General features: G+C 40.0%; 1 protein-coding gene across 1 annotated transcript; it reads left to right on the plus strand.

Moving 5' to 3' along the window:
- The first annotated feature begins 14,410 nt into the window (after positions 1-14,410).
- Positions 14,411-43,757, plus strand: smad1 (SMAD family member 1). Its single transcript, XM_077246645.1, has 7 exons — positions 14,411-14,537; positions 25,703-26,287; positions 31,420-31,698; positions 32,829-32,945; positions 38,789-39,010; positions 39,220-39,476; positions 42,227-43,757. Exons 2-7 carry the CDS (start codon positions 25,888-25,890, stop codon positions 42,368-42,370), a joined length of 1,419 nt encoding a protein of 472 aa, XP_077102760.1. The 5' UTR covers positions 14,411-14,537; positions 25,703-25,887; the 3' UTR covers positions 42,371-43,757.
- The last annotated feature ends 28,332 nt before the right edge of the window (positions 43,758-72,089 follow it).

Genomic DNA, 72,089 nt, shown 5'->3' on the forward strand with positions numbered 1-72,089 from the left:
CCGAAACCCTGATATAAGCTCCAACATCCCCACGACAAACATGGGTTTTCAAACCTGTCCTGGAGCATCCCCAGCACTGCACATTTTGAATGTCTCCCTCATCTAACACACCTGATTCAACTCATAAGCTCCTTAGTAGAGACTGCAAGACCAGCACTGCGTCCCAATTCGCCTACTTATACTACGACCTAAAAGTATATACACTTTTTGTGAAGAAAAAGTATATACTTTTGAGTGTGTAGCATAAGAGTAGGCAAATTCGACTTTGTCATAACTGTGTATTTAATGGAAGCTCTGTCGCGTAGTTACGTGCATTCTGTCACCGTTCAAACTACCCTGTCAATAATCTTATCACAGTTAAAATCCTACACATTCAATCTAATTTAATTTCATACTGTATCGGAGAGAAATGTAGTAGCATGCTGATCTGCCAGTAATGGGTCTTTCATGGGGAGAACAATCGTGTGTTTGTAATTTGCATAAAAGTTAATGACCAAACGTATCTTTACAAAAGTTCAAAATGCTGTTGCAGATGAAAATTATGTGGATAACATTGAATAAATATCTTCTCGTCAGGTTATATGCTGATTATTAATCCCTCAAACCCCTTTATCTAAACCTCTCTACTTAACCGTTAGACTCTGACATGTATTTGCCGTTTTTAACACATTTTATTCGTGTTTGTAGTCCTAACTTAATCCTCGTCCAATGCACAACGGGTTGTGGGCGATATTAGCAGTTAGTGCGTATCTTTGGAATACTCATTTCAACATACTACAATTTGGGACACATAAAAGGGATAGTTCATCTAAAAATAAAAACTCTGTCATTAATTACTCAGCCCATGTCGTTCCAAACCCGTAAGACCTTCATTCATCTTCGGAATATAAACTGAGATATTTTTGATGAAATCTAAGAGCTTTCTGACCCCCCATAGACTGCTTTGTAATCACCACTTTGGGCAAGAAAAGTAGTAAAATCGCTGTTAAAATAGTCCATGTGACTATAGTGGTTCAACCTTAGTGTTATGAAGTGCAAGAACACTTTTTGTGCGCAAAAATCAAAACAAAATTTTATTCAACAATTTCTTCTCTTCTGTGTCAGTCTCCATGAGCTGCGGGACATTAGGGCAGGCATGAGCTGAATTGACCCGGGTCATCAATTTGAACTCCAGCATCAGCAGACCCTGGCCTTCCTGCTATGACAAATGCTGCAATACATCCAGGGTTGAATGCTGATGTGTGTGTGGGCAAACCAATAAGATGTGAAACAGAACTGATTCACGCTGATACTTACAGTACAACTTTCAACCTCTTGTGTGTCCTGCCTTTAGAGACGTACTTGATGGCAGCCTGTGTACAGAAACCACAGTAAATCACACCTGCCTAATTGTGACTGACATTTACTAATATCAATTCTGAGAACATTTCTAAAGGCTGTTTGAGTGAGGGAGGGAAGAACATGTCTTACTGGGAATCCATCAGACCTGCGGGTCCCTCGCCTAGCAGCATGGACTTCCATGGAGGAACCCTCGACGAGAAGACTGCGCGACATGTTATGCGGCAGGACCTTCATGCTGCTAACATTTGCTGTGAGAGAGCGTGGTGTCTTCCACCAGGACATCAAACCAGAGAACCTGCTGGTGAACCAGGACACCATGTAGGTCAAATTGATTGACTTCGGATGCAGTGCGCTCATGAAGAAATCTGCCTTCAAAGTCTTCAGTGGTATGTGTTATGAACCGCTTTAATTAGATCACAGAAACGCATTCTATATATAGTCAACATGCTGTGGAAATATATTAATCATCAGACAACTTTTCTCTAGGCACAAAAGCGTACAGTCCTCCAGGGATCAAATTTGACGGCAAGTACCACACAAAGCTGACCTACCTACCAAAGCCTACCTAGTGTGGCCACTAGGGATCCTCCTTTTCGAAATGGTGTGCGGGGATTATCCCACAGCCCACGACTTGTTCACCATCTGTGCGAACATCTGGACCTGTCCTGGCCTGTCACAAGAGGTGAGATCTTCATCAAACAACAAAGATGGACAATTTGAATTCTAAATCATATGAAAAAGACCAATCGCTTCAAAGAGATCAGGTGTGAAGTATAAGTTAATAATCAGACGTCTGTCTCGTCTTTTTGCACAGAATGGTGCGACATTTGCGCTTGTAAATGTAATGCATTTAGACAAATAACACAGATTTATGTTTTAGTTTCAGATCATGGAGTAAGACTGAGAACATCAGCAAACAACTCCTGTCATGGCCACCCAGGTGTTCTCTGTCCTTAGCCAGCTTTGCCTCTGACTGCTGACATGAGTGACCTTTCCATCCCTCCACCTAGGCCTCAGTCTTGTCCTTGTAGCGTCTGGTGCCTTGACTTGAGGCAGCAGTATTTGCGTCTGGTGGTATTGCAAGTCAAATTTGCAATACCACCAGATGCAACTCTAGCAAATTATCTTATACATTTTCACACAAAATGTCTAATAAATAAAGACATTTTGTAAGAAAATGTATACATTTTTTTTTAAGAAAATGTATAAGAATATTTGTACAATAAATGTTCTTGTACAAGACATATTGTAAGAAAATGTGTGAGACATTTTACAAGAAAATATGAAAGACGTTTTGTAAGAAAATTTGTACGAAAATGTATAATAAATGCATATTTATATTACACTGTTCCCTTGTAGAGTTTCATAGTACATTTCTCTGACATCGCCGTCCTTTGACCTTCTATGACAGGATCCTGCTGTGGCCCCAGAGCTCCCTGTCAAGAACTCTGACCAAACATCTACTGTCATCTGCCGTCTCTCTCTATGACCACAAAAAAAACTATATAACCATTCAAAATATAGATTAATAATAATAAACATTATGTATAGGAGCAAAAAAACTAAATTAAAAAAGGATCCCCAGATTTATTTATTAATTTACCACAATTAGAGCAAGTGCTTGAGAGAAAAACTGGTTACAGCAATCTGTATTTGTATAACTAGATCAGTAACCAGTTTCTCAAGTTAATGAAACTTCCACACTTACAAGAGCTGTGCTGTCTTAAAGGTACAATATGCAAGGATGATTTCGCCACCAGTGGTCGCTAACCTCTTACAATAACAAAGGCGTATACTGATGACGTATATTCCACATTAAGCTGAATTATGGATCTTGTCGTCAAGGTGATGGATCTTTTATGGATGAGTGAATACATTAATGTTTTTAACATGACTGTGGTATGAAGCAGGACGCGATTGCAAGACATATACCAGCGCCACACACAACGCGAGTCCCGCGGATATAAAAGAATAAGGACATTTCATTCTACCGAACTACACGCAAGTGCTGAATTAATATTCACACAGGTCAGTTTATTAGACGAATTAAACTTGAAGTAATGCAGCGCTGTTTCACTTGCTCTAACAGTTACACTATCACACTAAACGGCATTTGAGTGTGTTGAATGTTGTTAGTTAGGTTGTGTGTTGGCTGTATGAGACTAACTACATTAAGCTAGATCAACATTAGAATAACATACAGATCATATTCTAACATTTCATCATGTTGAACTAAATAACATTGATAGTTTTATGTACATTTGCTCACCTGTCTAAAAGTACATGCAACAATCGCGTCTCTGTCAAGTCGAAGTTAGTCGCGGACGTGGAGCTATCGGCATCTCGAAAGATGCTGATCTTCATTTTAGCCCTCTTTTTGTCTCAAAGTCTGCTTGCCATGATCCAAAATGTTTGAACAAAACAACAACAGCGTGAGCGTCCTGCTAGTCATAACGGTCCTAGTTGTCAATGTCTGTCGCCATGGTTACTATGGCAGTACGAGGTCTAACCTGGCGGAAACCGAGGGTAACGCGGATATGACTTCATTGACTGGCGACTCCTCACCCCTGCTCACACACCCCGTTTCCTTGGTTAAAATCGCAATTTTCTCACGATTTACAAATTGTTTGAAACATTTGGGATATTGTAAGTAATCAACTAAACAAAATATATAACATTGGCCTAGTGGTTTTTGGATATTTTACTGCAAAAATCCTGCATATTGTACCTTTAACTACACTATCTCATCTTATCTATTATTGCGTTGATAATGTTGAAGTGTGTTGCTTTTCTTTTCTGTTGTTATGTTTGTCTGTAAAGCGCTTTGAGAAAGCACATTTTAAAGGCGCTATACAAAATAAATGTATTATTATTATTATTATTATTATCTGTGCTATCAAATGCATTGGAATTTAGATCATTTTAGGGGTTTGAATGGATCTTCTTACTGCAGGTGCAAAAACAAAGAAACAAAGATTCAAACAACAATAAAAATGTAGGTGTTAAATGTGACACAATTAATAAATTAAACAAAGTTATACTGAAACATATGTCTATTGTAATATGACTTGTTATTCCTGCTCATAAATTGTAGGTAAACAACATAATGCTTCAGTTTTCCTACAGACCATCTGGAATATTTTTTTGACACTCCCACAATTCCAACACATAGAGAACCTGGTTGCATCCAGGTTGTTTAAAGTAGAACTCCCTATTTAATTACACTGTATGTAATACATTACAGACATGGTACATCAATGTGTAGAGCATTCAGTTATTGCTGCAAGAAATTAGTAAATTACAAACTTTTCAATACTAATTGTAGATTTGACTTGCTGTTTATAATTCTGAAAAATATATTTAAAATGTATTATCCCTTGACACTAGAGGGCGCTGTTCACACAGTCTAGTAGGCTATATGTTTAGAACTTCTTATGTGATGCTGTAAATGTGTTGAATGTTAACATAGGCTAGGTTATAATAAAGCGATACATATGGTTTACAGTTAATAAATATACAGTATAGGTTATTTTTTTAATTATCAACAAGACAATAGTTTATGATAAAACCAGGTTGAGAGTTGAAAAAGACCAGGAAAAGATGCACATACGGTAGATATGCAATAGCCTATACTGTATATGGCTGTAACACCACAAATCGGGGATTGGTTATTTCAACTTTTGCAGATAAAATCATGTAACTTATATTAGATTAAATTGCAAATTGCAAAATATGATGCATTTTTAACCTGCTAATTTAAAACCATTATGCTAATATTGCTAGACAACTAAGAACAGATTCTTTTTAGTAATCTCACAGAATGTCTAGAGTCTAGACAGTGGAAAAGACAGAGGTGTGTTGGCTAGAGTTTTTTCTTTTTTTTCTTTTACGGAACCGATGAGGTTTAAAAGAAGGGCAGATGAGTCAGATCAGTTGCGAAGACAATGTTGAAAGCCAGTGGTGAGGTTTCTGAGAAGTCAGACAATGACAAATGTTATGTTGTCTGTACGGAACTATTTGGAAACTCAAAGCCAAAGAAAATGTGGGTAAAATGGGCCCTATGCAGTTTCTGGACTCACCAAGCCTGCACCCAGGGTTAACAACATTCATTTGTCATCACCATTGTTACTCTGACTGAGAATATTCACACAGACACAAAATTACAATTTTCTTTTTCTTAACTTAGATCTAGAGGTCCACTGCAGTTGTGTTGATTAAGGAAGTTTGTTCTAGACTAATTTACAGACAAATGAGTGGAGTAAAGTATTTGAGTAAATATAATTAGTTACTGTATTGGAATTGGTAACTTGTAATGGAGTTGTTTTTGCTGTAAGGTACAGTATATATACTTTTACTCATGGTCAAACAGTAAGTTGATTTGTAACAAAGAAACCATGTATTTGACATCAACTCATAAGGGCTGTGATATTCTTGCAGAGGTTTGAATTGGTGCCTTGAACAAATGTGGATATTTTGTATAAAAGTTTGAGCCCTGTAGCTCAAAAGTTCTGTGAGTTCCTGATGCTAAAGCAAAAAGTGTTACAACTACCGGTCTCCCCCTGTCACATAAATAACAATACTCCACTGATCTATACAGTGCATTCAGAATAAATTCAAGGGAATATTTAATCAGTATTGCACATTTTTATGCTTTCACAAACAGTAGGCTATGTGGTTTAACTGATAAAAGCAGCCTTCTATTCTGGGGAAATTGTTTTTTTGTATAACTTATAAAATGTAATCATATAGGCCTACAATACTTGCATGTTTGACATAATTTCTAAGGGATATGGCATATCCCTTGGCATATGAGGGAGTGTTTTAGCACTAATGATTTGTACAGTACAGCACATGTTTACACAATACAATGACCCTGTATGAGTTATGAATGCTAATTTTCCTTTATCATTGTCCTCTGCAAAAACATCAGCATTGATGTAAAGTCGTTGCTTAAATGTGGAATCTTTTTATTGTTGCAATTAAGATATATCAGAATGTTTATCATATGTAGAATATCAGTATGTGGTCAAAAAATATAGATTTCCTGCAGAAATGTTTGCAAACAGGGATCTGCATTGGGCAGATGTTATCATTGGAAAGGTAGCTGGTCGGGGCTTTTGCTTGTGTGCTTTGTTTCAGGGTCCTGTGGTTAATTGCCACTGATTGGATAAGGAGGGAGAGAGCGAGAAGGATCGCAAGGGAAAGACAGCTTTAGCATCAACAAAGTGGTGTGGGGGTGAATGGGAAAACCAGATACCTACAAGCCCTCCCATAAATTCAATTGCTGGGTTATCTTCGTGACCTTTGACCTACCACTGCTACAGTTACAGCATTGTGGTAGCCATGGCAGCTATGATCAATAAAGCCATGAGGATGACATCATTGCAATGTCTTATGTGCTCTCAATTGATGATTCAAAGGAAAACCCTGTCACTAAGATTGTAACAGCCTTATATGTACCTTTAAGTTGTGGTTTCTATGCTTTGATTTTTTTGGTTACACTCTTTGGTAACACTTTATTTTACGGTGTCATTGTTACACTTTAAAATAACGTGTTGTAATAACTATAAATTATGGATAACTACATGCAACTAACCCTAAACCAAACCCCAATCCTAACCCTAACCCTATAGTATGTATTTAATCATTATTACACATTACTCAAATGCATAATTACACTGTAACACGGACACCTTAAAATAAAGGGTTACACTTTATTTTAAGGTGTCATTGTTATAGTGTAATTAAATATTTAAGTACAGTGTAATATTAATTAACTACATGTACTTACTATAGGGTTAGGGTAGGATTAGAATTTGGTTGAGGGTTAATTGCATGTAATTAGGCATAATTTACTGTTAATACTATGGTAATTACATGTAACATATGTAACAAGGACACTGTAAAATAAAGTGTTACCAAATAAAGTAAGCCACTATTATATTGTGTCCTTATTACAGTGTAACTATACAGTTAAGTACTTACTATTGAGGTAAGGATTAGGGTTTGGTTTCGGGTTAGGGTTAGTTGCATGTAATTATGCACAATGCACTGTTACTCTAATAAGTTGTAACGTGTAACAAAGACACAATAAAATAAAGTGTTATAGATTTTTTGCTATATTTAGTATCTGTATGTTTTAATGGGCGGGTGGGATTCACTGTCACTTTATGTTATTAGCTCAAGTTTATAGCGCACATATTTGCATTGTAGAAGTCCTTTGTTTAACATGGTTTGCGGATGGAAATGAGTTTAGGGTGGATCTGGTTTTTGTTGTAATATAAGCTTCATGGTGTGAATTCTGAGTTATTCTCTTGCTAACTGTTCTAGTTTTCTCTTCTGTTTTCTTTGGCATTAAAGTGCATATACTATTATTCTGTTCTAAGAAAAGCAAATCAGACATGGAAGCTTTGTTTACAACCAGAGCTATTTTCACCACACAGGTCTCTGTTTAGAATACGCCACAGGAAACGATGATGTCAGAGGACTATCGCTTACAATATCTCCAGATGGACGCAGCACTGCGGTTCTTGTCTCTTGAGAAATTACCTTACAATGTTGAATTGAAGGAACATCTGTGAGATGGGAATAAAAATATCTTCATCTTCAAAGTTGCATGATGTAATGCAGGAATCATATTTGCTGATCATGCAAACAATAGCCCCACTAACCTGACAAATGAACAGAGAGTGTTAGTGTCCTTTTTGTAGCTTTGGTGATGTTATTCACGCCTATAACATTTTAAAGTATAAATTATGTGAGTTCATGTTTTGCCTTTTTTTTAGTCTACAATATTATGACATTGCTCATGAGAGTTGATTTGTCCTGTCTGGGGTCCTGTGGTTCCAGATGAGTCAATTAACTGGTTGAGAAACTGACCCAGTGATCGGCTCTACTATCTGACGTAATGTCTTTATTTCTTCAAAAAGACCATCATTACAGCTCAGAATAAGGGGAAATGTCAACTGCTCAGTTGAGTAAGTGTGTGTGTGTGTGTGTGTGTGTGTGTGTGTGTGTGTGTGTGTGTGTGTGTGTGTGTGTGTGTGTGTGTGTGTGTGTGTGTGTGTGCGTCTGTCTGTCTGTAACCATAGAGAATAGTATGCAAAAATAGTCAGTGAACAAACAAGGACTCGTTAACAAATCTTCTTGATTTACTACATAAACACCATGAGCCATCATATCAGAAAGTATATGACTCAAGATACCATTATAATAAAGGTCCTAGAGAAAGCTACATGATGAATCACAGCTCATTATAAGTGAGCTGTCCAAAGCCTGGCCAATACTCGTATATGGACAGGATTACACACAAAGACAAAACACCACCAGGGTCACACACAACACATTGTACAAATTGATCAGGTAAATTAACTTTAAAAAAAAAAGTGAGGAAACATTAAAATTAATACTTTTTTTAGTCAAGTCTATAATGCAATAAACTAAATTACATAATAATTTATCAGGTACCCAATGTGCTTTTATGTTTATATTTACTATAAATTTTTCAAAAAATTGTTCACTATAAAAATAATATTTACTTGCAAAAACCCTAATTTTAATGGCATTTTACTGTAAAATTAAAGTTTTAAATTTCAAACATTTAAAATGTATTTCACTTTTTTAAAGTTTATTTGTAATATAATGTATTGTCAAATAATCAAATATGTGATAACCTATTACTTTGGATAACAAATCTGTATATTGCAACAACATTTCAATGATGTGTTTGCAAATGCACAATGGGCTTTTTGTCACTGAAATGACAAGGACGGCCTTGGCAAATACTTTTACACTAGCGTGGTCTTCAGTATGCAAGCCCTCCACCAAGTGACCATGGCAGCTGTTCCAGCCTCTCGAGCCTTGTGCAAAGCCCCACAATTGTCCTCTTATTCCTCTCTCCACCCTGTGGTAAGGCAGACCACCCTCCTAGCCGCCATGGGGATTGCTGATGGTGGAGAAAGGGGTTAATTCTAGCCAGGCCAGGGTGAGGGGCTTCATCTTACACACCGCCCATTTACAAATAGCATAATGTCCATTTGAACAAATGCCAGTCAACCAAGTTGTTATCCTATCAGGGAGGAAAATAGGAGGCATGGTCAGCTGTCAAGGTCGCTGTGCTCTCTCATCTCTTAACCCACATATCTTCAGAACTACTGGTGTTCTTTAGGAACTCAAAATCTGCAGAGAGAGCTGGAAAAGGTATATTTTATAGTATAGTTAAGGCATTCAAGGAATAACAACTTAAAGGAATATTCTCGATTCAAAAGTAGCTAAGCGCAATAACCACAAAAAATACATTTAGACTTAACCCTATACTTAAATTAAATAAAAAGAATTAAATTAAATAAAGAAAAATAAAGTAGCTAAATCTGAGTTACAGTGAGGTACTTACAGTACAATAGAAGTGAATGGGGCCAGTTTGTAAATAGTAGAATACTCTCCGTTTCAATTGTAGTCACAAGACTTAAACAATGTGCAATTTATCATTACTTGTGAATGTGAACAGAATCACTAACTAAACAACCATACAAAAACAACTTTACAGCTCAAATAACACAGAAGTTTTAACAAAAGAATGAATGTAAGTGCATTTTTAAATTATAAGCTTCACATTTCTGCTTTTAAATCCTCCAAGAAATGTCCTCATTCACTTCTATAAGTGTTTATTACCAATCATTCAACTGTAGTGCCTCATCGTTAAATGCTTTTTGTTGCTTTTTTAGAGTCCTTTTTTGTGGTAACATGTGCTGTTGATTGAGCTTAACATGTTGAACTCAGAATATTCCTTTAAAGCAAAACTAAGTATCTTTTTTTACCTTAACCAAACAGCTTTGGAGTCATTGTAATGTTTATATTACTGATTTCGTGTTGAATGGTGGTCGTCTCGCACCCCCCTGGTGCCTGTGAGCCGCAAAACCACCCTTGCAACTTTGAGCCGGCGGGCCGCCAGCCTCAGTGTTAGGAAGTATCGTGTGATATCAGGTCTCGCGAGGTAACGAATTGCTTTACGGCACGGCACGCGTACACGCCCCCATCCAGGATACGGCTAGCTATAAGAACAACTATCGTCCCGTGGCAAAGCTGGCATAGAAGCAGAAAGCTAGAAAAGCATTGTCGGAGGAACAGAGAAAGAGGAAATGGCAGACTGACCGAGCGAGGAGTCAGACACGAGTAAACATCGGACCTGCGTTTTCAGAATGGCGAAAAAAACTAAGAAAGCGCGGTCGGAAGAGTCTAGAAAAAGGAAACGAGAATCTGACAGCACGAGGAACCGGACAAGAGTCCCACTCGCTCAGTCTTTCACTGTTAAAGTTGATTCCTGCGATTATCATGAGAACAGTTGTCAATATCTCACATAATTATCAGGACATAATAAGCCTACATGTTGTAAATAGTGTAAATGAGCACAATTTGCAAACTATTATGATAAATTGCAATAATCATGTCTAACAACATCATAACGGACATTGTTACGAAATCAGGGCTCTCAAGTGTCACGCATTGAGCGTGACAGTCAGTCATTTCGGTCTTTTGTCACGCTCTCCCGCCACACATTGTATTTCTCACGCTGAAAAACTATTTGTAATATATTTAATATGCCAAAACTCTGTCCGCGCCGATCTCACTCTGGAACCGGCAGGAATCAAGCGCGTCTCCTCTGGTGTTGTTCGTCGAGCTACACAATAGCCAATCAGAAAATAGCACTATTGTATCTGGGTAAGATTTAACGCAACAACCAATGACAAAAATGTATCTGTCGGCTGGATGTCACTCTTGCCTTTCTTCAAAACTTGAGAGCCCTGCAAAATAATGCGACGTACATGATACACTTTATTGGTGTCATCTGGCATTTAGGCTCAGGTAAGCCTAACGCGGTAGGCTACTTTATTATTATGAAGTGCAGAGGCCGTGAGTGCAGATACGCTCTGCGTGAGTGGTGTTTACGACAGTAACGTTACATACAAGTACTCTTCAGCGACTCTAGGGATCGCTGTTTGACGAAAACAGAAATCCTGCATAGTGCCGCTTTAATGCTGTTCCAGAATTTTAAAGACATATATGGAATTCAACTGAATCAACATTTAACTGACTTGAGCTGAATAACAATACTATTGTCTTTATAGAGCTGCTTCACAGCTGAAATTGTATTTGTTTAATAACTTTGCAACATTAATACCATTGTTTTCTTATTACTACACTCTTAAAAAGTATTGGTATGGCATTTACCTTCAACATCCATGAAACCTTTCCATTGCACAAAATAGATTATTGGAAAAGGGGTTTTCAGATAATTAAAATGTTCTTCATTCTCAGAAATAAATGTGCTGCTGTGTAAAATGAATGAACAATGTTCCTGTTTTAATTAATTTGTTGATTTATGAATCAAGTTTTTTGCTTTGACTGTTTTGAATTTGTTTTGTGTGTAATATGTTTATGTGAAAGTTGATGTGAAATTTTAGTACGGCCATCTTGGCCAGGACTACCTGGAAGAAGATATTTCTTTTAATCTCAATGGGACCTTCCTGGAAAAATAAAGCATAAAACAATTTTTTTTTTTTTAAAGAACTAGTCACTGAAAGATTATTTGGGGAACCAAACATTGTTCTTCCATGGCATTGCTGTAACCCCCCCCCCTTTGGGTCCTTTATTTTTAAGAGTGTGGCTGCTTTGAAACAACTTGTATTGTATAAATAACTATATAACTGAACTTGTGACTTGACTAACATAAGCAACAAATTAACATGTACTCATGCAGGTGGCTTTATGGTCCGTGGCGTATGAAGGTTTGCAGGATAAATAAAATAAAAGCCCTTGGAGACAGTATTTAAATATTACCACTCCAGACATTATTTCTAGAAGAGCAGGAGCACGGTGTCAATGGAGGCGCCTGTTTGAAATGTGAGCTGCCTGATTCTCTGCCATCATGCTTAGCATTACTGAAAACACCAGTGCTGTGCCAAAGACCGCTGATGGCATCAAAGCACAAATGAGTTGCATACAAGCAAGCGCACAGCTTGGCTACTGATTTAGACCGTTTCTTTAGGTCGAGCCTCAGGATTTGTATACTGTTCTTCGATAAGCAGAATGTGGGCATAGTTTTTCAGCACTATACCTCACATTCCTATGGCACAAGCGTCCATTCCGGCTCCATTGTGATGAGGGTGAATGGAGACTCAGTGGCAGAGGTGAGAGGCCCTCCTACGACCTCTCCTCCCTCCTCAGCAGTGGGTGATACTATAAGACAAAAGGACTCAAATCGAAAGTGCACCTGACAACAGCCCAGTGGGAGACAAGATGAGCATTTTAGTTTTCTCGCTCATTAAGGAGGCAACTTAATCCTAAAAGTTGTAAGGTGTACACATTTTATAAGACATTTGAAAATACATTAGTGTCTGTCTAGTCCTTTTTGTGATTTAAATACAATATGCTCAGCTGCTAGATATGCTTTGATATTGTAGCATGCTGTGATTGGATCTTAAAATGTATTATTTTGAGTTAGTCTCATTTAATTGTAGCCTACATCCATATTGCTGCTTATTTTATAGCCCGAAGAAAACTGAAAATAAAATCTGCTATAAGAAGCTATAGAAATAAAGTGAGAACAAGTAATGTCTAAGCTGCAGCTTCTTTAATATTACCCTTGCAATTCACACATATTTCACAATTCACAAAAGAAAAAAAAACCTAAGTAAAACAAAAGAAAAAAATAAGCATAGCCTAATAATGATGATCATTAACCAACAACAATTCAAAAATTAAAGCAATTATGCGACCAATTTTGGACATATAAGAACTATTTTAGAATTCTGCACACTTTTTGAAACGCACTCTCGGCTACAGTGTTTTCCCAGATTTCACATTCACGTGCAGCTTACTCGCGCCTCACTCAGACATTCTGTCGCCAACCGCGTGACGTAATCTGCGCAAGCAGCACTCCTACTCTCGATAGTCTCCTTCCGCCGCCGCCGACACAGATATTATAGTTCCACTATAATATAATAAACATGTATTGTTAATGAGGAATACATTGTTTTACATTAATATATGACTGCTTAGATTGATTCTTGACATAAACTGCCAACCTAACCTTGAGGAGTTTCATGAAAACTGTCTTGAATAACATTCATTGATTTAGTTGTGCAGTTCGTTTGTAGAAAATATAGGCTAATTGACTTTCTACAGGGATGATGGATTGTCATTTCCTCTTTTTTTTTCATCTTGTAATTCAGAGTTTGTGACCGATTGGCTTTAGGCTACTACTGTAAAAATCCTTTTTAGTAAACGAATAAGTAAACTTAGGCTACAGAGTATGCAAGAAGTTCTTACAGTTATGTGCATTTTTTTGGAGAGATTAGAAGATTTGTGGATTAGCACATTAGACTGAAGATCTGATTCATGTGTTGCTTTTCTTTTTTTTTAAATCTATTTTTAACTAGTATTTAAATTAATAAATAATTGTAGTAGCCTAATGTAAATATTTACATATATCGAAATTAGATATTTACAATATCTAAATGTAATAATTGTGTTATCAATAAAACATAGGCTAAGTATAACACATAAACAGATTTTAAATTTTAAGGCACTTATAAAGACACCATGTAAATCAGTCAACACAATATCTAAACATAAAGCATTAAGGGTAGGAATACGGTGAGATACTTTCTGATGATTAGTTGAAGGGCTAAATGTTGCCTTCAAAATATGCACATTTAAATGGGATTAATTTAATGCTGATTTTTAGTAATGTAGCAATTTTTACAAGTTGTCACACTATCTGTATCCCCCTTACTGCAGACTACTGCACAGTGATCATTTCCATCAGGTCATGTAGAAGTATGCTGTGCTTGAATTAACAGCATCACATTGAAACGCTCATTGCATGGTTTTCCCATGGACCTAATCAAGGGCAGTGCCATGATGGACCGCAGACTAGCCTCTTCGGGCCATAGAAAGAGTAGGCTACATTGTTACAATGTTACATAATTCATTCCACAGTAGGCTACGTTGAAAACGTTAAATGTGTAAAAAAGTAGGACTTGTTAGGACTTGCGCACCGCCCCTCACTACATCCCGCGGCGTGATACGAGTTCAGCGCGGAGGGTGCGGCGGTCCGCGACACACTGACGCCAGGCGAGAGCAATGCGAGTCTTGTTGTAAATGCTGTGAAGGATCGCGTCGAGGTGGCGAACAAGGTACAGTAAAGTTTACTTTTGTATTTAAACGCGTCAACAAACTGTGAAAATACGAATGTGAATGCTGCTTAGAGGAACGCGCAAACTTCTTGCCTAGTGTTTCTCTCGCATTGAGATCAGTAGCCTAATGAAGCATCCAACTTGGTTGTTCTTCATAACAACTCAAGAGAGTAAATCACTCAGTGTTTAATATGGTTCATGTGCTGTGTCTGCATATCAGCCTGTTGTTCTCACAGTTATGCTGTTTGTAATGCATAAAGTACACTTTTGTTTGACTGTCACATGATGTTTGTGCTGTTGTTGATGTTTTGCTTTCCAATCAGGATGATAGGCTAATTCAATCATTGATCTTGATTATTAAATCCACACAAATATTTTAAATTTGTTTTGTAATTTCTTTATACATTATTTATTCATTATACTCCATTTCGTGCTTTACCACCCACTTCTGTTTATTGTAGCTACAGTTGGAGGGAATATTTTTTGAGTGCTCAAAAATGGCAAATCATACACATCACTCTCAGTGAATATTTGCCCCCATACATGATGCATGCAGAGACGGTGAGACCTGAGCCAGATTTCCTGACATCATTGAAGATGACATATCAGATTTCTCGAAAGGACAAGAATTTGTCCTTGTCCATGATTTGCTTGGATTGTTTTATTCTGACACATTGTGTGTGTGACAGACATAAAAAATGAGTGTGTGTGATTGTCTAATACTTACTGTAATGTTTGGAGGAGTTGTCTTTGGACATAGACCACTTGGTGGACAGAGATGAGCAATGAACCTCTGTTACATTGTATAAAATTTAGTGTTGCTGGCGGGCCGAATATATGTATACAGATACAGTACATTGCAAATCCATTTAAATAATTAAATGTACAGATAGAGTATACTTGTACATTACATTTGTATACATTACGACAACAAAAATAATAATAATGAAAACAGTTTAAAATTGGGTAGAGCAGGGGGCCTACCAATTACTTAGTAGCCTGCATAATACTTGTACATTACATTAAAACATGTGAGACAATGAAACATTGAGCTGAACTTTAGTATCTTAATGTTAGCTTTTATTAAAAAAGAAATTCCACACAAAAAAAAATTAGTTTGAGATCAAACAGTAACAGAGACCCCTGATCTACCCAGTTCTGAAAACCAATTCTTAAATGACAGGTTTGTACAGTGACCTACAAATTGTATGTATTTACTTTATAATTTTACATAAACAAATTACTCTTTTGTTTAAAAAGTTATTATTATTATTATTTGTGTTGTTGTTTTAAATAATAATATAATACTAAGAATAATAATAATTATTATTTTATCTATCCACTAGTTGAAAACATCACATTATGTGTATACCGATATATTTCTTCACAGACCCTAAAAGATTGTTTTAATTATTATTGGAATTTGTGTTGTTGTTGCTTTTATTATTATTATTATTATTATGAGGAGGCAGATATCCCATAAATAAATAAATAAATAAACAAACAAACAAACAAAAAACAGTATCTATCTATCTATCTATCTATCTATCTATCTATCTATCTATCTATCTATCTATCTATCTATCTATCTATCTATCTATCTATCTATCTATCTATCTATCTATCTATCTATCTATCCAGTTGGCCTATAGTTGGAATCCATCACACAATTGAATAATGTATATCATAATATAATACATCTGACAGGCTTTTTGTTAACAGACCATCATAGTTTCCTTGCTTTCTGTTTGCAAAGGGTAAAGTGAATGTATCCATATCTTGCTCAGGTCTGTATGGACATACCATAAGTATGTAGGCTATTTAATGTATTTATGTATCTAAATATGAAGATCTACATGCCTTTCCAATCATTTGTTTTCTGTAAGTGTAACATGTTAACCATCTTTGTATAATCTTGGTGGTTTCTTGGCTCTGTGAAACTCTGCAGTGGTTCACAACATACTGAGAACAAATGATTTAGCCATCAGTTTACATGAACCTTTGGCCAGTTTGATTTAAATGTGGCATTACAGGGAGTTTGAAGCGCACTTGCTCTTGGTCTGAGAGTATGTCTCTCTCACTCTCGCTTTTCTCTTTATCCATCCCTCTCCATTTGTCCAACCCCCAACCTTTTTTATTTTTTATTGGAGAATATCGCAATTGAGCTGGCGCTTAATGGAGGGCCCAAGATCCAGCCCTTGATAAATAATGTAAGTTCTTTATAATGCAGAGTCCCCTGGGAGGGCTGAGAGAGCATCATTACTGCCTCCTAAATTGATTAACGGCACTGAACCAGCGCAAAATGATACATGGATATGATGCGGGGGGTCAAGGCTGTCAAAGTTGCGTGATGGGAGCCACATTAGCTCTGCCTGCTGCACCAACCCTCAAGCTAATGCTAATATTTACATGCACTCAGGCCTGGAGTGCTCTAGCTGAAACGTGCAATGATTGCATTTTAATGGCCGCCCTGCATCGCAAATGTAGAAACCGAAACTGCCGTTTTGGTCCATTTGTGCATTTTTTCAAGCGGCAAGCTCACGGTTTACTGACAAGACCCCTTTATGCTCATCTCACCCTGCGCTCATTTATTATCCAACAAATTTTGCATCCTATGGCCATGCACTAGGCAGTTGGCCCACACAGTGAACTTGCTTTTAAGCAAGGTTGTTTTGACTGGGCTCCAGACAGCCCAAACTAACATTGTCTGAGTCAATACAATGGTATATTGACCTTTTATGTAAGTGTGTGGTCAGACTAGTGGTCAGATTTTATGAATCCTCAATAAAAGGTATCAATTCCCATCACTCCGACAGCCTTTGTATGCCGTTGCTTAGAGTTTAGGACTGTGTAATTCCTCTCAAAATGACATGGAATTGAATTAAACAAAACAGTTGGCTGGCAACTTGAAGAGCTGTCGGTGGTCATCAAAGCATGGATCTAACCAGCCAGACAAGAAGATCTTACCAATCCCAATTGGCCTGGTCTGAGAACAGTGTCTATGGTTGTTTACCAGCACCTGCTGTAGGAATACCCAAATCTGTGTGGTGTTTGGGTTTGGGAAGGGTGCTTTCAACATGTATGACAGCTTCCCTAAGGGAACAGCTGCATGTGTGTTTGAGTTTGAAGTGGCCTGCAGCTTTTGACAATGAGAAGCTTTGGCTGCCTATGATATGTAAAGATAAAGAGTATCTTGATGTGTCAGTGAGATACTTGTCCCAACATAGTCTTGTCATCAGAGAGAATCTAATGTGTCATAACACAGTATGTTCCTTGTAATATTGCATTGTCACTTTGATATCATAATCTCAATGTTGCTTTCTGACATAATTTCACTTTTTCGAACCACTAAGTTTCTAATTTTTCTCTCATCATGTTTATGTCTGTTATTAATGGTGTTATATTGTATGATTTCTCTTTTCACTTTAAAGGGCACCTATTATGCCCATTTTTACAAGATGTAAAAGAAGTCCCTGATGTCCCCAGAGTGTGTATGTAAAGTTTTAACTGAAAATACACCACAAAGATTATTTTTACAGCATGTTAAAATTGCCACTTTCTGGGGGTGAGGAGAAACGCGCCATTTGTGTGTGTGTGTCCCTTTAAATGCAAATGAGCTGCTGCTCCTGGCACAGAGGGTGGAGCTTCGTGCTTTAGTGTCAGGACAATCTCATCTCACAGAATGGAAATATCAGAACAGACACTTTACTAGCAGTGTTCAGTTGGAAGTCGGACAATGATGCCTACAGAGCCCGAGAATATATTCTGCATGGAGATAGAGCAGGTATAGTTTAGTTTAATTACGGTTATAACTTATTTGTCATCTTGCTTTAATCAACTGTTAGTACAAGCCTGTTGTAGCGGACCTCGTCTGAATGATGGCCAAAATTATTCTGATGAGTTTTATGAAGTTTATTGTACTTCACACTAAGGGTGGGTATTGACAAGGAATTCACGATATGATACGCATCACGATACATGGATCATGATAAAATTACATCACGATATGATAAATATTGTGATTTTCCACACAGTTAACTGAAAATGTAAAAACAAAATAAAATACAAGTTACAGTGTGCCATCTGAGTAGTCTTACATCAGATCACATTGATAAATCAGCAGAAAAATTGAGTCAAAAAACTTAAACACAAAATTTCCTTTCCAATTTATTTTTTAGCGGCCATAACAAAATAGACTTGCACTTTTAACAATGGACACCCTGATATTGAAAACATTAAAATAAAGTGCATTAGATATTTAAAATGCAATTAAAATTAAAGTGCACAGTTAAGTTAAGTCACTGAGGTTTGTGTGGGGCTGAGCTTAAATGTAAAAAAACAACAACATGAAAATAAAGTGCAGATGCTCAGGTACTGTCCATGTAAACAATGAAGTGAAATATTATAAACAACGTTAATAAAACTAAAATAGTCAGTGTAATGTAAACATAAATAAATACAACTCAAATGACTTTTGCATGTGTCCATTAAACGTTTATGAACCCTTGTTAAAAGCATTGATTCCAACGACTCCATTATTTTTAGAGCTCGAGCTGAGTTAGATGGAAGTTTGTTATCCAGTGTAGACTGCTTCTGGTCGCCAGGTTTCGGTTGCTTCTCTTTCAACGTCATTTCTGCATGGTGTCTGACGTGGTGCGTTCGTAAGTTGGTTGTGTTACCTGAATATTTTATAGCAGCATGACAAAGCTTGCATATTGCGTTTGTTTTATCCAAGTCCATGCTCCCTGGTTTTAGGTGCACCCACACATCGGCTTTATATTGTGAAGGGGCTGAAGTAATTTTGTCGGCTGAGTGAGCCATGCCGCTTCCAGCTTTCACTACCGAAAGTGGCGCTCTATGGTGGCACCCAGCAAGTTGGGGGAAACTAAAGCCGCCGTACTGCGACATCTAAAGGAACGGAGGTTGTAGTTCCCCGTTTACAACATGATTTATTTATTTTTTTAACAACGACTTTTTGAGCTGGAAATCAATGTAGTATATCCTGAATATAAAAATCACGATGTATTGCTGTATCGATTTTTTAGCAAACCGCTACTTCACACAAAAGATGAAGCATTTGTTTTAGTCCAGAAAATCACCGTAAGAGCTGAGTAAAACAGTACAAAAAGTGCGCATTACAGTCTTATCTATAAACTCTCTCTCCCTTGCAATATCATCAACATACACAGCGAATTACACAAAACACTCGTTACAACTAACAGTTAACAAATACAGACCTTTTCGGTGGGTGCTTAGTAAACTCTAGGCCTATATCCGTAAAACAACTCTGGTGAACTGTAATAAAGTGCACACTCTCCATTTCATTACTGCCGTGACCAGTATCACTCTGGAGACTGTAAGCTGGAGCACAAACACAACAGTTGGTACAGATCCATCCTCGGGTAACAACTTTTTTAGCAAGCCTGCTTTCTACGGACCCTCGTTCACAAAGCAGTCTGGTGTAAAAATAATTTGCTCAAACATAAACACATTAAGGTAGATTGGGGGCTCATTCCCTTCAAAAATAAAAGTAATCCACTCATCAGCAGCTCAGATGTCCGGAGTAAATGACGAATATGTTCATTCTTATATCCAACAACAAAACACCTAAATCGCTTCTGCTCCGGTGTCGAAACAATGACAGACTGGGTACAGCTAACTCATGGCGAATCTGTGCTAATACGGCAGTGTCAGTCAACAGTCATGGGCGGGGCTTGTGCAAAAGGACGTCACATTTCCCAGAATCTGAATTCTTCTGAGACACTGCTTATTATTTATCTGGAGGACTTTATCACTGGGTGGATTTTTATCATTATAGGGTGGTTATGTTCAAACATAAAAGTGATTTTTGCACAATAGGTTCCCTTTAAGTGTTAATACCATATTATTACTACATTTACCAATTTTTATTATTTGACATTTCAAATTTTACATGAACTGCAGAAAAAACAAGAAAATGCAAGAAATATATATAGATTTTTCAAAATTCATGATAAATTATATAATTGTATTTAATATATAATTATACGAAATTTATAAGATCATATACTTTAAGAATTACCCGTATCAACTCTAAAACAGTCCAAATTTATGAAAGCTTTTGTATTTCATTTTGAATCAAAACAGCAGCAATGTTTTCAAACTAAATGTTCATCAGTAGGTGTGCATATTCCTGTTCATCATGTTTTTCAGTCTCAAAAGTGTGTGGGATATGGCAAGGGAATAAATAAAAAGGGTTTTTTCGACAAATCTAACTCACAAAAAATGTCTGCATGACATCATATGTAAAGGCTCACTTGATCCCCGGATCAAAATTTACCTTTTTTTAATAGTTTTATCTCTTTAAGAAAAAAGAAAAGAAAACAAAAAAAGAAAATATGATGATGATCTTCTGGGTCAAAATGGTCCAGAATCAATTCTTCTTCTTCTTCTTCTACTTCTTCTTTTGTTGTATATTAGCCCTATGAACATTACGCCTAAGCTGAGAATTGGATTGTTAAAACAATCTACATGCATCAATCACATTGATCTAAAAAAGGATTAAGCAATAGAAGATTCAACACAATTTGATGCACTGAGAGATCTTTTATGGCATGGTATTTGCAAGCTCACCTTATTCCACAAGAACAGATGGAAAATTCCTCACATATTCTTCTTTTACCCATCTGTTATCTTCCTTCACTTGTCTTAAGAAGAAGCTCTGAGGAAAGAACTTGTTGTGAATGTCTGCTAGAAGTTTTAAGTACTATTAGGATCCGTTGTGTTAAAAAGACAACCCAAAAACCAACCAGAAAAAAAAAAAAAGATCTTGCTGGTTAGTTGGGGATGCACTTCCTACCCTTTGCTCATCTCCTCCCTGACAACAGCAGAAGGTCCCAGGCTTTTAAATGGGCTTTTGGCTGGCAGATGATGCTAAATATAGGAGCAACTTTTTAGCCTCCCTGTCGCTGTGGTCCATGATAACAGCTACTACTCTCTCCTTCCCACTTAATAAATAGCACCTGTTTTCATTGAATGACTCCCACTCCAATGTACAGAGTAGAGTTCATGCGAGTTTATAAGTCAAAGACATTTTGTGATTTTTGTTAAGAACATTTTACTGATAAAAGACTTTTGCTGTAAAACGTTTAGGCTATAGAATTAGAATATTATTGTAGAAACTGGTCAGTTCTATAGAGGCATTTGTGTTGTGATACATTGCCCTGATTGTAACCTACATCATACAAGATTTCTAAAGTGAAACAGTAGCTGAGGGCAGTCATACTCACCGAGGACAACATTATTCTTAGCACTCAGCATAGTTCAAATAGCTGCTCTCTGATGTCACCTTTCTTATCTAGTGTTGATGGGCCAGAATAGAGTCAGTGGATAACACTTACCTGCCACTCAGACTCTGATACAACCTAAAGTGGATTCATATCAATCACAGGCAAATCCTTGGCAAAAAATATATAAATAACTGTAGTCTTTATGTGTGGAAGGTAAAAAAGGAACAGGTATTGTCTAGAAAGAGCTAGAATAGTGTTTTGCAACTTAGAAGTGGTTCAGTTATCCTCCTTGAAGAGAAAACGTCTGAATCTTTAAAAAAATAAAAAAATCAGGCCTCTTGCTTTATTCCAGTGAGGATGCTATGCTGAACCATCTGGTAACTTCAAAAGAAGTGTGCAATCTTGTATTGTGCTCTCTTATTTTCCTTCCCATTATCATGAATGCTGGTTAGTGAATGGCTGCCTTGTTATCCTTCTGAATGGACACTTTTATTCTTATCTAAAATGCATTTCTTCTCTATTCCTAGAATGTTGAAAGGCTCCCTTTATTAAATTGTTTGCACTTTTTGCCTGTTGACCACTAGAACCTAGAATAAGTTCCAAAGCCTACAGCGGTGTCTTGGATAGCATCCTGTAATAAGCTGCATCTTTACATATGAGTAAACTGATACGAGTCAGGAGGACATTGTTCAGTGCTATACAGCATCACTCAGCAGTGTGTCACGGCAGTATCGTTTAGTGTGCCGTATGAACACATCCCACTTCCCATATTCTGAAAGCCATTTCGAGAACTTACCGTAGAGCAGATGTAATTGGAAGCTCTGCGCTGTGACTCCAAAGACAGCCATTCCGAGAAGCTGTAACATAATGATGTCATCATCAGTGTTGTCAGGGCAGAAGATGTATTGCGTCATTTGTTCTGGATTTGTGGAATTAAGACTGGAATACACTATACAACTTTTAAAACTGAACGCTAGGAATCGCTTACCAACTTTGGTTACAGAGGAAAAACTGAAAAAAAAAACGACTGAGGATCACACACTACCAGACTCCCCGATTGTTCCGAACACAACAATCTCATGTAGAAACATGCGGCTCATTGCTAGAAGACCATAGACCAGTGTTACTCATTGCGCGACTCTCGAGCCTCATGTGGCTCGCTAAGCTTTAATTTGTGACTCGCATGGCGGTAAATAATACGGTGATATGATCATGCAGTCACTACAGATATTTCATAAAAACATTACAAACAAGTAGGGCTTTAACATAACCCATTAAAAACTCAGTGTCAGCTCTATTACAAATAATTTCGATCAGATTGAAAGGGGTGGTTTATCAAGAGAACATGTAAACCCTTGATCGATTGAAAACTGAAACTGAAAGGACGATGAACGAGATGTTCTACTGATGAATAAAGTGTCATAAATGAGTGTCCTGTCATTCTATAATCCTCCTTTCACTGCGTCTATGAAGTGGAGCAGGACAACGGCTCACCAGTCCTTGTTTCAGATTCTCATCCACAGACGACTGGTTTTGGGCATTTTTACTGCGTGATAAATACAAACAGCATGGCACAATGGTTAATATGTTCATAGTCTCCAAATTATGAACAGAATTGGATAAATATTAAGTCTTGCTGTTTAAAGGGCACCTATTATGCAAAATTCACTTTTACATGGTGTTTGAACATAAATGTTTGTTGGCAGTGTGTGAGCAAAACCACCCTAGAATGATAAAAATCCACCCAGTGTTTTTTTTACAATCTCAATAAATCATAAGCACTGTCTCAGAACGAGCTGTTCTAAGATTTGGTGCAATGTGACGAAGAATTGAGCAAGCCCCACCGACGAGGTTTGATTGACACTGTGGTTTTGGCATCGACCCGGCCCTCGGTGATCTGTTCACCATCCTTCATTGTTTCAACGACAGCCAGTGTTTGTTCTGACGATTTGTGCTGCCTTGTCGAAAATGTCGCCTAAGAAACATAAGTGTTCTGTTGTGGGATGTAATAATGTTCATAGTAGTTTTCACTAACTTCCGACATCAGAGCCACTGAAAACGCAGTGGATGGATTTTATTTACGAAGGAAAGGCGCCACTTAAACTTCCAAAATATGTTTATGTTTGCGCGAATCATTTTCTGACTGACTGTTTTGTGAACGGGGGTCAATTCAAAGCAGGTCTTGCTTCAAAGTTAATCCTCAAGTGTGGATCGTTGCCTACTGTTCGCGATCCAACGTACCTCCAGTAGAAGTAAGTGTATTTTATGTTTTTTGAGCAAATAGTCATTTCAGTCGATGTCAGCCAATTCAACCACAAATGCGTCTAGTTGTTGTCGTTGTCGCAACAGGTCCCTCGCATAAATGTAATTTCGTTTGTACGTAGCAAACGTTATCACAGTATTTGTGTTTGTAGTTTCAAAAAATTGCGCCAACGTTATCAAAGTTTGTGTGTGTCTGTGTGTGTGTTGCACATCCATAATTGCAAAGGGGACGCGATTACAACTCTATAAGTACATACATGTATCAAATAACCATTCCGAGACGTCCTGGTCCATTCTCATTTGTGTTTCTTCTGCCGGAGTCTCTTCATCATCTGGGTCTGATTCCGGTTCAAACATGTACGGCTGAATGTCATACAAAACAGCGGGTCTTTCACTCTCAGCCATTCTGCTTCTACCGACTGTTTATTGCCATAGGTATGCAAGTTACGTTCTCATCCAAAGCCAGGGCGGGGATATGCAGCTCATTTACATTTAAGGTGGTACATGACAAAACAGCTCTTTTTAAAACAGGCCCCAAAAATTTTCAAATGGTTATAATAAACTAACTGTGGGGTATTTTGTGCTGAAACTTCACAAATACATTCTGGGGACACCGGAGACCAATATTACATCTTGTAAAAAGGGGCATAATAGGTGCCCTTTAAAACAAATAAAGAACTAATGTAGGAGAATGGTTATTAAGCGACAACATCGGTAAACTTTGTATATTTGTGCAGTGTGCGCATGTCAAAAAATCTATTCCGATTTGAATCTCTTGACTTATAACCGTGCACATTAACCCGATCATGTATCACATCACAATGTTTAGCATTCATGTAAACTACAAGCATTCATGTAAATTTACAATTCATGTAAACTTCAGATTCATCAATCGGAATGAATTCAGTCCGATTGAAACAAAAGTTGTGCATCTAAACATATCCAGTATCTGCAGAGTTGCCAGTTATGGCGGTCTTTCCAGCTCTTAAAGGACAATAACAAATAACACATGAGTACCGAGTCGACCGTTCTCTGGGATGCGTTTTCATGATAATCGAATGTACCTAGTTTTAGCATTAGTTTTAATTTTACCACAGATTAGCTTATAAAGCTAGTATATAGGGCATTGAATAAGTACAAATAAATAAAAATCGCTAGTTAATACCACTAACAAGGCTCAAAATAGCCCCACACTAACACGGTAGCATAAATGAGGGTCCCTACCTGCAAAGCTGAAGCATTGACAACTTTGTAAGTGTACTGACAGTTTAATAAGAAGATACTTTATAAAGACAGTACACTTCGCGTATATATGTGACTATTGACCAGCACGTAGCACGGCGTTCGTGGTTCGACTGGTCGAGACTGTTTTCCAAAGATGGCTCCTGCCTATATACGCGAAGTGTACTGTACTAAAAATATGAGTCTGTATGTGATTTTCTGTAAATCTGTTAACTCTGACTACCCAATATCTGCTGGCTGGATCTGGCAACTAGTGTCGACTAGTGTAGACTGCAAATCGGGGCAAAAATCTGGGCAAAGTCATGTTGTGTTTTCCAGCCTTTAGTGTCAGTACTGGAACCTCTTAAATGGATCCCAAAGTAATGTCTGACTGCGTTGTCTGTCTCTTTACAGGTGCACTTGACAATCTGCCCTAACTGTGAAACAACAGAACTTTCAAAGATACCCTCGTTCATGTGTTGCTGTGGTTGAGTTTTTGATTCTCTCTGAGGAGGTAGAGCAGAGAGTCCTTGTTCCTGTGTGGTGGAATCCTACGGAGTAAGTGTGACAACGTTGGCTGGGGCGCACGTGGCGCCACAATGAGCGTCATCTCGCTCTTCTCCTTCACCAGCCCGGCGGTCAAGCGACTGCTGGGCTGGAAGCAAGGTGACGAAGAAGAGAAGTGGGCAGAAAAGGCAGTGGATGCACTGGTCAAGAAGCTGAAGAAGAAGAAGGGTGCTATGGAGGAGCTGGAGAGGGCACTCAGCTGCCCCGGTCAGCCAAGCAACTGTGTCACTATCCCTCGCTCACTAGACGGGAGGCTCCAGGTGTCACACCGGAAGGGGCTGCCTCATGTAATCTACTGCCGAGTGTGGCGTTGGCCCGACCTACAGTCGCACCATGAGCTCAAGGCCCTGGAGTGTTGCGAGTTCCCCTTTGGGTCTAAACAGAAGGATGTGTGCATCAACCCCTACCACTACAAGAGGGTGGACAGTCCAGGTGAGTGACTGAGTTTGATCATGATAACTATAAGCAGCTGAGAGATACATTTGGATTTGGATTCATCTCAGTGACTAAATGTTTTTAACCTGTTCACCAAAAATAATCATTCAGATTTGTTCAATGAACCTTTCTGTAGATTACATCATTATAACAATAGTTGGTGGAAAGGTTTGAATGAGTCATTTAATTTAAACAATTAATAGATAATTTTAGGAAAAAAAGCACTTTCGGTTACGGCCGAATAAGTAAAAAGACCGAATAAATTTGACCGAACAATGACGCTTTTGATGACGCGATCAAATAGTAACCAGCGTAGAGTGAGAGGCGCGCACTTTATAAATGCAGCCAACATGCCCCCTTTGAGCAGATAACAAAAGAGAAGCTCTTCCGATGCATCTGTGCAGACGTTATACCCTTACTTGCAGCACTAAAGCGTCTTTTAACCCTCTGTAATTGACAAACGCGCCGCCGCGTTTTGCTGGATTTTTTTCACATAGCAGCAAAATAGACTTAAGTACTCCGTCATTTATGCTCACTTAAATGCATACTTAAGAAATATGAAAAAAATAAACTGTTAAATGTCTACTTGTGTCCACTTACAATCGAAACAAAACTGTGCTTTTGTAAAATAAATAAAATAAAAAGGGTGTGCTTTCTGCCTCTGTCTCCGTTAACTTTTTTTCTGGAGCACGTCTCTAAACTTAAACAAAACTCAGCCAATACTAGTCACACAGGCAAAGGCAAAATATCTTTATAATCATTTAATTGTCTAATTTTAAATGATATAATTCAAAATGAAAACAAATATTCTCTGTTTATGTAATCTATGAAAAGAGAGAGATGTCAGTCGTTCTCATGGCAACTCCTTATCTGCTAATCGCCACGGAGAGCACGCGCTATATTGAAACCCAAATGATCTGAGGCAATCCATGCAAACCTGTCAACGCCCACGATAAAGTGTATGTAAACCGCAAAAGAAGGCTTCTGTCTAGGACAGTTATTTATTTGTTGTGTGTTCATCCACATTTTTTTTTGCACTTTTCAATGCACTTTTTCAGTTACATTCTTTCAGCAGTTATAGGCCTAACATAGGCTATTCAAGAAGGGGGGCTTCAAAGATGGCCAAATAAAAATATATTTTTTATTTTACTAATTTATTTATTTTAAGTTATATTGTGCTTTGTTTAAATAATATCTGCTGGAATGTTTAAAAAAATTCAGTGTTAAAGCTACACTGTGTAACTTTTTTAGTTTATTCTTAGCTAAAAACACTTATTTCTTTCAAAAATATATGTGCTCATTAATGTATATTTACTTTGTTCAAGTAATAAAGTATTCTCGTGAGTGTATAATATGCCATTGAAAATACATACGGGTAAGGGGTTCTAATGTCGGTCGCCATGTTGCCGATCCATCTTGAAAGTACATTAGCCAAAGAGGGACATACCCGTTAATTCAAGCTTCGCCTTTTCACGTTTTAATACTCGATGGCACCGTGTCGAATGTCAAGAGGGGGATTGCTTGCACCTCCGTCATATCAACTGATCTCTGCTCACAGAGAAAATGATATAGCCTACAATGTAAACTTTGCCTTACGCTAGTGATGTCGTACAACATACAGAATAACGATAGCACTGATAAAAGTTACTTTACTAAGATTAGCTTGCATTCGTCTGGGAACCTGATAACTGATGTTAGCAATGAAATGGTAAAAAAATAACGTTACATAAAATAACATAAAACTATTATTCATTTTACATAGATGTCATAACCTATAAGTTACCTGACAAATTAAATTACTGCAAATTATAATTGTTTTCTAAAATAAATTCATCACTTGAAGGAACACTCATGGACGAGGTCAAACTGGAAGCCATGTTAATCTTGGACTACATTTGCCACCATAGGAGTTAAAACGAAATCGGAATTCAGAGGAACAGAAACTAATATTTACTGGATGGTCATATGAAAAGCAAGACAAAATAGTAAAAAAGCATATTTTTACTATTTAATTAAATGCAATGGTGAAAAAATTGGCAAAATAAATGGAAAAAATGTGAAACACTGCGTTCGGTATACGGCCTTCGGCCAAGCGTTTCATTATTATTCGGCTTCGGCCAAGAATTTTCATTTCGGTGCATCCCTAGATCAGTATATTAATTAATAAATTATTGACAACAGGCATTCACTACCAGCACATTTACACCAAGGATGATAACAGTCATCAGCATTGCTCGACTTTGAAGAGCTCAAGCATTTAAAGTGACAGACAACATAACTGCAGCACACTCTTATAATAATCAGAATGTTACTGTCCATTGGTGTGGAAAATATCTTTATAGTTATCATTTATTAACAAATGTGTTTCCACAAAATCTTCTAAGAGACTAAAAGATTGTTTAAGCATCATAAGCAGTTACCCCACAAATGACAACATCAAGTCGTTAATTTATTATCTATAAATCTCTTCCATTTTGTCAAAACTATTTTGTGAAACAAAGACTCGTTCAGAGAAGGTCCAACTAATGAAATTCTCCTTGACAGTCCTCACTTAAATGCTTGTTCTCGTAAGCAGTCATGTGGTTTAAAAGGGCAAGACTTCAGTGAACAAAAATTATGAGTCAGTGCATGGAAAGAAACAAGAATGATTCTTTCTCTTTACAAATACGTTCCAAAAAACAAAAAAAAAACAAAAAACGAATTCATTCACAATCTAAACACAGGATTCCCTCTGTCATGGAAAATCTGTAAATATCAAGTAATTTTAAAACTAATTTCCAGTGGTTGAATGCTGAAAAGTCATATAAATCTATAATAGTAACATTCTTCCACTTTAGGTAACTCTTTGTGATTTTAATCTCTATAAAATGTTTGTGAAAATCCTTAGAAGTCATGAAAAGCTGGAAATGTCACTGAAAAATCATAGAAAAGTCATGGATATTTGTTGGCTAAAATGTGTGGGATCCTGTAAAAGCAGCTAAACTAGACTTGGTTAGTGAGTCAGTTGTTAAAGCAAATATATTTTGTCCTTTTGGAATATTTTGTTTGAAATCATTTAAAGGGATAGTAACCCCAAAATAAAAGTGTTGTCATCAGTTTCTCAGCCTCAAGTTGTTGCAAATCTGTATGAGTTTCTTTCTTCTGTTGAACACAAAATAAGTTATTTTGAAGAATGTTGGTAACCAGAGAGTTGAAGGTAGACATTGACTTCCATAGTAGGAAAAAAATACTGTGGAAGTCAATGGCTGTTTACCAACATTCTTCAAAATAACTTATTTTGTGTTCAACAGAGGAAAGAAACTCATACAGGATTGGAACAACGTGAGGGTGAGTAAATTATGCCAACATTTTTTGGGGTGAACTATCCTTTTAAGTATTATTATTAGTTCATCTTGGTGTACATTTTTTCTGTTGAACTGTAGTTGGTATAAATTGCAAATCACTGGAAATCTCCACACACATTTTCTCTTTCCTGTTGTTAATATTTACCTTTAGAAGAACAAGTGAGTAAAAGCACTTTCAGTGAATCCCATATGGATTATATAGCCCATATGTACCTTTGCCATGCATGTTCCTAAGTTTTCCTTTCCCATGGTTCCTGCAGATGGTCTCTTTCTTTTTCTGTTCTTCCCCTTTCATATCTCTCTCCGGCCTCTGCCAGGTGCTTTTCTCATTTGTGTGATCCTGATACCACTTGAGAGAATCTGGTAGCATCGAAAACTGTGGAGTCTAAAACCTACTGTGCTGTGTGTGTGTGTGTGTGTGTGTCTTAATGGGAAATGAGAACATTTTCTCAACCTCTGCTTATGGTGAAAGAATGGACTTCAAATGCACAGCCTCCTTTTTGTTGGCTAAGCAGAAGATGAGGGTCAGCTGACAACACAGAAACAGCTGTCCACAGTATGTGTGTGTGTATATATGTGTGTGCACACATTATGAGAGCAGGAGCAGGAAATTCCAGGCGGAGGCAGAATGAGGGCTTTGTTCAGGGTCTGTGTACAATTTTGTGTGTGTGTGACGGCTGAAACATAAGGAAGAGTTTTACAGGAACTCCTGTCACCCACACAGACAATAGCAGGAAAGAGAGGATGCCTGCCTTGCACCCTCTTGCAGGCCTGTGGATATCTGGACACCTGTCTTTCCCCTCCTCTCCAGAATGCCAGCATGCTGGCCATATCCATTGTTTTACAGTACTCATTGCTATATCGCTAAAATACAAGTTTCCAGTCTCACTGGAAACAACTTGACAGTTTAAAACTATTAGCCTGTCTGAATGAAAAGGCATGCGGGCAATATAGGTGGTGAGACGTTTATAGCTGAAAATCCACTTCAAAACACCAGTTACCACATTTTATTACTCTACTATTTTTGAGAGCAAGTCTGTGTGTGACAACTGTGAATATGACTCTTGGATGAGTTAGTTCTAGTCTTGGATGTGATGGTTAATTTGTATATTACAGAAATACAGAAAATTGTGGACAACAAAACACCACATATAATCATAAATAATTAAATGGATAGTTCACCCAAACATGAATATTCTGCTGTCATGGCATTCCAAATCTGTATTAATTTCTTAATTCTGTGAAAAGCAGAAGATATGTTGAAGGTATATGTTTTTGTCCATACAATGAAAGTTGTTTTACTCCCCATTGACTTTAAGTGGATGGACACATTTTTTTTTCAAAATATCTACTTTTCTGTTCCACAGAAGAAAGTAAGTCATAAAGATTTGGAACTATATGAGTAAATTATCGCAGAATATTCATATTTGGGTGAACTAGTGTTTTGATGTTCCTTTATGTTTATTTGTGGTTTTGAGTGTGCAATTCTTTATATGTACACTACAGAATATTTACTGTTGAATTTTTTGTTAGCCAGTACATAAAATATCCTCCAAATCACTACAGTATAATGATTAATATTCAGAGCTGTTGGGTTTTTGGCAGGACATTTCCAGAATTCATACTTGTGTGTTCATGTCGTGTCCATAAACAAAGAAAAGAAAATGTAGCCAGTAGAGGCAGATGAATTCATGTCTCATTCATAACTCAAAAATGCGACGGATTGTCGTGTCACGTTCTCCATTCTAATTGCTTATGATTGGCATATTTCTTCTCTATTCCTAGTTCTGCCACCCGTGTTGGTACCACGAAACAGTGAGTTCAATGCGAAACTCTCTATGCTGCCACGTTTTCGTAACCCACTTCACCAGACAGAGCCACCAATGCCTCAGAACGCCACCTTCCCTGACTCCTTTCCCCAGCAGCCAGCAAACACCCTACCCTTCACCCCGAACTCTCCAACCAACAGCTACCCCAGCTCGCCCAACAGTGGCACAGGCAGTACAGCCACCTTCCCCCACTCTCCATCCAGCTCGGACGCAGGCAGCCCTTTTCAGATGCCAGGTGAGCTGCACTTCTTCAATGTCTTGCTTTCTACTGTAGTAGAAAATGTACATTACCGGTCAAGGGTTTTGGGGTGGTAAGATTTTTAAAAGGCATGTCTTATGTACACCAAAGCTGCATTTATTTGATCAAAAATAAAGTAAAAAGGTAAGATTGTGAAATATTACAATTTAAAATAACTAATTTCTGTTATAATGTATTATAAAAATGTCCCGTGTTAGCAAAGCTGAATTGTCAGCATCAGTACTTTTCAGTGTTATATGATCTTTCAGTAATCATTCTAATATGCTGATTTGCTGCTCAAGAAACATGTATTATTTATACCAATGTTAAAAACAGTTGTGCTGCTTAATATTTTTATGTAGAAATGTGATAATTTTTTTATCACAAAAGAACAGCGTTTATTTGAAACAGAAAACTTTTGTAACGTTATAAATGTATTTATTGTCACTTTTGATTAATTTAATACATCCTTGGTGAATAAAAGTATTCATTTATTTTAAAAAATCTTACTGACCCCAAACATTTTGATGGTAGCACGGAGCTTGTGTGATTACCATATACATATAGAATAATATTGAAATGATACTGTAAGGTACTTCAAATAATACAATGATATTTTTTTAAGGGACAGCAGACACATTGTTTTCTAACTGAGGTACCTTGTAAAATTAATTTTAATGGCAGAAGACTGTTTGATAAAGGTACTATGGACCCTTTTCACAGGCTCTGACATTGTAAGAGCAAGTTATTTCCTATTTAATTAAGGTACATTTATAACACTATACTTCGTTATTATTTTTCTGACATAACTAGTCCACACACCTGCAATGGAGTTTGTAATAATTCTAACATAGTAAATTTGGTATTTTTCTCTCTTCTGAATCCTGTGCTCCATCTCTCCCAATTTTTATTTTCATCATTTGAAAAATTGTTAAATATTGATTTTTTTATTTTGGGCACAAATAAATATGACTTTCCATAGTCTGCCATCTACTTCTAGTGGGAAAAAAAGTTAATTGTAGGTCTGTTTATATTGTATATAAGTTATAAGTGTTGGGTGGATTCTGTGGGATAATATTTATTTATCTACATCTGTTTTCCTATGTTTTTGGGTGTTGCTTCAAAAGAAACCCCTCCACCTGCTTATATACCCCCAGAGGAGCCAATGACACAGGACTGTCCACAGCCAATGGACACTAACCTGCTAGTTCCCAACCTGCCATTGGAGATCAGCAACCGACCAGGTACACTCTATTTGCATCATAAAACCACCCATAAGATAAAACAGCACACTAAGCTTCAGTCACTCCAGCTAAGATATTGCCTCTTCCTTACAGCCTGACATGGGCTGCATAAAACTACGCAGCTGGCTGCCCACACTGCAGGTGCAGGAAGTCCACACACAAACATACTCTCTCTCTCTCTCACACACACACACACATATAATGATTTAAAACATCACTTACTTCGTCCTTTAGTTTGTTTCTGTCGTGTCTCTCCTCGCAGGCTCTGTGGTGTTCTCGCAGCCGCTTTAGTCTCCGTTGAAGTCGCTCAGACATCTTAGTTTTTTGTCACGTTTCGCGGAAAGCGCACTCTGATATAGCCTACTCCACATGACGCAATGCTGGCGCAAAAAAACAACAACATAAAACCAACACTATTCGCCGTCCATAGGTATCGATGTTAGTATGCAGATCGTTGAAAATCTAGTGCATTTGCAATTAATTTTTGAGGCAGTTGTTGCTGAAATCCAAACATCGTATGTATTGTTTATTTACGAACAACTACTGTGTAATTGTGATATATTTATATTTAAAAATAATTAATTCATTACGTTTTCTATAAAGATATGTATTTTTCATTGACCAATCACAAAAATCACCAAACCATCCAATAAAAAACCCAGAGTTGTACTCTTCCAGCCAATAGAAAATAGGCTGCAGCACACGCCATTATCCTTTAGGGGGAGCTCAGGAGAATGAAGAAAACACAGTTTCGTCATGATTTGATATTGGAATGAGGACATTTGAGAAATTTGCACAGCACAAAGCCCACCCCCCCTGGGGTCTAAATTGAGCAAAATAAAGTGAGGACCAAGATTTTGTCCTCACTTTACCGAAAGGTCCTCACTTAAAAGGTGTTTTGTCACATTTTGGTCCTAACTAGTATAGCAATACACACACACACACACACACACACACACACACACACACACACACACACACACACACACACACACACACACACACACACACACACACACACACACACACACACACACAAAGTCACAGACAGTTTGACTTTTTGTCACTTAAAGGGATAGTTCACCCAAAAATTTAAATTTTGTCATTATTTACTCACCCTCAAGTTGTTCCAAACCTTTATAAATGTCTTTCTTCTGCTGAACACAAAATAATATTTTCAGGAATTTCAGTAACCAAACAGTTGATGGACCCCTTTGGCTTCCATAGTATTTTTTTTTTTTCATGCCAAACTATGGAAGTCAATGGATCAACTTTAAATCTAGTTTATCTAGCAGGAAAGTATGTTGTGTGATTATTAAAAAAAGCAACAAAAAAAAAGCAAATAATGTTATAATTCTTTATTGTTTGATTAATTTCCTCTGTATTGTTGTAAAAAAAGAGTTGTTCCATACCTGCTCATTTTTATCCCCAATGTTATCCTTCAAACTGTGCAAATCGAAAACCAATATAGTGAACATATGTAGGCTATGCTCTAAATTATGTGCATAAAAAGGTTAAGTTACACAGTAAATTAAAAGTAAATTGCACAGTTAACTGTTAGAAGTTTGTAAGTGATAGTAAAAATGTGAAAGTTTTTTCTAAAGAATGCTGTTAACACCTTTAATATTCATTAATATTTACTTTTCCATTTTCATTTCTTATGCATGTTTGGAAAAATAGCCTCAACACAATGTTTAAAATATGGTATTTTTAAATATCTCTCGAAAGAAAAGAGCACTGCACTTGATCACAATCAATGACCCACCAATTTGTACAGCAAAAAATATACAGTTTGCATATAGTGGGATGCATAAACCTAGGGATGGGTATCGTTCAAAAATGTCCGATATCGATACCAATACTGATGCCTTGACTTTGATACCGGTTGCTAGCTATACTTTTTTTCGATACCAATTTTATGAAAACCCATTTAACAAGATTACATTACATTTTACCTAAAAAAAAGTTGGTCAGTTTTGACTACAAAGACGAAGTTGACATTGCCATCTCCGCAGTATAGTGAACACATGCCTATACAGAGAAATGCTCATAATTACATAATCAGAGTATTTTTTTTTTCGATTCGAATTGGTTAGTTTAAAAGTAGAAATTTCAAGCTTTCTAAATGCCTATTTCTCATGTATGTGAGGCAAGTAGCCTAAACGCAGAGTTTCGGTTAATTTGTGACGCGCTCCAGTTCTTCTTGCAGTTGAAGATGGAGCAGTTTATTCTGTGGGCTGTCAAGTGCTTCATCAGATTTGTCGTAGAATAAATAAGGAAGATCCAAAATCTTTGTGGAAGGTGCTGAACGGGTTCCAATCGATTGGTAAACCGAATTATACTGCATCAAAATTAGGATTAGATATAAATGGTGAGATTGAGTTTGGGTAGAGTTGCTAATAAATTTAATTTATTAATTTCATCAATTGTGAAGATCTTAATTGATAAGCTCCCTCTGTCTAAGGGGATGTATGGAATTGATTTTGTTAAGAAATTTTATTTAAAAAAAGGAGTGTTGCTTAACTCTTTCGTTTTTACATGTTAGAAAATCTTCAGGTGTCTAAGTCAACTGGGCTAGATGGTATTCCAGCTAAATTTTTAAGAGAAGCTGCATTATATCTCCAACTGTCACATTTATTGTGAATCTTTCTTTAGAAAAGGGTATTGTCCCATCTGACATGAAGATAGCTATTCCATTATACAAGAAAGGAAATAGATATGATCCTGGAAATTACCGTCCAGTCTCCATTCTTAGTGTGATTTAAACATTTTTAGAAAAGTTTGTACATAAACAAATGTATCAGTATGTATGCAAGAATGGTTTAATTTATGATTATCAATCAGGTTTAAGAAGATTTTATTCGACTGACACTACTTTATTTAACAGATTTTATAAGGAAGGAGATTGATGTAGGTAAAATGTGTGGAATGCTACTCTTAGATCTTCAAAAAGCTTTTGACACAGTGAATCATTCAATACTGTTAGATAAATTAAGTGTCATGGGTTTTTCAAGTATGCTGATAGCCTGGCTGAACTCTTATTTAACAGGGAGAATTCAAAGGGTAGAAATTAATGGGATTCTCACTGAGGAAACAATTATTAATAATGGAGTTCCTCAGGGAAGTGTCTTAGGGCGTCTTTTATTCCTCCTATACATAAATGATATCCAAGCAGTTTGTCACTCTAATTTGTTCTTATATGCGGCTGACTCTGCTTTACTGGTTTCAGACAAGGATGTCTGTAAAATCCAAGTGATGTTAAGTGAGGAGTTATGTAAAGTAAGAGACTGGCTCTCTGAAAATAAACTCTTATTGCATTTAGGTAAAACGGAATCCATATTATTTGGGTCTAAAAGTAAAATGAACTAGGTTCCTAACATGTCTATCAATGTAAGGGATTGTGTAATACCAAACAGAATTAGTGTTAATTATCTTGGCTGTGTCCTTGACAATGATTTAAATGGTGCAAGTATGGCTATGAAAACTTTAGGTAAGGTTAATGCTCAAACAAAATGTCTTGCTAGATATGTAAGTTTTGTGGATAAACAAAATTTAAATCTACTTGCATGTTTAGTGCCATGCCATTCTGAGTACGCATGCATTTCATGGATGTCTGGAATCTGTCTCATGTATGGTTGGATAAGTTACAGAAATCGCAAAATAAATTGCTACGGTTGGTTTTAGGTTTTAATCGTTTGGCACATGTGGATGTATCCCATTTTAGACATATGAATTTGTTACCTATAGAAAGCAGAGTAGCACATTTTAAACTAAAAATGGTACACAAGATAATCAATAAAAGAGCTCTTACATATTTTAACACATATTTCTCTAGGGTAAGTGAGAGAGATCTTTATAATACTAGGCAAAGCCTCATGGATATTACATTATATCGTTTTAAAACTATGTATGGTCGTATGTCTTTTGAGTACTCAGGGGCTCAATTGTGGAATTCGTTGCCTCCGGATATCATAAGTAATTCTAATTTGGTTGGTTTTTGTGCGAACTTTGTAAATGTGAAAACTTATTGTAGCTTTGTATTTATAATAGTATGCAATGCCAAAGTAACCTGTCACTATGAGTGAAGTCTGTGCTTTACATCAAGGCCCGCAATGGAAACAAGTTTTTAACTTAATTGCGTTATCCTTAACAATGAGTGTATTTCACTACTTTCCTTGTCTAATAAATCAAATCAAATCAAAAGTCGTGTTGCCAGTCTTGGCAGCAATTATCTTATCAAATATTGCATCATGTGCTGTTGGCATTGAGCCTGGTGAAATGTAGCCAAACTTTTGATCTTTTCCACATCTTTTCCATATATAGGACTACATCACTCTCTCTGAGTGTCTCGTTCGGTCTCTGATACCGAACGACAAGAAATTTTTTGATACTCGATGGTATCAAGGCAATTCGGTCGGTGCCTAAAAAAGCATTAAACTCGATACCCAGCCCGAGTGAAACCCAGAGTTCCACAGGAGGTGAGGGGTGTGTGCAAGCTGTTGAAATATTTGTGGAAGTTGGGGATGCGTGCACAATCTGCATCCTGTGCAGTGCTGTAGTGCACACTTCCATTGTGATAGGCTAATGGGAAAAGAGTAGACAAAATACACCTGTGGCCCACTGTCACAGACCAGGGGAAGCTGAGAAGAAATATGCTATAGATAAACACATTTAACTCTCTTTGGGATTAGCACAGTAGGAACAGATGAGCTGTGAATATCAGAAGACATTTGAGTGATTGGTATTTTATAGGACCCAAAACAAATTAACTTGCACTGTGGTGGGATTTGATACGGACAGCTATGCCACTTCCCAGCAAGCAATAGCCGTCATTTCACCATCTAGGTTAACTATAAACCCAGCTATGAGTAACCCATTTCTTGCCAAAATAACTTTGAATTTGGTTACATGTCTTTTTTGCCAAAGTAACTTGCCAGTATGATATTCCATCATGTAAGCAAAGTCAACAGTGATTACAAGGTGTTTGGTTTCATTTCTTTGATGTGTTCTATGCGTAGCCTGTGCATCTATCCTTGGGCTATGGTTAGACTAAATGTTCACTGACAGCCTACATTTTGCCTTGTTTTAGCCTAGACGTCAGGGCTGGGTTTGGACGGCTATTAGACATCTTTTATATGCATAATTGCTTGCTGGGTTGTATTATGCTGATTCGGTTGTATATTGTAGGCCCTTGAATAGTGATTTGATGCTGCCTGTTACTAAAGTGTTACCATTAATAGCCTAGCAACAGTGACATCATATAAATACCCTAGTAAAATCGATATGCCCTCGGTTGTAATAGATGAGATGCAAGTCTAAATATGTTAATCATATTTCTAAATCCCTTTCAAAGACGCAGTCCAGTACTAAAGGTGTTTTAATATATTGCTAAATAAAATGTTTTGGGGGTTGAATCTACTGTGCAAATGTTTGGGGTGAGGTTTGTATACTTATGTATACCTTTATTCAGCAAGGATGCATTACATTGATCAAAAGTGACAGTAAAGACATTTACAATGTTACAGAAGATTTCCATTTTAAATAAATGCTGTTCTTTTGATCTTTCTATCCATCAAAGTATCCTGAAAAAATATCACTGAAGAATGGAGTAATGCCTTTGCCTTCCAAAGAATAAATTACATTTTAAAATATATTAAAATAGAAAACATTAATTTTAAATTGTAATGATATTTAACTATATTTACTATTTTACTTTTTGATCAAATTAATGCAGTCTTAGCATAAGAGTTAATAATATTAAAATCTTTGCACCATACTACTATGGTTTGCTATGGTAATTGCATGTGCGCTTGCATTCATTGAGTTCATAACGTTTTGTGCAGATGTTCAGCCTGTGGCCTATGAGGAACCCAAGCACTGGTGCTCAATTGTGTACTATGAGCTGAATAATCGTGTGGGAGAAGCCTTCCAGGCCTCCTCCACCAGCGTACTGGTGGACGGCTTTACCGACCCCTCGAACAACCGCAACCGCTTCTGCCTGGGTCTGCTGTCGAATGTCAACCGCAACTCGACCATCGAGAACACCCGACGCCACATCGGAAAAGGTTTGACTTGACACTGAAATGACTGTATAAATCAACTATTCTAGGATATATTGCATATGTCATTGGGTGATTATTGATTAGCGCAATTATATAGCACTAAAAATGACATGGACATGGTGATAGTGATATGATATTGATGACAAATCGCTGTTAATAAGCTATATATACTTTATGTAAACTCACAATCACTTTTTTTATACATTTTACAGGAGTCCATTTGTACTATGTGGGAGGGGAGGTGTACGCCGAATGTTTGAGCGACAGCAGTATCTTTGTCCAGAGCCGCAACTGCAACTACCACCATGGTTTCCACCCCACCACCGTATGCAAGATCCCCAGTCGCTGCAGCCTAAAGATCTTCAACAACCAGGAGTTTGCTGAGCTCTTGGCTCAGTCCGTCAATCACGGTTTTGAAGCCGTCTATGAACTCACCAAGATGTGCACCATCCGCATGAGCTTTGTAAAGGTAAGCTATAAACTAGATAAACTGATAATTCATAGCTCACTCAGCAATACTTTCATCATTTACTCACCCTAATGTTGTTCTGAACCTGTATGCATTTCCTCCTTCTGTGAAAAGCAAAAGAAGATATTTTGAAGATTTTTTTCTGAATGTCAGCATACTATCTGTTTTTCTCCATATACTATATATAGGAATAATAATTCTTTTTTTAAAGAAGTCTCTTATGCTCACCACGACTGCATTTATTCAAAGAAAACTACAGTAAAAACCGTAATGCTATGAACTATTATTATAATTTAAAATAACTGTTTTCTATTGCAGTATATTTTAAAATCTAATTTATTCATGTGATGGTAATGCTGAATTTTCAGCATCATTACTCCAGTCTTCGGTGTCACGTGATCCTTCAGAAATCATTTTAATATGCAGATTTCTTGTCTTATATTCAGATATATATGAATATATATCCAAATGCGAGTAAAAATCTGTTGGCGAGTATATGAAACAGTGTCAGTCACCAGTTGGCCGGTAACATTTTTATAATTTCTAACATGTGAAAAATTGTGAGAACATGAACAAATGTGAACGGCGCTCTGGACAGTTGACAGGGCAGTGTTGCATTGTCATAAAAGGTTAAAGGGATAGTTCACCCAAAAATGAAAAATAGCTTGTGTAAGAAAAATATACATATTTAAAACTTTATTAACTAAAATAATTAGCTTCCGGCAGACGCCTGTATGCATCGATTTATGCCAAAAGAGTAAACCCTTGAACTTGACGCACAATGTAATGACGAACGCGTTTCCCCAGCCATGTTTGTTTGAACCGCGAGAGGCGTCAATTACTGTTATTATGTTGTGCGTCAAGTTCAAGGTTCAAGTTCAAGAATGTCATATACACCTAGGATGGCTTCAGGGTGAGTAAATCATGGGCTAATTTTCATTTTTGGGTGAACTATCCCTTTAAGCCTCGCCAATTTAAATATTCAAGCTCAAGAAAGGGAACTCAATTAGTTACGTGTGCAGTGGGAAGTTTTCTGTGCACAAACATCCGAAGTGCGCGCCTAGAAATCCACTTCCAGACAGCAAACAAATACTGAATACTTCTCTCTTTCACGTCTTCTTGTGCTTGAACAGACATATTCAAACAAAATTGTCAAACTGCCCACCTTGGCAAGTATCCTTGTAAACATACTAGTCAGTTATGTCTTAACTGAACGTAAACGGTTGACAAATAAAATGCATGTGTAACAGTATAATGGTTCCGTGCATTAGCTCTTAAAGTGACAGCAGCCTAATATTCCTGCTGCTCTCTGTGTTTTTAATATTAATTAAACATCAAATGGCAAAGAACAATCACTCAGTGTTCTTGACTGAATAACTTTTGTAACTTTAACAAGGATTCATGGCTGGTAAAAAAAAATAATATATATGCCCAATAAATTGTTACTGGCCACTGGCAGGTGGGGCAAAAAGTTAGTTTGCATATATAGACCATTAAAATATATGTAATTTTTTTTCTCAGGAGTGTATATACATAGATTTTAGAGTAGTCAATGTGCTGCTTGTATAGCAGTATATATTTACTGTCCTCTGAAAAGAACTTAACATACAGCCATTATTGTCAAAATAGCTGGCAACAAAAGTGAGTACACCCTAAGTAAACATCTCAAAACTGTCCAAAGTGTCAATATTTTGTGTGAGCACCATTGTTATCTAGCACTACCTTGATCCTTGGCATGGAATTCACCAGAGCTGTACAGGGTGTTGCTGAGAACATGGTTCCAGTAATTTGTGCTCTTGGACAGGTTGCTTTCAGCAAACTGTTTGCAGGCTTTCTTGTGAGGCAGCTTCAGAAGAGGCTTCCTTCTGGGACGACAGCCATGCAAACCGACTTGTTGCAATGTGCAGCGTATGGTCTGAGCACTGACAAGCCGACCTTCCACTTCCACAACCTATAAAGCAATGCTGGCACGATCATGGTCTGTTTTTTGAAGCCAGCTTCTGCACCTGACGCACAGCTCCATGACTCGACTTCTTTGATTGACCCTTGCGAGGCCTGTTCCGAGTGGAACCCGTCTTGGAAAACCTCTGTATGACCCTGGCCTGTACTGTCACTCAGTTTCAGGGTGTTTCCAATCTTCTTATAGCCTAGACCATCTTTGTGCAACAATTCTAATTCTCAAATCCTTAGAAAGTTCTTCGCCATGAGGTGCCATGTTGAACATCCAGTGGTCAGTATGAGAGAATTGTACTCAAAGCACAAATTTTAACTGCTCTAATACAAGATACACACATTAGTATGGTCCTGTCAAGTAGACAAAAACATGAACATGATGAATAGGACATGTGGCTTTGCATGGTTAAACAACGTACATCTATTATCACTTAGGGTGCACTCACTTTTGTTGCCAGCTATTTTGACAATAATGGCTGTATGTGGAGTTATTTTCAGAGGACAGTAAATATATACTGCTATACAAGCAACATATTGACTATTCTAAAATATATCCAAGTTTCATTTCTATAGTATTGTCCCTTAAGATATACTAAAATGTTTGCTGAAATGTGAGGAGTGTACTCACTTTCGTGAGATACTGTGTATATAAATATATACAAATGGATGCCTGTTTGTGTAACCACATGTGAGTAAAAAACATAATTCAATTAGAATTTTAGTTTTTGAGTGAACTTTCCCTTCATGTAGCACACAATTTCAAAGAGAACTAAGACATAATTGTACTTGTGTTTCAGGGTTGGGGTGCAGAGTACCATCGACAGGATGTGACAAGCACCCCATGCTGGATTGAGATTCATCTTCACGGGCCCCTGCAGTGGCTGGATAAAGTCCTTACCCAGATGGGCTCTCCTCACAACCCCATTTCTTCTGTGTCCTAGATAGAGCTGATCATACGGCAACTGCTGATGTAACCCTGTCAATCTGGGTTCCCATGCAGAAGCTGATTTGTTTAAGGGAGATGTGGGAGAAGGCAGGAGGGTGGGGGATGTATTCTACTTGAAGGCAGTTTGTTTGGGGGCATAACATTTGGATGAAGAGTCCTCAGTTCTCAGCCCGTGAGAATCTGGAAGATACTTGACAACTTTTGTGTGACCAAGCATGTTAAATGATGAGGCCATCATACTTGGGGCAAGTATCCTCCGTTGGTCTTGTTTGTGAGTGATGTTGGGTTTTAAGCCAACTTTTGTTTGTTTTCTTTCTTATTCTTTTGCATTTCTTCTCATTTTTCCAGTTTACAAATCAGTATTCCATTGGCGAAAAAAAGATCTGCATCGTAGCTTAGAGACTAGTACAGTGTTGTACAGAGTAGTATTGCGTGAATACGTCTGGTAGACAAAAAAAGTAAGATGACAGCAGAAATATAATGCTTTAAATGAACTGAATGGCATGAAGCTGTGAGAAGATAATGAGGTTATTAATGCAACATTTCTCAAAGCTGGAAAGAAGACAAAATGTAGCAAAATTGGACAAAAATGTCAAATGTAGAATGAAAAATACATATATTTGAATACTTAAAACTTTTGAATGGGATAAACGTAATGGTTGTTAGGGCATGTTAGTAGTGGGTAGGGATGCATGAGAAAACTCATGCGTACAGTATTTTGCGCTAATTTTACCGCAGTTGTGTTCGACTGATTTAAAAAAAAATGGGTGTGTAAATGTACTTATTAGTAGAGAAAGTGCTGTGCAGTCTGTTTTTTTGCAAGTGTGGTTTGATCCCCAGGATTGTAAGTTTATGATGTCTACGAGAGCAAAGGCAGGCTTCGTTTACTTTGTCCCTATGTTGTGCACTGCATCACTGTGCTGCACGGAAGAGCGTACTCCTTTCACTGTTATTTTTTTTCCTGAAATGCCATGAATAATCTGTTTTCATAAAACACCTTTAGCAAATTAAGAGAAAAAATGTACGTAATGCCAGTGCATTTCCAGCATTTTTCGAGTAAAATAGTTACCTTTTTTTGTTGTTGACAATTCTAAATGGCACTAGAGATATTGTTTTGTAAAAAGTAGTTAATTTTTTTGATTAACTTGCTCTGAGTTTTTTATTCATAGTGCAATCCCATCCACTGTTAAAATGTAAACATTTTTGTATTTTTTGAAGAAAATATATAATGTTGTTCCTTCATATCTGCACTTTCATAAGTGGCTTATTGTCTCTGTCCTTTAATTTTTGTGCTGTTCTTGCTTACTTGTACTCTCAGAAAGCAGTTTTATTCCATGAATATCAAAGTCTCTACTGTAAGATTCAATAAAATTGTTTCATTATCACTGTCTTCTTGTCTCTTGATGTTTAGGAAGTTTTAAGGCAAACAAATCACTATTTTACAGTGTCAAATTCAATGTGTAACCCATTATTATGAAAAAAAAAGTTAATTAATCAGATATGACACAAATTTAAAACATTATATAATGTTGAAATGTAAATGGTATGGAAATTAAAGAACTGTATCTAAACAGACCTGTAAAATACTATAGGCCTAAGATTATGATTATTGAAGGTAAATGCTTAAGGTAAAACTATTGTACTAGATTAAATTTACAGGACAAAGAGATTTATAAATGTCATAGATATACTGGAAAACTGCACTAGTTTCATTCATCCGATCTCTGTCATATAAAAGGAAAACAGCTCCCTCTAGTGTCATAATCTGACATTTGTGTTAAAAGGTTTGCAAACTACTGTGTTGCTGTTGTAAGTGAATGTGCCTCACATTTCTGTATCATGATTTGAATTTGATTTAATATTTAGTTTAGTTGCGCAGTCTAATTTTCCTGGTGGAAGAAAAAAATATTTGTATGCGTGTTAAACCACCATGCATCATGCTTTTACAGACATAATGACACATGAGTGGATTTACCAAACTAAATGGTTGGGTTATCTGTGAGAAAGAAAAATACATACTGACAAGCAGACATTTACCATAGCCTAAATATACATAAAATTAATTTAAATGTATAAGTGACTTAAAAAGACAATATTACTAATTAGAGTAAGGTAAAACCTGGACAAAAACACATATGAGTGTGTTTTAACGAAATCTGAGATTTTTCTGTCCCTCCAATGAAAGTCTAAGCAACTACCACTTTCAAGCCCCAGAAAGGGACACTGTAAAAAAATGATTTGTTAGTTTGACTCAAAAAAGTAAGTTACCTGGTTGCCTTAAAATTTTGAGTTCATTGAAACTAAAAATGTGAGTTTTTACAACAAGTGATTTTGTTGTTTCAACTATTATTTTGTTATTTGAATCAAAGATTATTTTTAAACTTAACTTAATGTTTTGTTGTCCTAACTTAAAGGGTAACTAAACCCTAAACCAATTTTTTTTAGTTAATGATCTGTAAGAATGGGGCTTTATTAGTACTGTTAATTGATTCGAGTAACTTTTTTGACATTTGTGTATAAAGGGTTTTAATTCTACAATATATGTGGTAAAAACGTCTGAGTGCTGCCCTCTTCAGGTTGAACAGTGGCTACTACAGTTGAATTTTCCTATTGGATGTTTGGGGTGGTTCGTGACGTAAGGGGTTGTTGGTGAGGTAGGCAAGATTAAATATTGTATCAACTTATTCAAGCAATCAAATGGATTAAGTTAACTTACAATTTTAAGTTCACTCAACTTAATTTAATATTATATGAACAGACAATTTTAAGTTCCCCTCACTTAAAGCCTGTTTTCTCAAAATTACTTTTCTCTCATACTCCAAGTCCGAAATCTCCAGTTCAGTAGCACCTATATACACCAAACTTCCCAGTCTTGTACCTAGTTATATTATGAAGACATTTACAGAGGGATTTGTAAATATATTATTCCTAGCCTGATTTATATTTTATTCCAAAAAAGATGGCGAAAATTTTTTTTTTAAGGCTATTGCCAATATATTCTGATTTACAGGATAACAAAAGTAGATATGCATAAATCCCTCTGTAATTTTTTCCTCATCTAATATGTGAACACAATGAAAAATAATTTTGAACCTGGCTTTATCCAATACTCAGATTTCGTTTTTTAAAATATATGCAAATTAGGGCATATTTAATTAGATAATGCCTCATTTGCATATTTAAACATTAAATTACAGAAAACTTTTTTACATTTTTTTATCATCTTAATGTAGGTAATCAACTGGCAAAGTTTCATGGTGATATCTGCTAGTTAAAACAATTACCCTATTCACCTGTAGTGTCTCGCCTTAAGTTTATCAAGCGACGAGAATACTTTTTGTGCACAAAAAACAAACAAAAATAATGACTTTATTTCAACTATTCATTTCCTTCTCTGTGGGCCTCGAGTCAGTTGACGCAGTGTGATAGTGTAGTGTTTCTGTGTTGTACTTCACACGTAGGCTCACTATTGGCTGACGCTGGTCATGTGTGTGATGCGTGTGACGTACAACAACAGAAGCTAATGCTATTACACTAGTGAACTCACTCGAGGCCCACAGAAAAGGAAATGAATAGTTGAAATAAAGTCGTTATTTTTGTTTGTTTTTACGCACAAAAAGTATTCTCGTCGCTTGATAAACTTAAGATTGAGCCACTGTAGTCACTTGGACTATTTTAACGTTGTCTTTAATAACTTTTCGGGTAACAAGTTTCAATCCCTTAAGAAGCCTATGGAGGATTGATCCAGCTCTCAGATTTAATCAAAAATATCTTAATTCGTGTTCCGAAGATGAACGAAGGTCTTACGGGGTTGAACAACATGAGGGAGAGTAATTACTGACAGAATTTTCATTTTTGGGTGAACTATCCCTTTAAAATGATTTCAGTTAATAATTTCAGTAAAGAAGCCCAAGAAAGGCAACTGCTCTTCTACGTTGGTTTGAGCTCTGCATTGAATAACATTGTTTTAATTAAAAACTAGTAGTCATAAGCCACTTTTCCACTGTCAGGCCAGTGCAAGCCATGGCAAACAGCGTGCCGGGAGGGGGCCAATAGCCTCAGACCTCAAGCACCGAGGCCAAAATCAAGTTGCGTTTCCACTTTCAGGCCAGTAGTTCTGCAGTGATTCCCTAAAACCCACCCTTAACGTGGTTAAGTCACAAAACCCCACCATTTCACCAGTTGACTGAAAACTAGCTAGATTGCAAAATGAGCATGACAGACGCAAATATTTGGTCTTTACCTAAAGATCTCAGATCTTAGCATCGATATTTAACCATTGTTTTGCAATAAAAATGTTACGGTGACATTAACATTAATTTGTGTCAGGAGTGCTTATCAATCATGCTGAATCAAACTGGTATTTATCATTTCACATAAGAAGAGCAACATATACCTAATCGGTTGCACCTGCTTCCATGCATTGGCGATCACTGGACTTCAAAGCCCTAATTGAGTTGCTTTGTTCATTAATAAAGCTTACACATTTAGAAAATTAAAGAGACATAAGAATATCTGTATTTATTATCGCAATGGTTAGCAGAAGTAGCCTTTAGCATCACATATAAATATATATCTGCCTCATACAGTGATCAGAATCTCCATCGAATTGCAACACTCGCTGGTGTCTGAAAGTGAATTTTGAACTGAAAATTGCTAAAATTGTCTTAAATGTTGAAGTTAGCTGGTAGCCTGATAAAATAACATGAGAAATGAGCAGCGGTGTTGACCCTCTCCTGACTCAGGTAAACCCTGCCTTTGTTCATGACCACTCCTCAAGCCCCAGTTGGCCTGCTTTGGACCAAGGTATTCTGCGGGCCAAAAACCTCTTGCCATTTGCCCTGAAGAAGCCCAGATGAGGCCTGATCAAGCCCTGGAAGTGACAGTGGAAGCACAAATGGCACGCACTAGCATGCTCACTTTTGGCCCGATAGTGGAAACACGCCTATGCTGTTGCATGGAAATTGTAATAAATCAGGCATGTGACACTGGAACCATTTTTCTAAAAATAAATTCACATATACTCACATCCTCTTAAAAAAAACCGAATCAGGGTCTTGAGTTCTCCAATGTCTTTGGCTTGGTACAGCAGCAAAAATCCTTTCAGGTACTCATCAAGCCCATGGAAAAAGGTTGTCTAAAGGTCTGTGGACACTATGCGCCGAAATTCTGCTGCAATCTAGAGAAATGCCAGACCCACAATTAGAATATTACAGTTTTGTTTTTTTTAACAATTGCTAGGACACATTTCTCAATACTTAGCCTACTCTTTTCAAAACTGAAAAAGTGACCTATGTAAACGTGCAGATTGGCCTGTAGTTTTGGTAATGGTTGTCTGTACTCTGTAAGAGACAAGAATTCATACAAAGAAAGATTATTTGAAAGATATATTCATTGAACGTATTTTGTGCCAAAGCAGTGATTGTCACAGTGTTGGATTTGTGTTCCCCAGGTGTCCACTAGATGTCCTCCTTCCCCACGGTGTCATCCACTTTATGAACTGCATTCCCCACACTCCTTGTCTGTACCCATCACTGGATCATTGCACTCAGCTGTTCCCCTTCTTCATTGCACTCAGCTGTTCCCCATTTTCATTGTTAGTTCTGTGTTATATATACCTTGCCTGTTTAGTGTTTGTTACGGAGTCCTTGTTATTCATCACGTCACTTTTTAAGGTCTGTTCTACTTTGTGCTAGTTTGTTTATTGTTTTATGTTTTTGGATTGCTACGTTGGTTTTGACCCCTGCCTGGACTGGATTTATGTTTTTGGATTACCCTAATAAATAACTGCAAATTGGATCTTTCTGTTTCCCGTGTGTGCATCGTGACAGAAGGACTCCGTCCTTAGAGATCCAGCGGTTTATTTTGCAACATCTCTTCCCCAGCCACCGAGCGGGAGAGAAGGGAGTCGTTTAAGGGAACCCGGTTGGTAAAGTTCCGTGGGACCCGTGAAGGTCGCCGCAGAGGAGGTGAAAGGGAGATGTATCACGTCCCGTCTCCACAGTCAGAGACTGTTCACGTTCCGTCTGCCCAGTCAGAGACTGTTCACGTCCCGTCTGCCCAGTCAGAGACTGTTCACGTCACGTCTGTCAAGTCAGAGACTGTTCACGTCACGTCTGCCCAGCGAGATACTGTTCACGTCACGTCTGCCCAGCGAGAGACTGTTCACGTCACGTCTGCCCAGCGAGAGACTGTTCACGTCACGTCTGCCCAGCGAGAGACTGTTCACGTCACGTCTGCCCAGCGAGAGACTGTTCACGTCACGTCTGCCCAGCGAGAGACTGTTCACGTCACGTCTGCCCAGCGAGAGACTGTTCACGTCACGTCTGCCCAGCGAGAGACTGTTCACGTCACGTCTGCCCAGCGAGAGACTGTACACGTCACGTCTGCCCAGCGAGAGACTGTTCACGTCACGTCTGCCCAGCGAGAGACTGTTCACGTCACGTCTGCCCAGCGAGAGACTGTTCACGTCACGTCTGCCCAGCGAGAGACTGTTCACGTCACGTCTGCCCAGCGAGAGACTGTACACGTCACGTCTGCCCAGCGAGAGACTGTTCACGTTCCGTCCGCCTTCCTGGACCTGGACTATCTGGAGCGTCTGGCTCGGATCCTGGACATGCCCGTGTCTGCTGTTCCAGAGCCGGAACCAGTGTCTGCTGTTCCAGAGCCGGAGCCGGAGGCAGAGCCAGTGCCCGTTCCAGAGCCGGAGGCAGAGCCATTGCCGGTTCCAGAGCCGGAGGCAGAGCCATTGCCCGTTCCAGAGCCGGAGGCAGAGCCATTGCCGGTTCCAGAGCCGGAGGCAGAGCCATTGCCGGTTCCAGAGCCGGAGGCAGAGCCATTGCCGGTTCCAGAGCCGGAGGCAGAGCCATTGCCGGTTCCAGAGCCGGAGGCAGAGCCAGTGCCTGTTCCAGAGCCGGAGGCAGAGCCAGTGCCTTCTTGGATCTGTACTATCTGGAGCGTCAGGTTCGGATCCTGGACATGCCAATGTCTGCTGTTCCAGAGCCGGAGGCAGAGCCATTGCCCGTTCCAGAGCCGGAGGCAGAGCCAATGCCCGTTCCAGAGCCGGAGGCAGAGCCAATGCCCGTTCCAGAGCCGGAGGCAGAGCCAATGCCCGTTCCAGAGCCGGAGGCAGAGCCAATGCCCGTTCCAGAGCCGGAGGCAGAGCCAATGCCCGTTCCAGAGCCGGAGGCAGAGCCAATGCCCGTTCCAGAGCCGGAGGCAGAGCCAATGCCCGTTCCAGAGCCGGAGGCAGAGCCAATGCCCGTTCCAGAGCCGGAGGCAGAGCCAATGCCCGTTCCAGAGCCGGAGGCAGAGCCAATGCCCGTTCCAGAGCCGGAGGCAGAGCCAATGCCCGTTCCAGAGCCGGAGGCAGAGCCAATGCCCGTTCCAGAGCCGGAGGCAGAGCCAATGCCCGTTCCAGAGCCGGAGGCAGAGCCAATGCCCGTTCCAGAGCCGGAGGCAGAGCCAATGCCCGTTCCAGAGCCGGAGGCAGAGCCAATGCCCGTTCCAGAGCCGGAGGCAGAGCCAATGCCCGTTCCAGAGCCGGAGGCAGAGCCAATGCCCGTTCCAGAGCCGGAGGCAGAGCCAATGCCCGTTCCAGAGCCAGTGCCTGTTCCAGCACCAGAGCCAGTGTTTGTTTCTGTGTTTGTGTCTGTTTTTGTGACTGTTACAGTTCTTGTGGCTGTTCCTGAGCTGGCGTCTGCTGTTCCTGAGCCGGCGTCTGCTGTTCCTGAGCCGGCGTCTGCTGTTCCTGAGCCGGCGTCTGCTGTTCCTGAGCCGGCGCCTGCTGTTCCTGAGCCGGGGCCAGTGTCTGTTCCTGAGCCTCTGCCCTGGCCACCCGAGGGGTCTTCACCGCCCTGGCCGGCCGAGGGGTCTTCACCGCCCTGGCCGCCCGAGGGGCCTTCACCGCCCTGGCCGCCCGAGGGGCCTTCACCGCCCTGGCCGCCCGAGGGGCCTTCACCGCCCTGGCCGCCCGAGGGGCCTTCACCGCCCTGGCCGCCCGAGGGGCCTTCACCGCCCTGGCCGCCCTGACCGCCCGAGGGGCTTTCACCGCCCTGACCGCCCGAGGGGCCTTCACCGCCCTGGCCGCCCGAGGGGTCGTCTGCTTCGCCCTGGCCCCCCGATGGACTGTCTTCTCCGCCCTGGTCGCCCGATGGACTGTCTTCTCCGCCCTGGCCGCCCGATGGACTGTCTTCTCCGCCCTGGCCGCCCGATGGACTGTCTTCTCCGCCCTGGCCGCCCGATGGACTGTCTTCTCCGCCCTGGCCGCCCGATGGACTGTCTTCTCCGCCCTGGCCGCCCGATGGACTGTCTTCTCCGCCCTGGCCGCCCGATGGACTGTCCGCTTCGCCCTGGCCGCCAGCTAAACCATCACCCCCTGTTCTTGTTCCCCTCCACAGTCCTGGCCCCCCATCCCTCCCCCTGAGCCTTTACTGTTCTGCCTCCCATCCTGGACTCTTGTTTTGTTTTCTGGTCTTTGTTGTCTTGGAGCGTCTGGTAGCCGCTCCGTAGAGGGGGGGTTATGTCACAGTGTTGGGTTTGTGTTCCCCAGGTGTCCACTAGATGTCCCCCTTCCCCACGGTGTCGTCCACTTTATGAACTGCATTCCCCACAATCCTTGTCTGTACCCATCACTGCATCATTGCACTCAGCTGTTCCCCATCTTCATTGCACTCAGCTGTTCCCCATTTTCATTGTTAGTTCTTTGTTATATATACCTTGCCTGTTTAGTGTTTGTTACGGAGTCCTTGTTATTCATCACGTCACTTTTTGAGGTCTGTTCTGCTTTTTGCTATTTGTTTATTGTTTTATGTTTTTGGATTGCTACATTGGTTTTGACCCCTGCCTGGACTGGATAAATTTTTTAGGATTACCCTAATAAATAACTGCAAATTGGATCTCTCTGTTTCCCGTGTGTGCATCGTGACAGTGGTAAATGATTCACAGTTTAGCCCACATAGACCACTGCTGTGCTTACTGTGTGAAGAGTTTTGACAAAGTAACCAAAGTATTGAGAAATGGGTTCTAACGAATAAAAAAAAAAAACTTTTTTTTTTTAAATTTTAACAAAGCTATGTTCTATGTTCAAATAGTCAATTTTACTATTGTGTGAAATAAGTGTTTTAGAATAGGTAAAGTTAGTTTAAAAAAGACAGTTTATAATGCAATGCAATACTGTATTATAAAAGTAACACATGTTAATTATAATAAATTTGAACCATTTTCGGACTTTTCGCCGCCTAGGAAATACATTAAATTAATCTTAGACAAAACCAGTTGAGAGAGCATATTGAATTTTAAAATTAACGTTTACTTACCATAAACAGCCAAGCAGAGAAGAAAATGGCGCTTTCCCGTTCAAGTGTGGTCCAAGTTATGTTGTGTATTGGTAAACATGTCTGAAATATCACATAAAAAGATCAATTTGAACACTTATTGCTCCAGAAGCATAAGTATAACAGTTCAATCTCTATTACTTCCTGCTGTTTCCTTCTCTTAAAGGGTAACTAAACACTGAAACAACTTTTTTTTAGTTAATTCTCTGTCTCAATGGAGCTTCATAAATGTTCATTGATTTGAGTACATTTTTTGACATTTGGGTATAAAGTGTTTTAATTTTCAAATATGGTGTAAAAACGTCTGAGTGCTGCCCTCTTCAGGTTAAACGGAAAGCTCCTGCAGTAAGGTTTTTTTTTTTTTTTTTTTTTTTTATTAACTTCAATTTCAGAAAAGGGTACAAATCATAAATAAGTAATCAACATATACATAACAATATACAAAAATACAACACATAAAAGAATACAATACAATTTTGCCAGGGGAAGCTTACGGACCATTACAAAGAGAAAGAAGACCATATGTTGACAGTTTTAATTGCCTTTTTGTTGTTGGAACCAGAAATCAGATTAATATAATGTGCAACTTCGTGGAGAAACAGTACAAAATTAGGGGTTTTAGCGCTAAATTTGGACTTATGAATGTGAAATTTTGCCAAAAGAATTAATAAATTTATAATGAAGTACCTCTTATCTTTAGTTTGACTTTCATAAAAGCAAAACACAACATTCTTCCATAATAAGGCAAAGTCTTTATAAATATGGTCAATTATGAATCTGCTGAAATTTTGCCAAAATGTTCTGGTGTGTGAGCAATACCAAAAGAGATGCAAAACAGTTTCTGGGTGATCTTCACAAAAAGAACATTTTGTATTGATGTCTCTTTTAAATTTAACCATGTAATGATTAGCAGGGTAATATTTGTGAATTATTCTGAGAGATACTTCTTTCACCTTATTTACTATCAAGTATCTGTGAGGAATCATCCAAACCTTTTTCCAGTCAATGCCATTTACAAATCGGTTCCAATAAAATGTAACATTTGGAATAGATACAATTTCTTTCTGAAATAGTGCTCGAACATTCTTATTATTTTGAGGTATTTGGGAAAAACAGACTTTTCCAACTGGTGATTCAGCCACATCAGGGAGGGAGACAGAAGTAAGCGGAAGTCTGCTAGTACACCTAAAAAGCATGATTACGCCTGATGGAATGGCGTCAAATACAATTGCAAATTCTCTTGGCGTAACTGGGACGTTATATGTTGATAAAAATTCACTATAGGAGAAAAGTCGCCCCTCTCCATTAAATAGCTGGTCCACCAGCAGAATCTGATTGACTACCCAATTTTCAAAAAAGAGTGACTTGTTCTTATATAAAATATCTCTGTTATTCCAAATTAGATACCTGTGAGGTGAGAAATTATGCTTAGAGACCAAGCTAAAAAGACCTGCTTGTGAAAAGTGGACAGTTTTACAGGGAGTTTGTCCACATTGTAGTTACAGTTCAAAATAAAGCCCAGACCCCCAAATCGAGAGAATATATAGTGGGGAATAAAATTCCAAATCGAGACAGGGTTTTTAAGAAAATTCTTAGCCCAATTAATCTTAAAAGTATTATTTAGAGTATTAAAATCCAAAAAGTTGAGCCCACCAGATTCATAATTATTCATAACAACACTTCTTTTGATATAATGGGTACGATTTTTCCAGATGAAGTCAAAAAGCATTCTATCAATGCCTTTACAAATTTTACTGTCTAGGTGTAAAGAGAGAGCTGCGTATGTAAGCCGGGATATACCTTCAGCCTTGGTAAGCAACACTCTGCCTTTTAGAGATAAATCCCCTTGCAACCACTGGTTCAGTTTGCTCTGAGTTTTTTTAACAATTGGCGAGAAATTTAGTGGGCATCTAACTTTCTGATCTTTAGAGATAATAATACCCAAATACGTAACTTCTTCCTTGATCGGAATGTTGCAAATAGTTTGTGTATTACACTCTTTTAAAGGCAATAGCTCACATTTATTAATATTTAGGCATAGACCAGAGGCCTCTGAAAACTGATCAATTACTTGAATGGCGACAGGTACCTGACTTGCATTTTTTAAAAAGATTGTGGTATCGTCAGCAAGCTGACTGATGATGATATCCCTACCCGCAATAGAAATTCCCTGTATAGCACTGTTACCGACATGAGTTGTGAGAATTTGTGTACAAAGTAAAAAGAGATAAGGGGAAATCGGGCATCCCTGACGAATGCCCCTTTCCAGATAAAATCTAGGGGAAGTTCCATTTTTCAGTATGATGGAGCTATTTCCATTAACATATAAGGTTTTAATTGCTTTGCAGAAGAAGTCCCCAAAACCAAATTTCTCTAAAGACAGAAAAATAAATTGGTGTTCTATCGTATCAAAAGCCTTATAGAAATCTAAGAAGAGGATGAAGCCATCTTCAGATATCAAGTCAGAGTAGTCAAGAACATCTAATACTAGCCTAATATTGTTAGAGATGTGCCTGTTTCTCAAAAAGCCTGATTGTGATTCATCTATAATTGTGTCAAGAGTTTCTTTAATTCTCCTCGCAAACAACGACGCCATAATTTTGTAATCATTGTTTAGCAGACAAATGGGTCTCCAGCTGTCGATAAAAAGCACATCTTTTCTAGGCTTGGGAATCAATGTAACCAGCCCTTGAGTGAGGCTAGGAGGAAGGGTATCATTCTCTATACTTTCCATAAAAACCTGTAGTAAAAATGGGGCTAAGAGATCTGAGAACGCTTTGTAAAATTCAGCGGTTAAACCGTCAGTGCCGGGGGATTTATTGTTTTTGAGCAGAGCAATCGAATCAGAGACCTCTGCCAATGTAAGAGGGGAGTCACAATAATCTTTGTCTGCCGAATCAATCTTTCTGACGTTATTTACGGAGTTAAGAAAATTAGAAGTAACTTCTTTATTATAATTTGAGCTGTATAAATTGCTATAAAATTCTGAACAAAAATTTGAAATTAATCTAGCGTCATCAGTAACGACCCCATTAACATTTAAATTATAAATGGTATTGACTTTAGATCGGTATCTTTCAAGACGAAAAAAGTAAGCAGAATTTTGCTCCCCCTCCTCCAGCCATCTCTTTCTAGACCTTACAAAGGCTCCCTCTGCTTTTTGTCGATATAATTCGTCTAATTTGTTTTGGAGTTGTAAAAGAAGTAGTTTATCCTCCTCTGAAACTTCCTCTGGGGGTCTCTGATAGAATGAGGAAATTTTAGTAATGACTTCATCTTCTTCTGCTCTTTTAGCTTTGGCAATAGAGGTTCCATACTGTCTGAATAATTTCCCTGACTCAAACTTAAATAGTTCCCAGTTAGTGTTGTAGGATTTTTCCTTTTTAGCCTTGTTGTAAAAAAGATTAATTAACTTAATAATTTCCTTCTTCACCTTTTCATGCCTTAACACGGAATTGTTTAATTTCCAGTAGCAAGATCTATGGCAAGTATTAGATGCACTAAATTGAATGCTTATATGAATTGCTCTATGGTCAGTGAGTGGTGTGGCTTGGATATTTACTGTTATTTTCTCTTTATCAATGCTATTGGACAATAGCCAAAAATCAATGCGAGACTGGCTGGAGCCTGACCTGTTGCTCCAAGTGAAAGATCTTTCATCAGGAAATTTTTCTCTCCATACATCCACAATGTTAAATCTACCCATGAGTCTTTTAAGGTTTGTACTGAGGGAGGAGGGCCGCCCAGGGGGCCACCTGTCAATAGCATTATCTAGAGCAATATTAAAGTCTCCACCACCTAAAAGAAGAGAATTTGGATATCTTGTGAGCCAAAATGTAATTCTTTCCTCTAATGAATCAAGTAATTTATCATTCTGAAGTTTGTTATTATAACCGTAAAGATTAATAACTATGATAGAAATGTTGTCAACTCTAATTATCAGACATATGAAGTGTCCTAGGGAGTCACAGTCTGAGTGTAGGACATGACCAGTAAAAGCATTTTTAAGCGTGGTTACTCCAGCAGATCTCTCTGAGCCATGAGAGAACCAAGTATCATTACCCCATTGAGATTTCCAAAAAATGACATCAGCAGATGTGGAATGACTTTCTTGAAAAAAACAAAAACCCGTACGAAGTTGTTTTGCAAATAGAAATAAAGCTTTCCTTTACAGATCTGTCTTAGTCCCCTGGCATTTAAAGAAACAATAGATAAAGACAAAGTTATTAAAGTACGTGAACGAGGAATAAACTAGAAAGTAAACAATAACCAAATAGTTAGAGGTGTATTACCGAATAAGGGGACCGAGCGCTGCTTTATACTAGAACTATAACGGTAAAGAATAAAGTAAATAGTTCCGGCCAGCTTAAAAAAACAACAACAAAAAAACACAGCGTTCAGCTGCCTCGTTTATTAAATGGCCTTAAAAACAGAACATATAGTAGAAAAGGCAGCGAATTTGTAAAATAAAGTACCTTTTCAAAGTGCAGTACAACAAAAAACTATAACCTTACAATAACTCTGAATGTAGTGCAAATCAAACCAGTAAGTGTTCTTGTATTAACATGCAGCAGGCGGGTCAGTTGCTTAGGTGGGCAGTGAGACTTCTGAACCGTTGATAAAACCGCGACCACCAATGAAGAATGCAGGTTTGCCCTCCTCCCAAGCTTTTTTTATCACTGGCCATAATTTGCTTCGTCGTTCTCTGTCTTCCTTAGAGAGATCCTCCGCAAATCTTAAACCGTTGTCGCGCAGGTGCGGTGACGTTTTGGCAGCTTTCCATAGGGCGTCTCTGCAGACACGCGCGATGAACTGGATGATGATGCATCTGGGTCTGCCGTCATCCTGCCGCCTGGTACCGAGGCGATGTACGGTGTCGATAGTGTTAGCCAGCCTGTTCTTCTCCTCCGGCAGAACAGCCTGACAGACCTCGATGGCCTTCTTTCGTACGTTTTCCTTTTCCGATTCTTCAACTCCATAAAGTCGAAGGTTCCATCTCCTGGAGTATCTTTCTAACTCCGAGACCCTTTGCTGACACGTGTCTACTCGTTTTTCTTCTTTTGCCATTTTCACCTCGAGTGTACGCACTTTGCTCTTTACCTCCTTAATCTCTGCACACACAAAGTCAATTGTCTTTTTAAGACCTTCAATTTTAAGTGCATTGGCACTGACCATGCTTTCAATGTTGTCTGACCGCGTGTTTATCAGAGCTGAGAGGCTAGCTATGATATCGCTGGTGTTGGTTTGCTCTGACACGATTGCGTGCATCATTTTTTTCGGTGCTGGCGACTTACTGGGAGTGACAGGTAGTAGTGGAAAATCATCCATGAAGTCTTCCGTAGTGGAGAGAGGCAGAGAAGTGGAGGTATAAGCGTGACAACTGTCAACTAGAGCATTGCCAGCCTTAAGAGTAATATTACTAGCATCTGGCTTTGGTTTCCGTCCGGCGCTCTCTTGGCCTCTTTTCCTTTCTCGTTGGTTCGACATTGCTCAATCGTTCGTCTTACGAGTGCTGTAGTATTTATGAAAACAAAATTTTGTGCTTGGCGAGATAATAAATTGAGTTTTACCGTTTCCAAAACTTTAGTTTGCAGAGCTCGGTAGAAAGCGTCTACTCCCTCGACCATCTTGGAACGCCCCCCACCTGCAGTAAGGGTACTCTCTGACGTAGAATACTCTCTGACGTAATTCGGTCACGCCCTTGGTGCGAGCTCACCACACCCTTTATCAGCCCCTGGTACAAAAGCATCTGGTTCCGTCAAAACTACTGTAGCGAGTCAGTTGGAATTACGAGTATTTAAAACGATCAGGATAGATATATATATTAGCATCTAGTTAGCATAACATTTATATAGTTATTTAGATTATTTCGTGTAGCCTAGGTAGTTAATCTCGCCTATCGCTCCAGTGTGCAACCTGCATTTTACGTGGGATTGCTTCTCCAACGCAATGGAGGTGGAAATGGGCTTTTCCACAGATCGCGCTGCCAAACGCTGCTCTTCCTGCATGAACTCCACCACCGCAGCGGCGTCATGATGTGAGTGAGCATATATTTTTAATCACAATTTATGTTCCTTCTTATTAGGCTAAAGTTAATCCTCTTGTGTCGACAAACACGCCGGCGCGATTTGCTGATTTTTTTTTCAAATAAATTAAAAATTAAAAATTAAAAAAAATTAAAAATAAATTTATTAACGGTACTTATAGATTAAACATCTTCTGATTTCTCGCTGCCTAGGAAATAAATTGAATTACCCTTAGACAAAACCAGTCTATAAAGACATTGAATTTTAAAATTACTTACCATAAACCGTCTTTCCTTGATTCTGAAGAAGCTGTGAAGAAAATCGCGCCTTCTCGTTCATGTCTTCTGTGTCGTCGTTAACTCCCCCGGGCGTCCGACGCATGCGCAGGGAAGACTCAGAGGTCTATACATGAATATCAGATGATGTCACCAACGTTTCCTCCCTGACGTCACTCATTTCTAAAACTTGTCTTCCGCCATCTTGAGTACCTGATTCGGCAAGATCGATAGGTCAGTCGCAAAGGAACTAGAGCTTATTCTCTGGCGAGCCCGAACTTGCGGGCCGATATTTCCCGTCACTATCCTCGGGCCGGGCCCTTGATCTAGAGACGTGCACTCCCAATGCAAAAGAGTGCGGCGCGGGACTAGATTTGATGGCCGAGTGCGAGCGGCAATTCAGTCTGTGTGTGTGTGCGCGTTGGAGGGAGAATAAAACGATTCGCGGGTCTCCCGCAAACTAGAAATATCTATGAATAAAACATTTAAAAACTAATAAATTTTTGCTGAAAAGCAACATGAACTAAAACAAAATAGAAACGATTTACAGGCCAGAGTTTCCTTTTAAAACACGTTTGCAGCGTTGCGCAATGTAGCCAAAAACAGACATTCGTGTTGATTTCTTCAACGCAAAGGCCAATCAGAAGCATTTAAGATAGACTCCCCTCACTGCTCAAAACCTCTATGCTCAAAACGGACTTTTTGTTCAGAGCTCTGTATGCTGACACATCCTCGAATTGTAACAAACAAAGTGTATATATTATGAAAGATTCATTGTGCAGTCAGCTTAATTGATATTAACATAGATGTGAGATCGCGATTAACTGAAGTCAGCTTTTTAGGAATTATTAAGGGAGAGCACTTTCCGCGCATTCAGTCAAAATCCTTCAATCATATCATGCCCAACCATGCACGCAGCTGCTTGCTTTTAAGTTATAACAGTGGTTTGTGTGTTCAAACTCTCTGTGCAGTGTTCATGTTGTCTGTGGTGAGTGGATGCAAATGGTAATGAGCTTACGCTATTTTAGGGGTGTGCGATATCACGATTTATGATCGTGGATTAAAATATATCCACCATCTGCTTTTGAAGAAATGTCGTAGTATCCTGCATTCTATCAGTTGCAGTTCTGGCGCCTCTGTCTCAGCATAGGCTACAACGCGACGTATATTCACATCAAATGTTAATGCAGAGGAACGGGACAATGCAGTTCACATAAATTCATTATTTGCATGTGCTAACAAGTCATTCACGTGTTGTTGCGCGGTTCTAACGAGGGCTTTTCTGAGCGCGTACACCGCTTCGCACGCGCACTAACGTTAAGCCTGTCTAACAACAGCGACAGGTTACTGAACGAAGTTATCTTTCTAGTCTTATTGCGCGAATACTGTCAAATACACACATGGTTTACATAAACAAAGTTGGTTATGTATAAAGTGAAACAAACAGAGAAAATCTGCTTCCTAGCTAATGCCATCAGTATTGTAGACAGTACTCGGCAGGTACTCAAGATGGCGGCAGTCAACTGGAAAAAGAGCGGATGACGTAAGAGGTCATGTGACTGATATTCATGTATTGAACGTCTACGGTTACGTATGTAACCCTCGTTCCCTGAGTAGGGAACGGAGACGTTACGTCGGATGACGACGAATGGGGTTTCGCTTAGAAAGCCTATCAACTTCGAGTATTCAAAACGAGCCAATGGCAAAGAAATGCCATGGGTCTGCGGAATTTGCATGGCGTAACTCCGCCCCACCTCGTGGGTATAAAAGGAGGAAGCCGGCAGCAAGCAGATATGTTTCTTCGCTGAGGAGCCAAGACTGAGCTCAGGCGATCCCCGCGGTACAGCGGAAAGTGGCAGGCAGACGTAACGTCTCCGTTCCCTACTCAGGGAACGAGGGTTACATACGTAACCGTAGACGTTCCCTTTCGTTGTCACTCCGAGTTACGTCGGATGACGACGAATGGGGTTACCAGTCTAATCACGCCACCTTCTCAGCTGTCTTCCAGTGCCCTGCGTAAATCGAGATCCCTGTCAGCCTGGACAAAGGACTCCATTTATTCCATTTATCACAGGAATACCAAGGTACACTGGGAAGCATATCCCAAGCTTAGGGGAAGTATGCAATTAATGCCAGCCCGGAGGGGGGGGCCTTAGAGAATACACATATGACCCGAAGGAAGCATATGGAAAACACTGGGGTGTCCAGCCGCAGGTGGAATATTTCAACCCCAGGGGGGGCAAGGTGGCTTGCCAAGGGAAAGACACACGCTCAGAGAGGCTTACAGTGGAAACACACATGTGGGGGTCGCTCAGAGGAGGGACCATGCACACGGGAGGCACCTAGCCGACGCGCAGGCAATAGACACTGGCGCCGACGTCAGGAGTGCTGGAGGAGCTCAGGGCTTTCGGAGAAGCTCACCTGAGGAAAATATCGCACGTATCCAGTCCGTGGAGTGGAATGGCGAGCAAGCGAAGACACCTGAGCGGGTCCGGTACTAGCTGGTTGAAGCGAGTACACGAGAGGACACAGGCTCCACTGGGAGATTAAAGAATCTGGCGAATGTGTTAGGTGTCGCCCAGCCTGCAGCTCTGCAGATGTCTGTTAGCGAGGCGCCATGCGCTAGAGCCCAAGAGGACGCCACACTCCGGGTGGAGTGGGCAGTCACACCAAGGGGGCACGGTCGACCTTGCTGCTGGTAAGCCAAAGCAATGGTGTCCACTATCCAGTGAGACAACCTTTGCTTGGAGAGAGCCTTTCCCTTCAGCTTCCCACCATAACAGACAAAGAGCTGGTCTGAGGTCCTGAAACACTGCGTTCTGTCTACATAGGCGCGGAGAGCGCGTACTGGACAGAGCAGTGCCAAGGCTGGGTCTGCCTCCTCCGAGGGCAGCGCTTGCAGGTTCACCACCTGGTCCCGAAAGGGAGTGGTAGGAACCTTGGGCACGTATCCAGCCCGGGGTCTCAGGATCACGTGAGAGGAAGCCGGCCCAAATTCCAGGCACGCTTCGTCAACGGAGAATGCATGCAGGTCCCCAACCCTCTTGATGGAGGCCAGTGCAACCAGGAGCGCTGTCTTCATAGACAGGAACTTAAGCTCGACTGATTGCAGGGGCTCAAAGGGAGCACTCTTCAGGGCAGTTAGAACCACTGAGAGGTCCCAAGAGGGAACGAGAGGAGGACGAGGAGGATTTAGTCTCCTCGCTCCTCTCAGGAACCTGATGACCAGGTCGTGCTTCCCCACCGACTTACCTTCTATGAGGTCATGATGTGCGGCAATGGCGGCAACATAGACCTTCAGGGTGGAGGGAGACAGCCTTCGCTCCAGCCCCTGTTGAAGGAAGGAAAGCACAACACTGATAGAGCATCTCCGGGGGTCTTCTTGGTGAGAAGAGCACCAGTTGACGAAGAGGTTCCACTTCAACGCATAGACGTGTCTCGTGGACGACGCTCTAGCGGAAGTGATGGTAGCCACCACCGCTGGTGGTAGGGTACTCAAACCTGCCTCGTCCCATCCAGGAGCCACACGTGGAGGTTCCAAAGATCGGGACGAGGGTGCCATAGGGTGCCCCGTCCCTGAGAAAGAAGGTTCTTCCTCAGAGGGATCGGCCAGGGAGGTGCTGTCGCGAGGAGTACTAGTTTGGGGAACCAGGTCCGGTTGGGCCAGTAAGGGGCAACCAGAATGACCTGCTCCTCGTCCTCCCTGACCTTGCGCAAAGTGTGCGCAAGAAGGCTCACTGGGGGAAACGCATACTTGCGGCCCTGCGGCCAGCTGTGCGCCAGAGCATCCGTGCCGAGCGTGCCCTCGGTCAGGGAATAGAACTGGGCGCAATGGGTCGAGTCGTGAGAGGCAAACAGATCTATCTGCGCGTCCCCGAACTGGTCCCAAATCAGCTGAACCGACTGGGGATGGAGTCGCCATTCTCCAGGGAGGGGCTGAAGCCGTGAGAGCTCGTCGGCTGCACAGTTCAGCGCTCCGGGAATGAAGATGGCTCGAAGCGACCTCAGATGCTTCTGACTCCATAGGAGGAGGTGGCGAGCGAGTTGTGACATACGGCGGGAGCGTAGACCACCTTGATGGTTGATGTACGCTACAGTGGCGGTATTGTCTGAACGGACTAGTACGTGTTGACCCCTGAGCAACGCCCGGAAGCGGTGCAGGGCAAGGCGTACTGCCAACAACTCGAGGCAATTGACATGCCACAGCCGCTGGGGTCCTGTCCAGGAGCCCGCAGCAGCATGTCCATTGCACATGGCGCCCCAGCCCGTGGTGGAGGCATCTGTTGAGACAACAACATGCCGGGAAGCTCGTGCCAGGGGGACACCGGCCCTGAGAAAACCGAGGTTCGCCCACGGGGTGAAGAACTGACGGCAGGTCGGAGTAACTGGTACTCGGAACGTGCCGTGTTGCCATGCCCACCTCGGGACTCGGTCGCGAAGCCAAAGCTGAAGCGGTCTCATATGAAGCAATCCGAGCGGCGTGACCGCGGCTGCAGATGCCATATGCCCCAGGAGCCTCTGAAAAAGTTTCAGTGGAACCGCACTCTTGCCCTCGAATTGTCTTAGGCAAGTCAGCAGTGACTGCGCGCGCTCGCTCGTAAGCTGCGCGGACATGGCGACCGAGTCGATGTCCATACCGAGAAAAGAGATCCTCTGCACGGGGCAAAGTTTGCTCTTCTCCCAGTTGACCCGAAGGCCCAGACGGGCTAGGTGCCGAAGCACTAGGTCCCTGTGTTCGCAAACCTGATCTCGAGAGTGAGCTAGGATCAGCCAGTCGTCGATATAACTCAGGATGCGAACCCCTTGTTCTCGAAGGGGAACAAGGGCCGCCTCGACGACCTTCATGAAGATACGAGGAGACAGGGCTAGCCCGAAAGGGAGAACCGCATACTGGAATGCCTGCCCCTCGAAAGCAAACCGGAGGAACGGTCTGTGTCGAGGAAGAATGGAGACATGAAAGTAGGCGTCCTTCAGGTCGATCGCTGCAAACCAATCCTGGGGCCGTATGCATTCGAAAACGCGTTTGGCGGTGAGCATCTTGAACGGCATCCTGTGAAGGGAGCGGTTCAGCACGCGCAAGTCCAGGATTGGCCGTAACCCACCGGTTTTCTTGGGGACAAAGAAGTAGGGGCTGTAGAAGCCGGACCTCATCTCGGCTGGAGGGACAGTCTCGATTTCACCCTTCGCCAGCATGGGGGGACATTGCCACCGACAAAATTGGAGCGGACTCCCCAGAAGCGGGGAGGAGACCGTGCGAACTGAATCGCATAGCCGAGCCTGACGGTACGTGCGATCCAGTGGGACAGACGGGGAAGCTCTAGCCAGGCTCCCAGGAACTGAACCAACGGGATCATGCGAGCCACAGGCGTCCCCCCGGAGGGGCAGCGAAGCGGAGTAACTGGCCCAGACGTGGACGGCATAGCGGCCCGATGTGGGGGCACAGTTAGCAACCGCGCCCTGGCAGAGGGGCCAGGGGAGGACCAGGCTGGTCGTCCCGCGGGGGCCTGCTCTGCCAGGGGTCTGGCGACAGAGGGGGACAGGGGCGAAGCGGTCCGTGGACGGCACGCCATGTCAACCACCTCTGGGACAGAGGGGGACGAGGAGAGCACGGCTTGTGGGCGGCGCTCTGTGACGTCCGAGAACTCTGTGCTCAGAGACGGGAGAATCAGCTCTTTGGAGAATAAGGATTCTTCCCCGGCCCTCCCCGGGGAAAGGAGTGGTCCTGCTACCAACTCCTGGAAAGAACTGAGTCCCATCTCTGAGGAGCCCAACTCAAGAGCGCCGCTTAACCCGGCGGGGAGGCGCCCTCGGCAGTGGGCAGACCGAGGGATCAATTCGACCGAATCAACCTCAGTCTGCTCCATCGCCGAGGTGCCCGTCTCACGAGCGCCGCTTAACCCGGCGTGTAGCGGGGGGCGGGGCTGGAGAGGGCTGTGGCGTCCGCCCGCGGCCCCCAGAGCCGGCCCGTGAACGGGCGGGGTGGGAGCCGCGGGAGGGCGCCTTCGGTGGTGGGCAGACGAGGGATCTGAGCGGACGGCGGGGCCGTCGGGACAGAATCAACCTCACTCTGCTCATGGGCGGCTGAGAGCTGTTGGGCAAGCCCTCAACCGCACCGCCGAAGAGGCCGACCTGGGATATGGGAATGTCGGACAGACGGGTCCGCGCGACATCCAGCACATCAGACAGGTTCAGCCACAGACTGGTGAGCATCACCTGACCCAGGGAGCGTACGGCCACTTTCGTCGCTCAGAGAGCAAGGTCAGTGGCGGCGCGCAGCTCAGTGAAGAGCCCTGGGTCAGTCCCGCCCTCGTGCAGGTCCATGAGCATCTGGGTCAGGTGGACCAGCAGAATGACCATGGCATGCAGTGAGGCGGCTGCCAGTCCCGTGGCGCTATAGGATCTCGCCACAAGCGTAGACGAAAAACTACAGGCCACGGGCGGGTGCTTAGGATTGCGCCGAGAAGAAGCACTCTGAGGACACATAGCATCGCAACAGAGCGTTCAGCCGGGGGAACCCCAGTGTACCCATGGGCAGCGGCCCCATCGAGGGGAGGAAAGGCGGATGAGATCAGCGAGCGGTCCCGAGAAGACAAGGGGGTCTTCTTGGACTTCGAGATCTCATCATGCACGTCCGGGAAGAGAGGTATTGGGGTTTGCCGTGGACGAGGGTCGGCGGCCTTACCCAAAACCCATCGTCCCAGGAAAGCATGGTCGTCATCTCCGGATCAGACTCAGGCACAGCCGTATGCACACCGGAAGGTGGCAGCTGTGACGAGCCCTCACTTCCAGAAGACTCAAACCCACCTAGTGATGCTGCAACAGACATGGCATCTTCCTCTGTAGCTTCAACTGAAACACGCGGGCCACCAGAGGGTAGACTCGCGGGAATCAGCAGTTCACTAGCGGGCACCGTCATTGAAGAGGGGGGCTGGGGTCACGGACACATAGTCGGCGCCTAGATCCAGACCGTAACCCTCAGGTCACCCTGGCCACCAGCCGAAGATCGGGGGGTGGATGAGGGGACTCTCACTCTTGCGAGTTCACAGAGTCTCGACCTAAATATGACGCGATGATCACGTTCCCAGCGAGAACATGAGTCACCCACGAGCGCTGTTCAAGCATGATCAAAGCCCAAACACACTAGACAGCGCTCGTGCCCATCAGAGTCCGATACCAGTCCGCTGCAACCAGAAATGCACGGGCGAGCCGTCTTTAAAAAGACGTGCCACGTGTAAGCTCTTTTAGTGAGAGAAAACTCAAGTGTTGAAGCACCCGGGGAGAAACGCACCGACTGGTAGACCACTGCAACAGATCAGCAGGAAGCACGCTCTCGCCGTAGATCGCCGTCACACCAACACTCGAGGTACTCGTTTGTAAAGCTGACAATTCAGAGATGGCTTGTGGAGAGAAGAATACACTTGGCTCCGAAGCGAAAACATATCTGCTTGCTGCCGGCTTCCTCCTTTTATACCCACGAGGTGGGGCGGAGTTACGCCATGCAAATTCCGCAGACCCATGGCATTTCTTTGCCATTGGCTCGTTTTGTAATACTCGAAGTTGATAGGCTTTCTAAGCGAAACCCCATTCGTCGTCATCCGACGTAACTCGGAGTGACAACGAAAGGGAACTATCTATTAGTAGAATCAACTAATGTTTTTATTTTATATCAGTGTATTGCCACCAAGCCATTAGTTTAATAAACCTAAACTAAAAATGTTTTGTTATCTGAACAAAATTAGTGAATCTAAGTTCATTTGACAAAAGAAAAAAAATTGTGTATTTACTATAGTAAATACATCGTTAAAGTAATCAATGTGTCACCAGTGGTTTAACCTCAATTTTATGAAGCGATGAGTGCTTTGTTTGCGGAAAAAACAACAACATAATTTTCCACTTTATTTACAAAATAGTCATCTCCAATGTGCATTCACAAGAGCACCACTTATTCTTTGTAGCTATTTATTGGTGGGTCGCATACCAGCTTTTTAAGTGCATACCATGTGCTGGAGTGTGATGTGATTTCAGTCTAGATGAACATGAGATCTATATTCTATTATGAAGTCCACTGTTCCTAATGGACTTTAAACATGCCTTAATGAGTTTACAAGATCCTTGTTTTGTGTTTAATATGTTGCTGATTGTAAATTCTTTGATTGTAATTCATTATTTTCCTGTTCATACTTAGGATGACAGAATAACAACACATGATCAACTGTTTCCTTTACTTGCTGGCATAGTTCTATTATATAAAGTGTAGAATTAAGTCTTGCATGGCCCATATAGTCAAAATGATCTGATCTCCTCTACTTAAATTTTGTATCAATTTTACTTATGCTGTTTTGTATATTATAAAATTGTCTTCTTGTTTTATTCATTCCAAGTTCCTTGCCATTTCCGATTGCAAGCTTATTTCATAAGATAAGCTTGCAAAAATAAAATTGGTACTTTTTCCTTACATATGAAACTGTAATAGGAGTATTCAGTTTAAGTGCCTCTAAGCTATTTTCTCATATTTTTCCATTTCCTGGTATTTCAACATGGTACCCAAACAAAATGATTTATTGTTCCAGCTTGTCTTAATTTATCCGATATTCAATATTTCTATGAAGATATCATATATAACTGTTTGAAATGTTTGAAGACTGGTTAGTGGTGCGAATGAGTATGAAAAAATCACAACCTTTTTTGGCATCACTTCTACCCAAAAAAGTGCCATCTGAATTGCCCCACTTCTGCAGTGTATACTGAAGTAACCCTTCTGTTAACCTCTCATATTTTCCTATTTTAAATTCTGGAACATACAGTATTTGCTGCTCTAGTACAACCTATCTCTGGATCTCTTGAGCCATCTGTGTATAGGGCCTATTAGAAGGAATGCATAATAAACTCTTCTGATATTCTGTTGTATAGCTCTTGGTATTAATGTCATTCTGCACTTTTTGAATACTGATTGATGCAGATCCATATAACACAAACTTAGTCGCACACCGTATGGGGATCATTGGTTGTTTATCTGTCCCCCATTCTTGACCTATTCTCATCTCATTAGATTTATTGCTTTGTTGCATTTCTGTTCAATGTAGTTGACATGAATTTTCCATGTTAATTTAGAACATTTTAAGACCTAAATATTTAAAGACATAAATATTTAAATTGTGATACCCTGGCCTTTCTAATGGCTGTTTATATAAATTAAGCTTAATATTTTCTGCTATTTTTGCATGAATTTTCATCTGAACATTAACAATTTTTTTAAGGTTAAATTTCTATTTATTTTATTTTATATTATTTGTCATTTGGATATAGACTAAAGAATTTGTTATATGTGGAAATTGACAAAGAGTAATTTAGATTTGCAGAGAAGTAAATAATTAGTTAAATGAATTGGGGCAGAAGGGTTTAAGGACCTTTAAGTTATATTCTACTGCTATTATAACAATATAAAATATTGACATTTAGCCTAATACTAAGACATATGTATATAGTTTAATTCAGACTGTCAGCAATTCAGTATGTATATGTTTTGGACTTTGTCATTTGATTTGTGTCATTATTCAGTTTTTCCAAGTTAAATGTCAAAATGGACAAGTTTTAATTTTAGTATTTTGCATTTATAACGTTTACACTCCCAAAAAATCAAATCAATCAGTTAATCCGGTCAATAAAATGTATTCTGCAAAAAACTTTTTGCCCTCTAACAACTAAATTGGCAAATGTCTCCATTTATTTACCGTAATATGTTGTATGATGCACCATCATCCTGTAGGCTACATGCTAAAGTTATCTCTAAATATGTTACAATTTAGCAATAAATGGACACTGCCCTTTTAGCTGGACTTTTACAGAAAGCAGCTTCTCAGAGTAATTAATACATTATTAAAAAAACACATTTTAAAAACACATTCTAGATGTCATTTAACTCAATAACCACTAGAGGCTGATATTTCATAACAAAAGCCTTATTCCGGAATATATTTAGCATTCACTGCAGAAACTGAGAAACTAACACACAACATGTGGACAGTTATGGACAGTTATGTTGTGCATAAACACAACATTATGGACAGTTTCTCTTATTTAATTTCTTTCTTTGAGGTTTTGTCCTGATAACTGGACATTTTGTTTTTATGTAGCTATGTGAAAGTGCATTAATTCCTTACATTAAACAACAGTCAGAACCACAGGAGATAGCATACAATCTATTTTTCCACAACAGCAGTTTTTGAAAAGTTGAGTTTCGGTTTGTTTTGTCATCTGTAGTTTGCTTTGTTTTTCCAGGTATCTGCGTGACACAAACTTGACTGCTGCTATAGTTAAAGGCAAGTGATTCCAGCACAGGGCAATGTGTGTGTAGTGCTATATCTGTTTATATCTAGTGTTTATCACGGGGCTTTACAAAACCACACCTTTACCACAAGAAACAGTCTATTAGACGCTGCAAGCCACTTCAGAATCGTGCCACAGCTGTTCTGTCATGCTTCACAACACTCTCATTGTTCCAGTTCTATTACGGGTATAAGTTCTAATACGTCACATCACAATTGTTGCCAGAAAGGGCCCACCCTTTGACCCCCACCCACACCAATAACTGCTGCATGAGACTGCATATTTGAATAGAGTAACTGGCCAATACTTTTCAGAGCTAAATTTATGGCATAGGCCTCCACTCTGTATTTAATTTTGACACATTTTATGGCAGCTCGACCATACTTGACGCGTAAGAACATACCTCATTGGTTCTTACACTGATTTTGTTTTTATATGTGAAAAAAAGCCTAGATAAAATCTGTTTATATGGATTTACTTTTACAATGTCTTAATGAACCTTTTGAAGCTTGAAAGTTTTGGTGAAATGGTCTTTCAATGGAGGGACAGAAATCTTTCAGATTTCTTAAAAAATATCTTAATTTGTGTTACAAATATGAACAAAAGCCCATTAAGTTTGGAGCAACATGTGCGTGAGGCATTTCTTTACCTTTAAATTATTACATTTGGTCACCTTTAATCCTGAGAATGACTTGCATCCAACTTCAGGAATGAACATTTGTGTCAGCTTGCACATTCTCTTGATGAAAAGAGACCCTTGTGTGTGGATTGCAGTGCGGGCCTAGTTCCATTTCAGAGAAATGTAGCTTGAACAAGAGAGTTGCATCTTGTTATGTGTATCAAACAACCTCCTGAGTACCTCCATCTCATGTTTTTAGAGGGCATTTACTGTTGTTTTCATGATAGCAATCTGATCAGTAAAACCACATAAAGTGACAAGGTGTAAACTGCTGCAGATACAGCTTTTATGCAGCAGTTGTTGGCCCTGTTTCTGAAGAGCCTGTGGTAATTCCTGAAAAAAAAAAGGTTTCCTTCCTGATCTCCTCTGATCTCATTCTTCACCCCTGTACATCCTGGCACATAAGAGTGAATTGAACATCAGAGAAGCATACCGTTCTAGATTAGTTTCATAATCTTTCCTGCTCTTGCAGGATAATCCTTGGAGCAGGGTGCTCTGTGAACATATCTTACATCATAACAGCCTTCATATTCTGTCCAGTTTGGCCCAGTAGTTCCAGTAGGTCTGTGCCTTCTAGGAGCTTTAAGAAATGATAAGCCCAGTTGGAGACTTTGTGGATGTGGAGATTTCCTCTTAAATACTTTTTGCACTATTTATATTAGAATCTTAGAAATTAGTACAACTTTTCCTAAAGCTAAACTTCTGTTGTGCCTGTGCCACCCATATTATAACAGAATACATTTTCAACAGAAAAATAATAACACAACAGTTGAATCCTCCTTGAAGAACATATGCATTTTACAGTATGAGGTCTAAAGTCAATACAAGAAATGCAGTCCAGACCTGGATAAATCCATATGTAGCCACTGAAATATACATTTGATGCCAAAAATGTGAGGGAAAATGTAATCAGTCAGCTCAAATCTGTCTTTCAGAGGTGTATGCCCTGGTATCTTGTTTTTTATTGTGCATGAACATGCATAAATGGGGTTAAAATTACCCGGGAATATTCTTTCATTAAAGTCTTTTAATTCCTTGATATTTCACATTATTCCACAAAGATCTTGTACTTCGTAAAGAGGGCCAAATTTACTTAATTTTATTTATTTTTTGCAATAATATTTAAAGGGGCACTTCACCCTGGAAAAATGGTCTTTCAATAAAACTTGGCTGCCTATACAGTAGAAAGGCTATACAACTTTTGAAATCGATAATACCTGACTAGAGAAAACAGAGAATGTTGTGTTTTCATGTTTTATGGGGACTTTCCATAGACATAATGATTTTTATACTGTACATTATATCTCCCTACACTAACCCTACCCCTAAACCTACCCATCATAGAAAACTTCCTGCATCTTTACATTTTCAAAAAAAACATCACTTAGGTTGATTTACAAGCTGTGTGTGTCTGTGGCCTGGTAAACCCTACACTGTAAAAAAATTGCTGTAGTTATGCAGCTGTTTGCCAGTAACTTACTGTAGATTTAAATTGATGTATATTTACTGGCAACAGTTTGTTCAAAGTTAAATGAACATTAAACATTAACAAGTCTTTGTCTTTACAGAATAAAAAAAATAACAATCTAATGCAAAGCATTCTAGGAACCAGAAATTTTCATCAACCTTTTTCTGTTTTTTTTTTCCTTCAGATTTTGGATCCCAGAATGCTTTGCATGAGGCTGTTATTTTAGTTTTATTCTGTAAAGATAAAATAAAGACTTGTTAATGTTTAAGTTCATTTAACTTTGAACAAACTGTTGCCAGTAAATAACATCAATTTAAATCTACAGTAAGTTACTGGCAAGCAGCTGCCAGTAATACTGTAATTTCTACAGATTTTTTTTACAGTGTACATTATGGGGACAAAATGTCAAAGATGGCAATATCTGAAATCCTTGTCCTTGGGGAGACATTTTTTGGGCCCCATGAAGAAAACAGCTTATAAATCATACTAATGATGCTTTTTTTAAAATGTAAAAATGCAGAAAGTTTTCTGGGGGTTTATTCACGACAAACGTTTTTCTTTGGTACAGATGAAAACGTTATCAAAATGATTGCCGTTCACAAGGATCAGAGTAAACGACTAAAAATGCTGTATTATGAATGTCAGACAAGTAATTGGTAATGTCACATTGTAAAGAAAGACTATGCCCCCGTGCACATACAGATTTAAACGTGCATGCCTGGACTAAACATATAATACACATGTGCATGCTGTTAGCGTTTGCACACATTCTCGTTTTTGAAGTTTACACGGAGATGATAACGGTATCACTTTCAAAACTCTTTTTCAAAAACTTGCACTTTGAAACCTTCTTCAAGTTTGCATTCTCAGGCCACCAAAAAGAGCCTTTCTGCATGAAACTGAAAGACACAGTGAGTGCGCCCCACGCAGAGACTGCACTCAACAATGGCGGCTGCTTGCACTGCAAAAGCCTGCCCATCTCCACCCTGCGCTCGTGGCTAGCTCTCCTTTTGGACGGCGACCCCGCCCCTCATGCTCCAGCGCTTCCTTCCCTCCTCGAGCCACAACGGAAGAAGCGACGGGGCCAAAGGATGCCTGCACCGAACAAGCGAGCCCCTACATGAATGGCCCCTCAATGGGTACCCAGGGACCTCCCAGACGGAGTCCAAAATACCATGATTGAAGCTAAAGCAGTGTCTACCAGATGCCTCTATGCCCTCAATTGGTCAGCGTTCACAAGCTGGTGTGCAGCACAAAACGTAGACCCACACATATGTGAAGTACCTCTAGTACTTTCTTTTCTTCAGGAACTGCTGGATGCGGGCAGGACCCCCTCCACGTATGTGTGTCGGCCATATGTGTGCCACAAAGTATGTGTGTCGGCCATAACGGCTTTTCACGCCCCTGTGGCTGGCCATTCCATGGGGAAAAGCGACCTGGTCTTTCGTTTGCTCAAGGGGGCCAGGAGGCTCAACCCGCCTCGGCCCCCTTCTGTCCCCTCCTGGGACCTATCTACGGTCCTCAGGGCCCTTAGGGGACCCCCGTTTGAGCCGCTCTAGACGGCTGACCTTAAACTGCTTTCACTCAAAACCGCAGTCTTACTAG

Source organism: Siphateles boraxobius, unplaced genomic scaffold, assembly GCF_051911475.1.
Source record: "Siphateles boraxobius isolate OS27281-9 unplaced genomic scaffold, OSU_SipBor_1 29, whole genome shotgun sequence".
NCBI classification, from domain to species: Eukaryota; Metazoa; Chordata; class Actinopteri; order Cypriniformes; family Leuciscidae; genus Siphateles; species Siphateles boraxobius.

What these genes read in the sequence shown, in the direction of transcription:
- smad1 (XM_077246645.1), top strand. Translation starts at nt 25,888, where the DNA reads ATGAGCGTCATCTCGCTCTTCTCCTTCACCAGCCCGGCGGTCAAGCGA. An exon ending in CAAGAGGGTGGACAGTCCAG is followed by an intron (nt 26,288 to 31,419) that starts GTGAGTGACTGA and finishes CTCTATTCCTAG; the next exon opens with TTCTGCCACCCGTGTTGGTA. An exon ending in TCCGCATGAGCTTTGTAAAG is followed by an intron (nt 39,477 to 42,226) that starts GTAAGCTATAAA and finishes CTTGTGTTTCAG; the next exon opens with GGTTGGGGTGCAGAGTACCA.